Source organism: Peromyscus californicus, unplaced genomic scaffold, assembly GCF_007827085.1.
Source record: "Peromyscus californicus insignis strain IS unplaced genomic scaffold, ASM782708v3 Scaffold_6__1_contigs__length_162567912, whole genome shotgun sequence".
NCBI lineage: Eukaryota > Metazoa > Chordata > Mammalia > Rodentia > Cricetidae > Peromyscus > Peromyscus californicus.
In genome coordinates, this window is record NW_026294584.1 from 94,076,575 (window position 1) to 94,148,663 (window position 72,089).

The 72,089-nt window shown below is 38.0% G+C and overlaps 1 pseudogene; it reads right to left on the reverse strand.

Moving 5' to 3' along the window:
- Nucleotides 1-24,650: 24,650 nt before the first annotated feature.
- LOC128098282 (endonuclease III-like protein 1) lies at nt 24,651-25,554 on the reverse strand (annotated as a pseudogene).
- Between the last annotated feature and the right edge of the window lie 46,535 nt (nt 25,555-72,089).

The following is a 72,089-nucleotide window of genomic DNA, read 5'->3' on the forward strand; positions in this document are numbered from 1 at the left end:
TGTGTGGATATGTGCACATGTATATAGGTGCTCTTGGATACCAGAAGAGGCCATCAGATTCCTTGAAGTTGAAGTTATAAACAGCTGTGATCTGCTTGACATGGGTGCTGGGAATTGAACTCTGATCCTTTGCAATCAGCAAATGTTCTTACTCAATCTCTCCTGTAGTGGGTAGCCATTCCAGCTTTGATCTGGATGTTCTAACCCCCATTGAGGCTTCGGTAACTGTCATGCCTACAAGGCGGGGCCAAGGGAGGACCCTGAAGATCTGAGATCCAGATGCACCGGCCCTCTTGGTTCCTGGACACTGGATGTTGGAGGTAGATCAAGCAGAGATCTCCAGAGAACACCGCCAGACTGTGCCACACCTTTTCCAGACCCTGTAAACTATCCCTTCACTTGTAAATTACCCCACAAAATAAACCTCCCTTTTAACTATGTGGAGTGGCCTTAATAATTTCACCAATACTCTCCAGTTCCTGTCTTTCTATTTTTATTGACTTGCACCCCAGTTCCCTTCATTTTCCTTTCTCTCCACTACTAGTAAGAATCATATAGGAGAGAAAAGTTAACTTCTTTGTGCAGACAGACATGCACTCTCCCATGACCTCATCCAATACTACAAAAAACATATTGATATTAATCACAAATTGGATCTGATCTTTTGTTTTCTGTCTCTAATATAGGGCTCTGTCCTTCCAAGTCAATGCCTAATTCAAATATGTATTATGAGTTGTGTTTTTTTTCTTGTAGTCTGTACTTGGTTTTCTACTACAGAAAATCCTATATCTAGGATGTGCTACTCATTCCTATTTGCAAAAAAATAATGCTGCTAGTGATCATTATCTTAATACACCTGCTCCCCAAAATTATATCTAAATGTGCGTTTCTGTTTTTAATGTGTGTATTCACATATATACATGTGTCCATTTCCATTGCTATAATAAACACTCCGACAAAAAGTAACCCAAAGAGGCATGGGTTCAGTTGAGTTCTACTTTCAGGACACAATCTATCATTGAGCAAAATCAGGACAGGGACTCAAGTAGAAACTGGGGAGGAATATTGTTTTCTAGCTTTCTTTCTGGATTATGCTCAGCTAATTTCTTTATGTACTCCAGAAACACCACAGTGGGCTGGTCCCTCCTAAATCAAACAGCAATCAAGATAATGCCCCACAAACATATCCACAGGCCAATCTGATTAAGTCAATTTTTCAGTTGAGGTTCCCTATTCCCAAGAGAACTGTGTCAACTTGAACAACAAAGAAACAAATAAGCAAAAATAACTCACATGTGTATGCATACCAGTCATAACACAAAATAAAATGGTTTGTAGCCTTCAGCCACATAATCTTATACCAAATTTTTCTCTTGTTCCAGTTACTTTTAATTATGTTTTACGGGCTTGTCACTTCCAAGTCTAAATCTAGTGATCTCTTGTCAGGAATCAACAACCAAGGATTGAAATGTAATGAGTCATAACAGCTTGCCAATAAAGAATCAGAATGTTTGTAAGCAGAAGAAACAAACAAACAAACAAAAACAAATCAAGCAATCAGAAAGACCACAAATGTGTGGTAGTTAAGATAGAGAATGAGACATCTCAATTCCAATTATTGTATCTTTCTTTCAGTCAGGTAGAGACCGCAGGAGTCCTTATGAACATGGGTAGCAACCAATGGGTTTGTAAATTGAATGCACAGAACATGACCAGCATGTGCTACTCAGATTTTAAAGGGAATAAAAGCATTCCACTGATTGACATAGCTTTCCCTCAGGTGTGGAATGGGACTTCTGTTGTCTCACCTTTGTGATTTAAACATTTATAATAAAATTAAATCCTACTACTTATGCTTATCGGTGTTCTATCGTCAACTCCCATTTATCACGCAGCACAAAAGAGTGACTTCAGTGCTCTGTCTTTTCTCTGACTGCAAAGAAGCAGGACACAGAAGGTACTGTTGGAAAGAATAACAACACAGAGGAAAGATGACAGGAGGCCCGTGGCTTGGAACCTTTGGTGTTAAATGTTACAATAAATTACTCTGTAACTCACAGCATGTGTAGTTAATTTGTAATCTATTATTGTGAAAAAAACAAAGCTAAAATCTGATAATGAGATCCTGTATATCTTTGTCACTGGAACTATTGTTGACAAATTAAAAATAACAACAATAATACTAAATCCAGGAAAATGCCACAGGAGTGCTTATACAGACAAATTGTGATGTTTATATTTAAATTTTTCACTTAACCTGTTGGTCTCTTATTTTTCCTTGATGATACTAAAATTGAGATATGTTGGCAAGGCAGAGAGCTCGGTTCTTACAGACCCAGTGTTCACCAATTGCTCTCTGTTATGCATATTCTCTGTGGTGCTTTTAGAACATGTCCACGCTGGTCTGGGTAGATGACTTGGTTGGCAAAATAGTTGCCAAGCAAGCATGAGGACCTAAATTCAGATTTGTAGGCACACACAAGAAATTGGGCATGAAATATGTCTTTCCAGTACTGGAGATATAGAGGGATAGAAACGGCCATGCGTAGAGCTCATGTGCTAGTCTATCTGAACCAATGATCTTCACGTTCTCTGAGAGACCCTGACTTAAGAAATAAAATGGACAGTAATGGAGGAAAGCAGCAGACATTAACTTCTGACCTCTATACAAACACACATTCAAAAACATCTACAAAAATATGTACAAGTTCCACACTCAGAATACACAGAACATGATCCATCCATCCATGAATCCTTTTACACTTTTTCTGTCAAAGGCAGCTGTTGATATCATCTGCTCCTAGACAGTGCTCAAGATTTTATGGTTGTTTTGAGTGACAAAGAATGATATTGTTGATACGGTGCCATGAAACTTCTGAGTACCAATGACACAAAGGTATTACATATGGTTCCTGCTTGAACACTCGCTCCTGAAAGAGTCAACAGCCATGTAAGTATTTGGCTGCACTGCTGAGATGATACTCTGTGAGGAAGTTTATCCTGTACTTATCAGTGGAATACACAGGAAGGCCATATGTCCAGACTAAGATTCCATGAGGAGAGATTTGCTACAGCATCCCATAGCTCTGTTGTATACCCATCACTTTACTGCAACTGGGAGAAACCTGGATACTGTAACTGTCTATCTGAGATTTTTAAATATTTTATTTATTTTTTTTTTATTTTTTAAGAAAGGGTTTCATTATGTAACTCTGGTTGACTTGGACCTTACCATGTAGATCAGGCTAGCCTAAACCTCACAGAGATGTCTCTGCCTCAGACTCCCTGGGATTAAATGCATTCACCACATGTCTGTCTTTTGATTCACTCATAATACCAATATAGAAAAGAAAGCAGGAGACTGAAGAGATGCTCAGAAGTTCACATCTTTAAAAAATACCTAGTTTGTCAGCAATCACATACAGTCCTCTTACTCGATGCTTGTCTTGGCCTTCCAAGAAAGGAGCCTTGTAATTGGTTATACAATATAATGTGGTCAGAATGGTCAGCCCTGAAATCATGTACATCCAAGCAACACCTAATGGATTTATCAGGTTACATTTCTATATTTGTGTGTGTATGTGTACATGTGTGTGTAACTGTTAAAGAGGAGGAAGCCCAGAATTTAAGAGAGAGAAAGTTGAAGTTTGGTGGAGCATGGGAAGTATGGAAGGAAGGGCAGGTAATGAAGGGAAAGGGAAATGGCACAATTATATTTTAATTTAAAAATGAAAAAAAAAAAGAAGAAAGTGACATTTTATTTTTTAGTGTAAAGGATTGAATCTAAGACCTCCTGCTTGCTGTGTAAGCACTCTGCCCCTGAGCTGTATCCCAGGTCCTCTTTTAGATTTTGAAAATTTTCTGAGCCAGACTCTTACTAACTTGTCTAGACTGGCAATGAGTTCACTCTGTAGCCCAGACAGGCTCTGATTTCAATCCTTTTCTCCCTGAGTAGCTGGAACCTGGGCATGATTCACCAAATCTGACTGACAGTATTGTTTTTAAGATAATTATATGGGGACACTTTGCTATGCAGCAATAGATGACAAGCACACTAAGTAAAATGCACTCGGCTCTTATATTTGAGATCACACGAGGGTTTCAGATACAGCATAGGACATCATCTGACATAAAAAAAATTATAACTTTTTAAAAACTACACAGGAACATATTGCATGAATATTCCATCTTCCTTGTGCAACACACATAAAATTCCTTACAATGCTTTAGTTTTTTGAGTCAAATTTGATTTCTTTACATGAACAAAAAAATCTTTACCCAGCCATAAACTCCAGGACTAAAGGAGTATCTGGATATGGCTCTGCATTCTCCTTGCCCTGGGTAATCTCAGAAACAAAGCACATTTCTCTTACAGGAGTTTATCTCCCCATTGAAAGAAAGCCTGGACCATCATCTGCCAGCTCCCAGACATGCTATCTCCTCATGAACCTGACCACCTGAGTGCAGTTGTGTGCAATGATGCTGCATGTGACAAGGATCTGCGATTCACGTCTCACTCAGAGTTGTTCATCAGATGGTTCCACAGGCATAGATGCAGGGCCCCAGTACCCTCTCACTTCTCTTCCTGGTTCCAGAGATTGAACACAGAGCCCTGCTCATTCCAGGAAAATGTCCTACCACCAAGATGCATCTCATGTTCTACTTTTCCTACTTAAAGTGACAAATACATCATTCTTTGCTCCCATAATTGCCTCTGAAGACTCCCTTGGGAGGCCCATGGTCAACTTTATAGTAATTCATTAGAAATCAGTACAGTGAACTTCTGATTTACTTCACACTAAAAAAAATTAGTACCAAATTCTTTGTGCAATTTCACTTAGTAACATCTTGATATTTTGATATTTGTTTCATAATTATAATTTATTTTGCCATCATACTAAAATGTTTAAATAATTTAAAACATGTATTTAACTTTTATATCTTAACATACAACTATGTAACAGACAATTTTATATACTTTGGGACATATTTTGTTGAAAATTAAATTTAAAAAAATTAAAAATATAAATATATATAGATTTAATTTTTAGTTTAGACAAAATTACTATTTTAATAATAGTAATTATTAATGCTGATCATGGAGATATATGTTAGAACCCAACGATATTAAATATGTATTTATATGACATTTATTTACCTGTTTATGTACAAATTTGTATTCTGCTATGTTAGACATTATCTAAGTTGTGAATTGCCTCAAAATAAGAAATAATAATGAACATAAGACAACACAAAAGAGTACTATATTTCATTCCTCATTTGTTGAGTTCGTAGACCAAATTATTTGTATTTCAGTGCTGTACCCTGCAACAGTTTGACTGCTAAACAGCTATTAACAATGAGTAAAACAACCATCTGTCTGAAGATTTGATATATTGACTCATTAAGAAATAATACAGTTTATCATTTCCCAAAAGAATTATAAGATTTTAATAGCCAGTTATGATATGTTGATGATAGGACAATTTCTTGTATTTTCCGTGTTAGCCTTGGGGAAAATATACAGGTGTAAATGTGATTTAGTTTTCTCATTTTGACTGATCTATGTTTCTCTGTGGTTTCATGAAGAAAAGAAGAGGCTATAAAAAGAACGATTCTCATCTAAATAATACCTTTGGAAAATGAACATTAATAGAAAATATCTATTCTACACTTAAGAAAAGATGCTGTTTTTGGAATTCCACATTATGCACAAAACTTGCTCAAGAGGTTTAGAATTTGGGATAAAACTATATGAGTTTTTGATGTGCCCCTTTCTCAATGCTTCACATAGCCATCTCACAGATTCAAGGTGTTGAGAGTCACCATGGCCCTAAAGTGATTGGTGTCCAATTAGAGTAATAGAAGCTGGCTGAAGCAGGCTTCCTTCCTTAGCACTCTGTGTTTGGGTTACATCTTATGTGTAGTCCTTCTCACAATCATGCGTTCTTTGGGTGGATATGGTCCTAAGAGTTGACTCTTTGATTTACTATTTTTTTCAATGATGTCTGGGATGAATTCCCATCTGTTTCTATGAGTAATGCTTACAGCAGTCAAGTCTATACATAATGGATAGGACTAGCTGTGGCTGTTTCATTGAGCCAAAGAGTTAAAGACATGCTGTACTCTAGATTTTATTTTTCTTCCTGGAAGAAACATTCAACAATACTACATGTCAAATGGCTAAGCCGCTAACCAAGGCGGAGTCACTACTATCTCAGTGGGAAAAATTGTCAACAATTTAAGGTATCAAAAAATGGGCTATTCTTTCTCTCAGAGGCAGAACCACAGTTACTGAGGTCTGTAGCTCCTAAGCACAATTAACTATTATTTTTAAACACATTTATGTTGCTCTACTTATCCTTTTTTTTTTTTTTTTGGTTGGGTTTGGGTTTTTGAGAAGGATTTCTCTGTGTAGTTTTGGTCGCTGTCCTGGATCTCACTTTGTAGAACAGGCTGCCCTAGAACTCACAGAGATTTGTCTGGCTCTGCCTCCGGAGTGCTGGGATTAAAGGCGTGCACCACCGCCGCCCAGTTCCACTTACCCTTTCAGCATTACATTTCTCAGTTATACTAATTTCCTACCAGCAGATGAACTCTGCCGTTCCCATGTCAAGTGTTTCAGTAGTACCTGATTTTGCCCCTGCTAGGATTTGATCCACACCACCTTTCCAAGTCAGAGAAAGAACAGTTGTGTCTGTGCCTTTCATCCCAGGAACTCCCTGCATGGCTGATACTCATCTAAACCCATTGTGATGATTAGTTTTAACTGACACACACTACATTCACATGGGGAGAGAGGGTTTTTGTTTGTTTGTTTGTTTGTTTTGTTTGTTTGTTTGTTTTTTCGAGACAGGGTTTCTCTGTGTAGCTTTGCACCTTTCCTGGAACTCACTCTGTAGCCCAGGCTGGCCTTGAACTCACAGAGATCCACCTGCCTCTGCCTCCCGAGTGCTGAGATTAAAGGCGTATGCCACCACCACCCGACTGGGGAAAGAGTTTTAATGAGAGATTGTCTCCTATGGGCATGCCTATGGTAATTGTCTTAAGTTAATTGATATAGGCTACTGTGGGCAGCAGCATTCCTCAGGCTCAGTGAAATGTAAGAATGAGGAAACAAAGCTAATCACAATCAAACAAGTAAACAAGGGTACATGCATTCATTTCTCTCTGCTCTTGACCTTAGATTCAGGGTACTAGCTGATTGAGTTTCTTGCCTTCTTGATTTCCTGCTGTGATAAACTGTTACTCAGAATTATTGTCTATTGTCAGGATATTTATCACAGCAACAGAGACGAAACTAGATTATCCATTAATGCCCAAGCTTCCTCAGAATCACCTTACTTTAGCTTTATATATGGTTTTTGTTATAGAACATTTTCATATTTCTAAGCCTACTGGTTAGGATTACACATTCTTCATATCTGGAATCCCAAAGCCCAGTATGTGGGTACCAATTCATCAGTCAACTTGGTTCGTGTTTCTACTGAATAGACCATTGAACTTACTCTCCTGATGGCCGGGTGCTTTTCCATTTCTGTGATCTTTGTGACTATGAGTATTTTCCACACCTGGGATACTGAATACTTAATTTTGACTTGATTGTGGACAGAAACCTTTGCTGTAGTTGTTCCTCTTGACATCCTTTTCCATTTTTCCCTGTGGGTACTTTACACTTGCACTTCCTTCTTTATATCACTTTAACAGTCTAGCGCCATGTCCTGAAGACACATTTGTTTGCTGTGTTTTAAATCTGTCTAAGGGAATAACACATATGCAAATGAAGAATGATTAAACTGTATAAAAACTAGAAGTCATTCCAGGAAGTCAGCCTGCTGTGTTTGATGTTATTCCAGGAAGGCAAATAACAACTCCCATGGCAATTGTCTCAAAGTGATCAGAACTGGGTTAATAACTCACAGCCTACTGAACTTCGTTCCTATTTCCAGCCTTAGTCCACACGTTGTTTTCAGTAGCCACTCCTGTTCTAATAACACTCCTGTTATTAGAATCTTGCTTTGACTTCACCAAACTCCTCTATCCTTATGATCTCCTCCAGAAAAGCAAATATATAAGACAGATGGCATTTATTACAGAGTAAAGTGGGACTGTTATCCTGGATTAAGAAAAGACACCACCATACATGAATATATCATACATTGAAACTATTAGTGAGTCACATACACTACTTTTTTAATCTCCTATAAAGTTATTGAAGCTTACTAGCAGTAATTCTTAAAGCTTGAGATTTTTAGATTGTTGGTTTTAGCATTTCTACATATGTAAGTACATACACACATACATTTAAAATTTACCCTCAAATTTGCTTCTTCTGGGCATTTTCAATGTCATTTTGATTTATAAAGCTATTGTATAATAGTAAAAAATCTGTTTTCCCTCTTGAGAGCTGTAATTTAGAGAAGCTGACTGAAATTTTTCCTGAAAATATGCAAAGTGAGCCAAGATTATTTAAAAAAGTTTGTTACCAGCAGGGAGTGCAAGAATTTCTTTTCTGTGTTAATATACTAATTAAAAATAATTATTCTTTTCCTTGGTAGGCAAGATTGGAAACATTACTTTTAAGAAGATTGTTTTTACACTATAATAAATTTTGTTTCCTTATATAATATAAAGACCACATGGTTCAAATTAAAACAACATGAAGAAAAAGCAAGTGGTATGGGAGATTTAAATCCCTTGAATATGTCATGCATGTGTTGAGTCATTTGTAATGCCATGTAAGTAGTCACCCAGATGATCTTCCTTTTTTCTTTAATATTTAAAAAATATCCTAAATAGATCCTAAAATATAAAGATACTTTTGAGTTCTACAAATCTTCATGGATATTCTATTTCTATGATTTAATTAAAATAATATAAAGTACTTTTCTTTTTCATATTTAAATTTTTGATTATGTTTATTTATTGGGTTGACATGTATGCCATAGTACATGTGTGGAGGTCATAGGACAAGTTGCAGGAGTCAGTTTTCCCTTCCACTTTCTTAGTCTTAGAGATGAAATTCAGGCCATCCAGCTTGACAGTAATTACCCTTACCTGATGAACATTTGCAGACCCAAAGATACATTATTTTGATAGCATCTTTAGTCAGTATTTCCGGAGACATTTAAAATTTTAAAACTACTATTTTAATACAATAGTTTAGAATAAAATATTTATTTCATTTCCCAGCCAACATTTTGGCCACAGACTATAAACAGAATCCTGCCATATTGGTTTTCATCTTATTGCAGAAAAGAGTTGACATTCCTCCTTGGTAAAGTCTCTAGGCAGATCCCGTCCTTCCATTTCTGCTTTGCAATCACGTCTTCATGCTCTTCCTCCTCATCACCTTACATTAGTGTGGAGACTATGAGTTCAATTCCTGTTAGTCACTTGCATCGAGCACAAATGAGAACAGAGACATCTCCATTAGCTTCTTTAGAGAGAATGTGTTTGTGGACTCTTCTCTAGGTATCATACAGTAGTGTAGACTGTGTTACTGCCACAAAAATCTTGCAAAATACTGCTAGGAAAACTCAGCTTTAACTAAGAGAATCTAGTCTTAAAAGTGACCTAAATTGCAATTTTTCAGTCATCCACTGAAAATTTCCATTACTTTTCTAAACAGTATGACTACCTTCTAAAACAAAAGATTTAAATAGTACCAAAGTCCCAAAGACTTCAAATCAGGAATGTCTCTAGTCAAATTCAAGAGGTATATTAACAAGGGATACATGAATTGTAACTATCAGGCAATATTTAGACATTAGTTATCATAAAATTGGTCTATACTATTTATAAACAGTGGTAAAACAATATAAATATTTGGTGAAGATTGATGAAACCTAGGTATGATGGTTAATCTTGGTTGTCAACTTGACTACATCTGGAATAAACTAAAACTAAACAGCTGGGCACACCTGTTAAAGATTTTCTTGATTGAATCATTTTAGGTCAGAAGACCCATGTTAAGTCTGGGCCACACTTTCTGGTGGCAGCTTTCATAAAAGTCATGGAAGAAAGGATTTGTTTTTTACTAATTTATTCTCATGCTCGGGCTGGTAAGTTAATTTATCCTGCTACTGAAGTATTACTTCATTGACATTAAAATTTATGAGACTGAAGTAGACTGAAGATCAGCTGAAACATCTAGCCTTATGGACTGAACTGTGAAGAGTACTGACCTTTCCATCAGAAAACAACCATTGTTGGACTAATTGAACCACAGCCTATAAGCCACTCAAAAAAAAATCTCCTTTATATTCATTCTGTCATTTCTGTTCCTCTAGAGAACCCTAACACACTTGATAAAGGGTTAAGTTATAATTTTAGAATTAGAATAATATAATGACCAAAATAAAAATCTCAGGGCCCATAGAGGTAATTCAGTTGGTAAAGTGCCTGTCATGCAAGTGTGAAGACTTGAGCTTGAATGCTACAATACACACAAAAACCTGGGCATGAGTGCACTTACAATCCTAAGTGCTAAGGAGGTAGTTACAGGTGGATCCTGGTGGTTCTCTAGCTTCTAATATAACTGAATTAATGAGCTCCAAGTTCAGTGAGAAACCCTATCTCAAAAAACAAGGTAGGAAATAATTAAAAATGGCAGCCAGTGTTCACTTTTAGCCTCTATAGGCAAGTACACACATGAACATACATGAATAAATAAACTTACACACATACAAATCAACAAATACATTAATATATAACTATCTCATAGGCTTTGCTCAAACAAAAATGTAGATGACAAAGGATTTAATCAACAAACTTAAAGACAGACTAATATTGATTGCCTTATTTGAACAATAGCGAGTACGTTGCTTAGAAAGGTGAATGGATCTTGAAGAACTATGGAGATAGTAGAGTGAATAACTTCTATGTCACCTGAATTTTAGAGCAGGGGCTAGAGAGATGGCTCAGAAATTAAGAGTACTTTTTGCTCTTCCAAATGACCTGAGTTTACTTCACAGCTCCCATATCAGATGGCTCACAATTATGTATAACTTACTCTAGCTCCACAGAATTGGACACACTCTTCTGGCTTCCAGAACTATTGCATTCAAGTAACATATACATAGACACACACACACACACACACACACACACACACACACACACACACACAACCCCCCACACACACATAAATCAATAAAAAAAATAAATCTTTAAAAAGGAATTTTAGAAAGAACAGAAAAACATAGAAAGACTAAAAAATACTTCTAAAAAATGACTCAAACTTCCAAATGAGACCAAAATACCGTAAACTTACAGAGTCAGCCCAAAGAGACACACTCAGACAAATCCCTGCCCAACTGTTGAACATGAACAACTGTTGAAAATGAAGGGAGAGGCACCCTGAAAGCAGCCAGCAAGATGTGATTTCATACCTATCTCTACATTTGAACAAGCCAAGTGACAGCTGCTTTCTCGTTAGACGCTGTGTGGTCCAGAGGGAAGTGACATACAATTTTTCAAGTGCTAAAAGAAAAGAATAGTCAACACGGCATATCCTTTCAGCAAAATGTTCTTCAGAAGCCAAGGTGAAATGAAGCCCTGTGCACATACAGAAAGACAAAGGAATTCTTCACCAGCAAAATGTCTTCAGAAAACGGAGTAACATTCCTGGGCTGAAAAGGAGGTGATGACAGAGTGAAGCTGGATAATGAGGACTGAGTCAGGAGCAATAGATAGGTTTACTAAGACTTTTCCTTTTCAGTTTTCAAATCATTACTGATGTGAAGAACAGTAACAGTCACAGTTACTTCCTGTTTTTCGATAACATACCCTGAAAAAAGACAACTTAGGGGGAAGGGTTTACTTTGACTTGCAGTTCCAGAAGGGTACAGTCCATCATAATGACAGACAAGGCTGCAAGCAGGGAAGGCATGGGGCAGGAGCAGGAGCAGGAAGTTGGCTAGTCATATTGTATGCAAACACAGGAAGCAGAGAATGAACGGGAAATGGAAGTATCATAGTATATTCCCATAGCCTTTGAGCCTCTAGGGGTTTTTTTTTCCATTTTTTCTTATTAAGAAATTTTCTACTCACCCTACATACCACCCACAGATCCCACCTCCTGCCTCCTCCCACCCTCCAGCCCTCCCTCCCAAGCCACCCCCCCACATCCTCCAAATCAAGGTCTCCCATGGGGAGTTAGCAGAGTCCAGCACACCTAGTGTCACCTTGACACAAACAGAAAGGTATCTGAGAAGAGAGAATCATAAAAGTAAGAATATACTTCCAATAAAATAGACTGTACACAAGTCTATAGGACATTCTCTTGGTTAATGCTTGATATAGAAGGGTCTCACCACCCCTGGGCATATGGTCTTCAGATATATAAAATAGCATTCAGATTAAGCCCTGATGAGTAATCCAGTAAACAGTGTTCCTCCATGGACTCGGCTTTAGTTCTTGCTTCCAGGTTTCTGCCTTGAAGTCCTGCCCTACCCTTCCTCAGTGATGGACTACAATTGTCAGATGAAATAAACCCTTTCCTCCTCAAGTTGCTTTTGGTCATGGTGTTTTATCACAGAAATAGAAATCCTAACTGAGACAAACTTCATATTTGCCAATGTGTCCCAAATGTTGTTTATTGATCCTAAAGTTTATTTGTTTATTTACTTATTTATATTCATTCATTCATTCATTCATTCATTCATTCATTCATTCATGTCTTCCTGGGGATAGAACCCATGAGCTACAGCTCCACCTCATCTGAACTTGATGTTTATACAGCTCTTTTAGAAAACCACCATCAGCCTGAATGCTGCTCAATCCCTCCCCTCTCCTCCTTAATGTTTGTGTTATTTATTCAGGAATGTAAATGTAGACATTATCTGGTTGATTTAGAACTCTAAAGGAATTAAGTATTCTGATAGGGTTTAAAAATAAGCCCATTTACATTGTTGGTCTGAATCTTCTGTTATCATCTGATGACTCAGATAGTCTGAGATTTGAAAACACCAAAAGAAATAAAAGAACCTGTGTCCTTCAAGATAGATTTAAATCATTTTCTTCACTTTCTAGACTTATTCAAGTCTCCTATAGATTGTAAATAATAAATAATCTTACTATAAGGAAAAAAGGCACATTTTAATGACTTCGATCTTTAAACTAAACACCTTTAAGAATAAAATTATCTCTCTTTCTTTGAAATCATACAACGGATTAAATCCAACTCTTCTGAAATTAATTGAAAACAATTATTTCAGAGGCTGAACTGAAAACTGTGTCCTCACTACTTTTTCAAGAAAAAGAAAAATATATGTGGCCTACTAATATCAGGACCCAGAACAATAGCTTAGAAGTAAAGAACACTGGCTGTTCTTGCAGAGGATCTGGGTTTGATACTCAGAAGCCACATGCTGCCCACAACCTTGTGTTCCTCCAGTTCCAGGGAATCTGATATCCTCTCCTGATAGCCATGGGCATTTCATACACATGGTGCATATACATACACTTAGACATGCATAAATAAGTGTTAATAGGCACTGACATTTGTCCTAAAGAGTTTGGTTTGAATATATTTACTGAACAAGAAATATTAGTAAACACAATATAGTCCATGCTCTTTCATGAGGGAACTGAGGCTTTTGTTATGTGAGTGCATCTGGGTTTTCCTATTAGAACACTTTCAGAGGACATATTGGTGAATCAGACAGTAGTACCTTGACACACAACAGAATACGTCACTCAAAGATTTTGTGTTGAAATTAAAATTTCAGATGACAGTACCAACCAATAATAAATCAGAACTCTCTATGGGGAAAATTAAGTCTAATATCATCTACATATAAAGTAACCAAAGTTCAAACCCTTCAGACAGAAAATTGATTTGATTGGATTGGATTGGAAATTGGAAAAAAAAAATAATACTTTATGCCAGCAGTTGTGTTGAGCAATCAAAAGACATTGGATTGATTTGTGACAAAATTCTGTGACTATAATTACATCTTTGGTGGCATGCCCAAACAAGCCTTAAATTTGGCTTAATTTGATAGGTGTAAAGTCGCACAGGGGTGCCACTTACCAGCCACCGGTTGTCTGATTGACTTTTGCAAAATGGAATTCTCTATACATTATAACACCCAATTACAGAGAAGTTTCCTACTCAGCCCTCAATAAAAGGACAGAAATGGCTGATTCAAAATATCCCTAAAATTACTGAAGACTTCAATGTACTGAAATTCTCAGGTAGCTAAGCCTCCACATACTTGCTATTTTTATTGTTTTTCTTACAAAATGTAGGTCATTAAAAGAAAAGGAATGCATTTACTTCTTACTAAAAATGAAAACAACTGTGACCCAAACCAGCCCAAAACAAAAGAAGCTATTACATGAGCCTATTTAAATACAGGCAATAAAGAAAAACTCTCATATTTCATTTAAAGTGACAGCTTATTCAATTAAGTTGCTCACATAATGAATGTACATACCCATAATTGGTTTAAAAATTTCCCTAATTTTGAAGAAATGCATATCAGTTGTAATGAATACATTTGTGCTTGCTTCCTGCTTCCTCCAGTCATTTTCTTCCCACTTGAAGTATACAGTTGATTGGTGTAGTATTCATTGTGATGTTTTTCTAAATTTTCGTGTTTTATTTTAATTGTGATATATTTTTGTATTGATTTTTAACAACAGAAAAATACAGTTTTAGAATGACTCCATTTTAAGATGACTCCATTAGTTACTTATGAGATCAAAAATTATTTAATGAGTTCATCATGTCTCCACGAATTTCATTCTGTGAGCATGTTTGAATTTCACAAAGCATTCATAGCCCTGTCACCAATGTCCAGAGGATAAACCAGAAATATTACCAATAGTAATAAACCAAGAGAACCCTCCCCTCACATGACAATATCCTGCTTCCCAAATTAACTATGATTCAGAATTTTGCCAGAAAAGCAAAAACAAAAACAAAAACAAAAAAGCTAGGCAGCATTGTCACATGCCTTTAACCCCAGCACTCGGGAGGCAGAGCCAGGCAGATCTCTGTGAGTTCAAGGCCAGCCTGGTCTACAGAGTGAGTCCCAGGACAGGCACCAAAACTACACAGAGAAACCCTGTCTCAAAAAAATAAAAAACAACAACAACCAAACAAAAACAAAACAGAATTTTGCTGCTGCTAAATAATACTTTTCCTATTTCTGGTTTTTTTAATGAAATTAAATTTCAAGTTTCTGAGACTTACCTGATTTTTGTTTTCTATATTTTTATTCTTGCCAGTGTTTTATAGTTTTATATATACAACATATATATGTATATATATATAGTGTATTTTTCTGTATTAAAATTTATTATTTTTAAGTGTATGTGTGTCTTTGTATATGGCATGTGTGTGTAGATGTGAATGCCAGAAGTGGGTCTGGAGTTATAATTCAGGCCCATATCCTCTGGAGATGGAGTTACAGGTGGTTGTGAATGGATCTACTTGAGTTCTGGGAACCAAATTAAGTTCCTCTGGAAGAACAGCAAATGGTCTTAACTGCTAAGCCTCTTCTCCAGCCCCTCTATTTTCCATTATATTATCACTGGACATCTGCATTGCTTAGCGGGAGAACTGGTTGGATTAGGTCACGACCATTCTTTTCATTGTCACCAACAATGAATAGTTTGATTAGTTCCTTCCTGGATGTCATTTGACTTAAACAACCCTGCCTGATTCTTTTATTGAGATTTTAGCAACTCTATTGGGCAAGCAGTGCCATAGAATGGCAGCTTTCATATGTGTTTATCATTTTCTTACTGGGCATGGAGCAATGTTTATACCATATTTACTGGTCATGTGACAGTTTTATTGTGCAAAATGACCTTTCTAACTTTTAGCATGGTCTTTCGTTGGGTTGTCTTTCTGTTTTCTCATTGGCCTGATTGATAAATGACTATAAAGTGCTCGTGACTCCTTTGTCAGATAAATATGACTGAAAGTTAATGAGAAGAGTTGCCCCTTTTATGGAAATTTCTGCAAGACTTATTTATTTATTATAGTGTTAATAATGTGGAGAATGAATGTTACATGTCCACAGCCATATTTTCATGGGTTGGGCCGTTTTTTAGCCTCTTTAATGAGCTTTATTGTCCTTCCATGTATGTGACTTAACCTCACAGTATTTGAATATTCACTTTCCCTCTTCAAACTTATCTTCAATAGCAAGATAGTTTTGTTTCTTATGTTTACACCTATCATACAAGTGTATAATTATTATTGTCTGTGATATAAATTATGGACCTGTTATTTTTCCATACAGAAATGCCATTGACATGACATCACTCACTAGACAGATTTTTCACATCACTTCCTCCAGCTTAGGGCCACCTTTTTTTTTCTCTTTTTAAATGAATTTTAACAGACTTATTTTATCAACTTTTGTCAACCTATGCATATCTGCCTGAGAGACCTGGGATTTGAGGAACATAAAGAATGGGGCAGACTACAATCTAATGTTGGAAACAACTTTATTTTAGTTTCAGTGTACTTTTATACACAAATGTAACAAAGAAACAATAATCTGAGGAAGATTGTTTGAGTTGAGAAAAACATGATCAGAAAAACATGTAAATAAAAAAGAGCAAGTACATACTAATTATTAACAGTGCAGCCCTTTTCAAGAACTTTCTCAGAACAGACCAATTTAAACACAATTACTTGGGAAATACTATAGATTATATCTGGGAAATCGTGAAAGCAAGGCAGAAGGCCACGTCCAGATTCAGGGTACACTGAGGACAACACTCAGCATATCCTCTCACCAGACTAGGTTCTGTGGCTATGTTTGGACATCCAACAAGAATAAACATGTCTTATACATTGAGTGCAAGTATTTAATAGAGGAGGCACAAAATCACATCCAAGAACAGTCTAGGGAACAAAATGAACTTGAGGTAAAAGGCCCTCTGCCAGACACACAGCCAAACATTAGGTGGAGCTCAGGAAATCCTGGAGAAGGAAGCATTGTATGAACTAGAGGGATCAAGGACACCACAAGAAAATCTACACACCCACAGAATCAACCTACCTGGATCATAAGGGCTCACAGAGACTGAATCAACAATCAGGGAGCCAGGTCTGACCTAGGCCCTCTGCATGGACTTATGATTGTATATCTCGATCTTCTGAGACACCTAACAGTGGGAACAGGGGCTATCTCTCACTCTTTTGTCTGCTTTTAGGACCTTTTCCTCCTACTGGGTTTCTTAGTCCAACCTTATACCATGGGAGGTGTTTAGTCTTATTGCAACTAGATTTGCCATGTTTGATTGATATCAGTGCGAGGCCTGTTCTTTTATGAAGGGAAATGGAGGAAGAATGGTTCTGGGGGAAATGGGCAGGGGGTGCTGGGATGAGAGGAGGGAGGGGAACCTCGAGTCTGGATGTAATATACAAAGTAATAAGAAAACAAAGCAAGACAAAAGAAAGGAAACAAAAAGCAAAGGCTCTCCGTTTTTGTTTCCTGGATCCTCTCTCACAGTTCCCCAAGGCACTCTTCACCATGGGTCATTCTTTTGACCATGTTTTGACATTATTTCACGTTTTCAATCATGTATGTGTGTGTATACATGTGTGGGTTTTTGTATGTGAGTGCCTGTGGAGGTCAGAAGCATTGCATTTCCCTGGAGCTGCAGTTACAGACTGTTATGTACCCTGGCCCTGAGTGCTGGGGATTGAAGTCATGTCATCTGTAAGAGAAACAAAGCTGTTGTTCACTGCACCATCGTGCCGGTATTCCCTTACACCTTTCTGACACATTCATCAGCTGGGTCCAGTAAGCTGACAAAACATATTGAGTTTTAAAATTTAGTGTTATTCAACTTTTTCTAGAGTTCAGATTATTTTATTAAAAATTAGTTCTAGTTCTCTGGGAAAATATTCCATCTGTTCTCTTGGATATATTAATTCCTTTGTTGTGAAGCAGCCAAGTATATTACATACAACTGGGTGTTATTACTGGAGTCTACAATTGACTCATTAATAAATTATGCATCTGCCATTGCTCTAATGATGTGTTCAAGTAATGTATATTGTAGGGCATTTCCTGATGGCAGAGGTAGTTTATACTGGGGATTTGGGGTAATTATTTATAAACTTTGGAAATAAGGTGAAGTATGGAATGCAAAATAATTTAATAGATTGCCAAGTGCGTGAAGGTGGATGTGCACTCACCTTTTTCTTCTAATTTATAAAGTCCTGATTTGCTGAAGAGCACACAGAGCTGGTGAAAACTCTTCTAGTACTAATAAGAATAAATTGTTTTTTGGGCCTTATATCTTACTCTGGTGATTAAAGCATGTTAATTTCTGATGTTGTAGTTCTGGAAGTCATTTGGACCTGAAAGAATTAGTGAGAATAAATGTGATTTAGGCATCAAAATCAGAAAACCAGTAGTGCCCTTGAGTCCAGATGGCAGCCAAGCCATGGGCATGTTAAAGGTAAATGTGTATAACTTGTAAAATAAGGTCAACAACCACAACAATAAAATCAGGTTCTGGACATGTCTATTAGTGGGTGTTGATTAATTTGACTATTCTTCACTTGAAAATAGAAAATCCCTTTTTAAATATTTACATTTTGCAGTTATTTATTTATTGTGTGTAAGGGTGTGCACACGTATGTATAGCAGCCAGAGGAGGAAATGCATAAATCATATTTCAGCATATGAGCCCTGGGGACGACACTTAGGTGGGCAGTCTTGGAAGCAAGGGCCTTTACCAAGACAGCCATCTTGCAGCCAAGAAAATTGTTTGAATTTTGTAGTTAATATGTGTAGAATCATGTGGGGCTCATTCTAAGAGATGTAATATTGGATTTAGTTAGTGTAAAGGAACTGTCCTCAAACCCACCCTCTAAAGCTGATTGGAATGTAAACTCTATTGTGAGGAAGGAGATCATGAGCAGACTTCTCTTTACAAATTTCCCTTATGTATTTTTCTCCTTTCTGTGGCAAAATACTTGATAAAAGCAATGTAAGAAAGAAAAGCATGGAGGAGACTCGCTGGTCATGTGGCGTCCACAGCTGAGAAGAAGAAGGGGTGAATGCTGGTGACTCGTTCCCTATGTCCCTTCCCCTTTTGTTCAGCGTGGTTTCCCAACCCATGACATAATGCCATCTAGATCAGCTGTTAAACCTGTCTGGAAACACAGTCACATACATGCCCAGAGGTACATACATAAAGGTAGTGCCTTTAGTCTTTCGTTATGTTTCAGAGTCTCTCTCTGATCTTGTAAGACAGATGAAAAACAACAAAAGTTACTCTGAGGAGAACAGCAACTGGCTAGGGGTTTGGAAGGAAGAGCAAGGCCTTATTTTGTGCCAGTCTATACCAATAATATATACTTATCAAAGTGTGCTAGAATTAAATAACAGTTACACAAAACATTTACCCACCTTTTCTTAATATTCTGACAGATATGCTCAACTTCCTTCTAATATGTCTTATTTTTCCATGTTATTCTTGATAGTTACTTAATTACCACACAATTATAGATTTCAGTAGGAGTAGTTAATTGGGCTGGAAAGACATTTGAACTTCAAGATTCTTGTGATTATCAATACAAAAATTGGTTGACTTTTTATAAGAACCTATTTTTATTCATAGTACAAATTTTGGGAAAAGACGAATCTTTCATGGTCTATGTATACTCATCATTCAATTTTTGAAATTGTTAATTAACATCATGTATTATATTCCAATAAAATATATTTGAGAAAAGTATGTGTTTTCAGTCTTGTTTATCCCATCTCCCACACCCCCCTGATGCTCCCTTGTTGACCCTTCCCTCACTCTTGTCTGTTCCATTTCATTTTGTCCACCTCCCTCCTTTTTCTTCACCTAATATTACCATCTCAATCTCTTTTCTAGATTTTCAGACTTAACCCACAAGTATACCAATTTACATATATACATGTATATATACATTAAATGCTAGCCTCCACATATGAGAAATAACATTTTTATTTCTTTCTGAGTTTATGCCATTTAATACTTTACTTTCAGTTCTATGGCTGATTCCCATTTTATGCACCTGAATATTATAAAAATCAGAAGAGACTGATACTATGCACTTACTCATTCATGAAAAATGAGTTTATGTTCAATTGATGCAAAATTTTTATAATAAAATAAATAAAAAATAATAAATGCTTTTTATATACTTATATTTAACACTTTCTATGGGGTATTTGATATGAAAACTTAAGAGAAAATAAAATAATTTAAGTACAATCTATTATGTCTTTTAAAATAATTTCAGAATATTACCAGAGAAGTTCAAGATTTTATTGTGTTGTCTTATTATTACTTTCCTGTAAAGAGAATGGGAGAGATACAGATGAAAAGAAAGTTAGTGTGTCTATTAAACACCATCATCATTTTAAGGAAAAATATGTCTCCAAGATTTAAAGTGCCACTTGAGAAGCTATTTCATATTTCTACATAGAATTTTATATATCCATTTTCTGTATAATATTCATGATATTTATCATATTATGGCTATGTAATCATCTTTCCCCTCTGTCCAAATTGGGTAACCATCCTTATGCAATCTTGTGAAATAGGACACAATTTTAAAGGACTATTTTTCTCTACATTATGCAATGCCTACTTTGAATGCAGTCACAAAAGAAATTGATGCACATATGGACTCATCGATACACAATTTACAGTTGGCACATGCATATGTATTTTGTTTTTACCAGAAATGAAGAAATATATCACAAATTAGCTCCCAAATTTTTCTGCCATTTATTGACACACACACAGACTTGCCAACAGTCTCTAACTTGATTTTCTATTGACCAATGAAGGGCTGAAGAGAAAAAGAAAGTATAGTTGTATGGATGGTACTTTTTTTTCTCTCTCTCTTTTTTTGAACATAACCCTTTGGATATTTTAGAGTAGCAACATATAGACATAGGTACAGGTGATATGGTCTTGGTCATTCACATTCTGTAGAGTGTTGCTGCTTTCTTTCTGTTTCTGTTAGAATCAAGTTAGGGGTTCAATACAAACAAAGCCTGGCTGCCCTTTGTTTTCAATGTCCCTCATTACTCACTTATAGATGGAATGGGATTACCATATTTCTGTTTTATGATCTGCCGAATTCCTCCCTGCACATTGTGGTGTCAATGAAGTGTTGTATACATGGGCATTATAAATACTGTGTGGCAGCTGAGGTGTGCAGTAAGAAAGGCCAGGCAATTGTGTAGTGTGTAGATATTCTCACATAAGGATCCAACCAGCCCACTAGACTTGACTTACAAATTCTAAGTTCAGATTAAGATTGCAAAGGATTTTCTGATGGTCAGGATAGAGAGATGTCTCAGTGGTTACGAGTACGCAGAGCATGGATTTCGATTTCTGATATTGAGGGACTCACTGTCACCCTGATTGGAGATTCTGGGGTCTGATAGCCTCTTCTGGCCTCTGTAAGAACACATACACCCATATACGGGGTAAACAGAGATATGAACACACATACAAATAAATAATAATAAAATACATCTTTAAAATTATATTTCAAATAATTACATCATGCCAGGTTTCTCTTTAGAACTCTGGGATTTCTCTCCAGTAACTTTGAGGACAGGCCCCAACTTCTTCCCTTGGCTTTCAAAGTCATTTTGCTTCATGGCAACTTTCCCAAAGTCATTTTCACTTACCATTTCTGATTCACATTCTACACTGTGATTACTCATACTAATTTATATTTCTAGAAAGTGCCATTTGCCACCTCTTCCTCATTGCCACCTTCCTTTGTCCTACCGTTCTCTTTCTCTAAGTATGCACTAAATATCAGATATTTTTACAGAGTTTTCTTTATCCCTTCACTATTGAGACCTCTTTTTTGTTATCTCTATGTGATAAAGGGCTATTGATATCAGACTTATTTGTTTTAGACAGTTGCACACCATGTAGTGTAGGCAAGCCTAGTAATTCCTATTTACACCCAGCTGGCCTTCAATCATGACCTCCCATCTTTGAATGGACCGCCTGAATGCTGGGATGACAGACAAGCACTACCATACTTCAGCCAGACTGTATTAATTTTTAAAGTATTCATTCCTTTAATGCCCATGTGAGGTTCTTTGTCATAATATCATAATATCATGCTTCATGATGGACTCCACCCTTAGTCTGGGAACCTATAAAGTAATGATCTCTGAAGATGAAGTTTGACCTATTGTACTCACTATTGATTTTGAGTTACCCAACAGAGTGTCTGATACCTTTAAATTGCTCCATATTTTCTTATGAGACAGATTTTCATCAAGTGTGAAGATTAGCCTCACATTCAAGATCATTGTGCCCCAGCCCTAGATAACCAAGACAAAGAAATATACTACTGCACACAGTTCAATTGAATTTTATGAGTGAATAACTGAAATATATACTGAATTTTAAAATAAATAGCTGAAGGGGCTATTTCAGATGTATTTACAAAGATAAATCTGAAAAGTGCAATTTTAGTCATATATGTACCAATTATCTGTGATCATATAGATACATCATATTAAACATGGAGTGATGAGCCTTCTTTAGAACCACATTGTTACTTTTTTATTGCTTATAAAGGGGCTTGGTGTTTTACTTTACAGACTAAGGTGAGACTTTAGGAAAACAATTTATTATTCCCCATATTAAAAAACTATAATAAAACCGTATTTTCACATATGAGTATATTTGCATATTTGAACTCATAGAAATTTTGACAGCATGCATTAACCTCAAGGAAGACAAAAATCGGGTAAGGTGGGCATGACGAACTACTCTTAGATGAGGAGATATTGGTAATTGGTAGCTTCTGAGAAAGGGAAGGTGGTTTTCTTTAAGGATGTGGTCCTTGGGTCAACCACATACCAATGAAGGGCCACACAGCCAAGACTCTATAGCAAGCATTAATTGGACTAGATTTGTTTTAAGATACCATGAAATTGGGTGGCTATTGAATGAGGGTAGATCTGTGATGAGTTGAAGGGGATGAATATGATCAAAATATATTGTTCCAGTTTCTCAAAGAAAAGTAAAATATATTTTAAAAGTCACTGTTTCAAAAAAAAATTTCCAAAAACTGCATTGGCAATTTTACTTCTATGTGTTGAACATATTATCAAACAAAAAGAACAGAAAGTCTTTCAGTCATATGGTGGGAAAATTGGCAGTCAGTTCTTACAATAGCATAATAAAGCTTTTAGTTAAAATCTTTATATTTTTTTTAAATTTATTTATTTATTTTACATCCAGGCTACCCACAGTTTCCCCTCCTTCTCCTCCAAATCCCTACTCCCTGCTTCCCTTCTGTACCCCCACCCACTCCTCCTCAGTTTCTATTCAGAGAAGGGCAGGCCTCCCCTGGATATCAACAAAACATGGCATATCAAGTTGAAGTAAGACTTATAAGCATCTTGTCTTGTATTAAGGCCAGGAGAGGCATCCCAGTATGAGGGATAGGGTCCCAAAAGCCTGCAAAAGAGTCAGAAATAGCCCTTGCTTCTACTCTTAGGAATCCTACAAGAAGACCATGCTACACAACTGTCACATAGATGCAGAGGACCTCAGTCAGTCCCATGCAGGCTCTCTGGTTATCTGTTTGGTCTCTGTGAGCCTCTATGAGCCCAGATTAACTTATTCTGTGGGTTCTCTCGGTGCTCTTGCAGGGGGCCAGAATTTGGTTCACCGTCCACACACATTCTGGTTTCCTATTAGAGCACCAAGTTCTTTAAGCACCAAGCCACCTTTCCAGCTACCATTCTCACTTTTTGTTACTTGAGACACAGTTTGGCATATTATTCAGTTTCAATTAGTGTCAAGTAAACTTTTAGGATTCTTCAGGTTTGAACATTCACAATAAACCCAAATTTTATTAAAGAAAAATCTCGCTGTGTGAAATTGCTATTATTTAAGCAGCTTAAAGGAGTTTTTATATGTCTCCATATGAAATAATATCTAAAATCTGCATGTAGTTCAAAATGCATGTTACTTAATGGTGGTTAATTTCCACTTGCTTCAGGAGGTAGAACATTCACTGTGTTTGATTTTATTAAGACAAATTGTTGGTAAATGACCACTTACTATGGGATTTTTTTTTGTCAGTCATTAAGACTCTTAAATAAAGAGGAGTGTGCCTAAGTATAATCTCCATGAAACACTGAAGGGCTGTGTTGTGTTCCTGGTCCTCTTCTTCCTCTTTTTTATTGTCTCCTCAAGCCCTGTCTATCTTTGTTCATTCCAAAAAGAGGTGGTTTCTCCTACTGACTTATATATTTGTGGGGAGAGACGCACCTACATGCTGCAACATGATTATGGAGGGCAGAGGACAGTTTACAAAAGTTGGTTTGATCCTTCTCTCCTGATGGGTCTAGGGATTTAACTCAGGTCATCAGACTTGGGAAAAAGAGCCTTTACCCTTGAGCCATCTTACTGGACCTAAGATAAGAGTTTTAAAACTCCTACTCAATTTTATACATTTTATAAGGCTAATATGTTAATAAACCAAATGTATAAATACTTTTAGGTTTATTTTTTTGTTTCAAGTGTAAATAACCCCCCAGCTTTATTACACACCCTGCAAATCCCAAACTTTATTACCACTCCCCACAAAGGTACTTTGTAGACACTAGCCAGAGGAAGCCCTGTGACCCTTAGAGGTCCTGGGCAGCAGGATACAGGGCCTGGTTGAGACAGGCCTGGCATTGAGCATGGACAGGAAGGCAGATCACCAATAATCCATTGATCTCACTCCACAGCCTCCAGAGTAGCCACTCTTCGAAGGTTGTGCATGTCTCCTCTGGGGATTTCGTCACCTTTTTGGCCCATCTCAGTCAGTTGGTAATTCTGTGCACATGTGTGTCCACAGCTATGTCTGCTGTGGTCCGCAAGGACACAGACATAGCCAAGTGTGCCATCTTGTGCCCAACACCTGGCAAGGCTACCAGCTCTGCCATGGTAGCAGGGATGCCCCCTTCATAGTGCTGCTGCAGGATGGTGGTTGTCTGTTTGATGAACTTCACCTTGTGCCTCCAGAAGCCCACAGGGTAGATGGGTGTGCCCAGCATGTCATCATCTGACTGCAGGCTGTTTTCCACAGTCAAACCCCAGACCTGTAGGTGCTGCATGGCACCTGCTGTAACCTGGTCTTTGGTCTGGCTGGACAGCATCAGTGACAGGAGTACTTGGTACCTCTGTACCTTGGGGCAGGGGGGGGGGGAGGGAGCGGCACTAGCATCATAGCAGTGCTGGGCTCCTAGCTGGTCCATGGGTGCATCCTTCTTGCTTCTCATGACTCGGATGTTGGCCAGTTGCTGTTGCCAGTTCTGGGGCTCCCAAATTGGCACTTTGAGGGGCCCAGCATCCTCAGCTTTCTCACCATTAGATACCTCATAGGTCACATATACTTTCTGTGTCTTCCATGGATGTTTCACAGGCCTGTTGCTTTTTCTTCCTTCTGTGGTTTCTTCTCATGGCACGAACTCCTCCCCACACCCTTCTGTCTTGATCCTAGGCACAGTTCCGACTGCGAGTCATCATCCGAATCCCCATGTTCATGCCTCTATCTTTAGTTTTTAAGTCAAAGAAGGAAAATCCTAAAGTAACCAATTTTTCTCCATTACTCCTTTCTCAGCAAAATATAAAAATGCACATATAACATATTATATATATATATATATATATATATATATATCATTGTATGTAATATGTGTCAGTTCTGCAAACAAATGTTTTTTTTTTTTTTTAAAGTAGAGTACTTTTTGATTGCAAGGATAATTTAAAGAACAAGTTCAAGAGTCACCAAATGGTCTGTGGTTGTAAAGTTACTTCTGTAAATAAAGTTTTATCAGATCCTAGTCATACTCATTTGCATATGACAAGCAGTTGTGTTCATTGTTCATAAGCAGCAGTGAGGAATTTAGGCAAAGCCCCCACAGCTCCTGGTCCTCCAGTCTTTTCCATCTAGCCTTTTACACAGGAGGTTTGCTGTCCCACATGCTACTTTATATGTTATATCATTTTGAAGATGAGTGTTTCTCTTAGAAGATTGATTTTCAAGTCATTGCATCTTTGAACAGAAAATACAGTATAAGGCATCTATATGTGCATTTCTATGCACAGCTTCTGACAGTAACTGGATTTATGTGACAAGTGGATAACTTGATCTTTGATTCACAGTAGATGCTCCATTCAGTCTTATCTTCAGTAAGGACAGACATATTTCACCACTTCTGGAAGCATTTTCAGTGCAGAACTTTTGTTTATAATTCTTGAGAGCTGAGCTGAAGAAAATGGTACTGGATAGCCAAGTTTTATACCTGTTTCTCAAGAGTCCAGCATTCACGGAGAAAGTAGATACAGCCGGGGATACACACCCAGAAGAGATGCCCTCTAGGGAGCTTGTCATGGACATTTGGCTGAGGAACTTCCTCCACAGCTCAGGTTATCTAGGGCCTTCCTTCTTTCTCCGATCTTCTTTTCAGCTGAGTCTGCTGGTGGTCCATTTTGCATAAGGCATCTTAATGAAATAACTGTTAAGAATGTTTCCAAACCCGTGCCTGAACATCAGCTCTTAGATATTTAATTTCCCCAATATCTATTTAGGAAGGGGAGAGAGCACAGCCTTTCGCAAATGGAGGAGGCTTTGCATCTGTGTTGCTTGGCTTTGTTAGCCGAATTGATGGAGCTTCTTTTCTGATGTGAGCTAATGGTGTAATTATTGGAGCTCATTCTTTTGAAAGGTGAATTCTAGGATGTTGGAAATTGTTGACAATCTCATGGTAAACAAGGACATCTTGCCCCCCCCCTTTACTCAGCATGCTGTTGACAATACTGATTAATGGAAACTGAGAACAGATCACTGTAATGATGGGGGAAGGAGCCGAGAGCATCCCACTGCCCATCAGTATGCCTTTCCCCCTGTGTGCCTTCTTTGTCTTTCTATTTTAAACTTCAACCATATGGAAAAAAGAAATAGATGACTAGTTTAAATTTGGTTTAAATTATGGTTTTACAAACATATTGATGACTACTGCATTCAACTTAACTGGGAATTAAAGGGCTTGAACTACTGAAGTGTGCGATAAAAATAGGAAGGCTGCTTTGGAGGGAGAGAAGGTTATAATTTTTATTTCTGCTACCTTCTGACATTTTTACTGGCTTATGCCAACCGACTAGCTTTACAGAGTAAAACAAAACAAATAAAAGCAAATGGGGATAAAGAGAAAAAAGCTTAAGTGGACCTGTCAGAGATAGAATGACAAAGTATTATAAATATTTGACATGTTCTGTAAATATGAGGCAGTCAATCAAAAGCCATTTAAATGTTGAAAGGACCAAGAGTACAATAAAGCTGATCTGGGGTTAACAGTGATACTATTTTTTTAAGTATGTTTTATTATGGGTTTTTTTTTAAATCAGATATGGATTTTTTAACTTCTAATTTCACAACTAAGTATTAGCTTTTAAACATAAAATCAAAATACATGTTGGTAATGTAGACAGGAGTGGAATTAATAGGTAGTATTTAGATTTCTGCCCTCGCTGGTACAATTTACACTAGAAACATTCTGTCAAGTTACTACCTGTCCTGCATACTGTCACAAGTGAACATTCATCAAATTGTTTCTGAGCAATGATTACAAACAGTTAACTAACACCAATATGCAGTGTGTAAATAGAGGGTGGGATATATGTGATTGTATTTATTAAAATTTTAAAAGAAGCCTTAGCAAAATATGTCTTCTCAAAATTAGAAAGGCAAAGGGAGAAGGAAACAGTTAAGAAACAAGTGAAACTGTTGGAAGATAATATTACTAGCTTAATTGTATGTGTGTTCAAGCATGTTCAAATATGTGAATGTGTGTTTAAATGTGTGCATGTGTGTTTGTGAATATATTAATATGTGCATGAGTATGTGTATGTCCCTGTATGTGTGTGCAAGTATGTACACCTACGTGCATTTGGATGTGGGTATATGTTCATTTGTGTGTGTGTGTGTGTGTGTGTGTGTATGCTCCTGTATGTGTGTGCATGTTTGTGCAAGTGTGTACACCTATGTCCATTTGGATGTGGGTGTGTGTTCATTTGGGTGTATGTTTGTTTGTGTGTGTGTGTGTGTGTGTGTGTGTGTGTGTGTGTGTGTGTGTGTGTGTGATGGGTGCAGATATGGTAATGCCACAGAGTAGATGTACAGGTCAGAGGACACTCTTGGCAGTTGGCTCTCACTTACATTTTGTCTTGTTTCTGCTGCTTCACTATTTACTTCAGGATAGCTAGCCTGCAAGCTTCTGGACGATTCTCTTGTCTGCCTTATTTCTTACAGTAAAACACCCATTCATGCATAATCTATCTACAATATCAGCTTTTTACTTGGGGTCTAGAAATCCCAGCTCAGTTTTTCAAGGTTGGGGAAGAAGTATTTTTATCCAATATATTTCTCAGCTCTATAATCTTCCTTTCTGTTTGAGACAGTGCTCCATGTACCTCAGGCTACTGTCAATGTAGCTGCAAATGACCTTGAACTTCTGATCCTCCTGGCTTTCCCTTCTCAGTGATGGGAATAAAACTGTATGCCAATATGCCAGGTTTTAGATGGTTCTAAGAATCAAACACAAGGCTTCATGCATGCTAAACAAGCAATCTACCAGTTGATTTGATATTCTTGTTTATTTACTTGAGTGGCTGTGATATGGGCCACCAGACAATTAGACCATCATTATTAATATAATAGAGCCACAAGAAATTGATGGGATGATTCAGGAATGAGTGATTGACAAAAGGAAGCACAATCTATGAGATACACTCATGTATTTTATAAAAAACATAAATGTATTTACTTGCCATTAAGTCTCAATTTACATTCTTGCAGCCCATTTATTATCAAATGCAGCTATTTAGCTTTTCCTAAGCAAAAAAATGAAGATGAAAAATGCCTTGATAACACACTCAGTTTCAAATGACTTGCAGAACCACATGGTCTGAAAATCAGCATAGTTTAATCACTTGGCAAGATGTGAAATTAGGTTACAGACTTTATTACTGTGGTACTTATTTACCTAGCAACTCAACCTGTACTTCAGAAACTGGGGACTTACTGAATTAGAAAGTATCTAGGTGACCCTCGACCTTCACATACTTAGTACTCTTGACCACATTAATGAACAGTTGTGTGCATCTCAAAGCATTAATAAAAATGAAAATAATTGTAGTCTTGTCCCAATTCTCCCATAGACAATGATGTTTTTCTATATTTATTTTTTCTGGTTGGTGAAGAAAATCACTTAAGAGATAATACCCTGAATGTGCCTGTGAGGGAATATCCAGGTTAAGTTAGTTGAGGAGGGAAGACCCATCTGAATATGGGCAGTATATTCCATCTGCTGCAGTCTCCCACTGCATGAAGGGTATAAAACTTGACCACCAGCACTCAACTCTCTTTGCTTCCTGGCTGTGGATGAACTATATCCAGCTGTCTCAACTCAGTCAGGGTGACTTCGCTGTTTGAATGGACTGAGCCCTTGAATTGTGAGCCAAGATAAGCCTTTCTTCCTTAAGTTATTTGATAGAAAAGAGACAAGATCGGGTGACAGTTGATAAATGCCAGCAAAGTATAATAAAGAATATACATATGCAAATGTCACAACGATGTCTATCATATTCCATACAAACTAAATGCACATTAAAGTAGGATAGGCAGGATGGCCCCAAGAAGGTTCCAATGAGTCCAGTCTACAACACTCCAAGAAAAGAATTTCAAGTAAAATAAAAATGAAACCTACCAAAAACATCTTCATTCTAGTACAATTTAATAAACCTTTAATGAAGCTTAGTTATTCCAGTGTTAAAAACAAAATTGGTAAGCTCAGTAGTCTCTGGGGGGGAAAAAGTTCAGTAACTGAATTTATGAGAAAGCCATTTACAGGCATGTGTGACTTAGTGCAGGCTTGAAATCAATTGGGAAATTCTGAGGATGTGTACCCCGTGAAACATTTATACCCTTATTATAGTCAAACTAGGTAGTGGAAGTTAATGCTTCATAGATATTGTGAGTTGATTTTAAAGGAAAGTATTAAACAAAGTCTAAACATGCATTCAACTTTTATAGCTCCTTAAAAATTAATCTCTGTGTGTGGTCCTGGACTATGACCAAAGACCAGGTATTGATCTGGGGCACTAGAGCAGGGGAGGGGACCTGAGTTGATGTCTATGGCTCCTGTTATCACTAGGGGTCATACAGAGGCCTGTGGTGGGGCCAGGTTAGTGTCCAAGGGCTGTGCTGCTTTGGGAGGGCATGCTAATCTGGGTAATTTTCATGGCCTCAGGGGACTATGGTGACAACCTGGCCTGGGCTGCTACTGAGAACCTTGTCTGGGTCCATGGTGCTGCCTCAGCCAGGGTCTATGTTGAAGTCTCTGGCCCATGTTGCTACCAGGGCCATATGGATGCCTGCAGTCTAGGCCACAACCCTGTGGCCATGTTGGTGTCTGAGGGCTATGCTACTGCTGGTGCCAGGGCGATTTGGGTGGTCAGGGCTGTCAACTGGGGTCACGGTATCATTTGGACCAGGGCTGCAGCCAAGGACCATGTCTTGGTCCGTGGCCCTGCTGCTTTCAGAATCTGTGTTGATGTCTTTGACTCCTGAGTCCATTGAAGACCATGGAGATGCCAGGGTTTAAGCCACAATCTGTAGCCATGAGGGCATCCGAAGGCCATGATGCCACCATGGACATCTTGATTTGAGTGGCCTATGATGTCTCCCAGGGCCCTGTTGTTATCTGGGCCAGGGCAGCTGCAGAGGGCTAAGTCTGGGTCCATGGCCCTATAGCATCCAGGGTCTGAGTTGATGTCCAGGGCTCCTGTTGTCACCAAGGGCCATGCAATGGATGGGGGTCTGGTCAGCCACCTTAGACCATGTCAGTGTCTGAGGACTGTGCCACACCCAGGGCCATGCTGATCTGGGTGAGCAATGTTGCCACCTGGAGCCATGGAGACATCTAGACACCAGCTACTACCCTAGGGCCATGTCTGAGTATGTGGCCCTGTGGAGGCCAGAGTCTGGGGTGGTGTCCATGTCTCCAGTTGCCACCAAAGGCTCTTCAGATGCCCGGGGTCTGGACATTCACATGGGATCATGTTAATGCCTGGGGGTCCATGCTGCTGCTGGGGCCAACGCTGATCTAAGGGTTCCATGTCTAGGTCCATGACCTGCTGCAGCTATGGTCTGTGGTGATGTCCATTGTTGGTGTTTGTAGTGGATATCTGTTCTATGACCCTGAAGCACAGCCCTAGAGATGTAGCAGGTAACTGCTCTATCTGCCTATGACCTTGAAGTGGACACCCCTGGGTTGTGGCCTCTTGGCTGTCCTTAATACCTGAGATGCACTTATGCAGCTTCTCTTTTCTTTCTTGTGGGCTTAAATGTGGGACTGACTGAGACTACTGGAACCGCATGAGACTGTGCCCCGGTATTCCAGAACCTGCAACAATATTGTATAATATCAATTGCACTGTGGTCCAGAGCAGTTAGCAAACTACATTATCTAGGTCACATGTGCTCCTACCTGCTTTTGTAAACTACAAAATTTCACTGGAGCGCGTGCGCGCGCGCACACACACACACACACACACACACACACACACACACACACACACACAGAATTAAGAATTAATCTCTGGCTGGGCAGTGGTGGCGCACGCCTTTAATCCCAGCACTCGGGAGGCAGAGCCAGGCGGATCTCTGTGAGTTCGAGGCCAGCCTGGGCTAGCAAGTGAGTTCCAGGAAAGGTGCAAAGCTGCACAGAGAAACCCTGTCTCAAACCCCCCCCCCCAAAAAAGAATTAATCTCTGAATCATTAATTGCCTGTAGCTCTTCAATTAGGGGTGAAGTCTGTGAGACTTTTCCCATCCAAATTGGTCTGTTATCCAGTACCAAGTGATCAACCAAAGAAACACGTACATACAGGTCACACTTAATGGACCCAAAATATTTTATATATTATATATATATGCATATAATAATAACAACTAAAGAGAAAGAGACCATGAATTTGAGAGGGAGCAGAATGAACATTGCAGGGAGTAAATGATAAAATTATATTTTAAATTAAATTAAGATAATTAAAAATAATGTTCTTTCAATGTCACACATACTGATTGATAAACATTGATTTCCCTCTGACTACAATGTATACATTATTGCAGATTCATTCTGTTCCTGTGACAAACATCATAATTAAAAACAACTTGGAGAGGAAAGCGTTTATTTGGCTTGCACTGACATGTCACAGTCTGTCACCGAGGAAAGTCAGAACAGGAACTCAAGACAGGAACACAGAGGCAGGAATAGAAAGAGAGGCCATGATTAAATATTGCTTACTGACTTGGTCTACATGGCTTGCTGATCCTGCTTTCTTATAGAGCCCAGGACCACCTGGCCAGGGCTGGCATCACCAATACTGAGCTGGGCCCTCTTATGTCAATCATTATACAAGGCAATATCCAACAGCATTTCCAAGGGCAAATTTGATGGAGGCAACTTTTCAATTGAAGTTCCCTTTCCCAAGTGACTCTAGTTGATGTCAAATTGACAAAAACTAACCAGCACTGACCTGCAAACTTTCCATGAGATGGAAGTCTCAGCTACATCCAGATTTCCACCTGGTGAGTAGAAGCCTGTGCAGAAAACGTGGTTATTGATACCTACATTCTTGTCCCGTGGAAGCTGACAAATAGGTAGTGAAAATTGTTTAGATACCTTGGTTTGTAACAACTTTTATGTAGCATGGGAGAAAGAATACATTGAGATATTGGAATGTAACCATAAATTTTGCATTATATGCATTTGCACAATTACTGATATACTGATATATAAATAATACCCAATTTCACTGATTTTAATTGAAGAAGGAAATACAAAGAGAAAGATCACCCAATAAAGAGCCCATTTCAATTGTGTTTCTTAAACCAATTATCAAAATATGCTTAACAAAATGTGTAGTCTTATGCCATATTTTCAGAAAGAGAAATTGCTTTGTTATGTACAACCAACATCACTAGAGAGATCTTAGTACTTCCCAAGGGTCAAACATATTCCAAGAACTGATTAGCAATTATTATGAAGAACATTTACAAATATTTAGCTATTTACTTATGGGTTTGTCGTTTATACAATTCCAAGAACTGATTAGCAACTATTATAATGGGCTTTTACAAATATTTAGCTATTTTCTTAAGGATTTGCTATGTAATTTTGAGAGGAAAAACAGATGTAGGAGTGGCATTTGGGTTATGTCTTTGATCTCCTATGGAGGACGAAAATGTTGATGTGTCTATTCTTACAGTTAAATCTTAAAAGCTTTACTGAAAACCAGCAGGCAGTAAGATAGATGGTAGTTGTGTTTGAAAAATGTTGAACTAAGCTCCACTTTTCAGGTTGTGTAGACAGGTGTGGATGTAAAATATCCCAGAGCTGCACTAAATTGTCTGATATCATTTAAACAGTCTTTTTCTTTGAGGGAAAAAGAAGCCAAATAGTCAATCAACATCATGATTTCACCAATTTATTTAATTTCTTATTCGTATCATCTTTTTATTTAAATGTCCAAGAAATAAAAATCATTATAGAAATATTTTTGAAATATCTTCACTTAAACATGTTGAAAATTAGGATCTATAGGAGAGATATTTTCATGTTATAATACTTTAGAATGTGAGGAGGGATTGTAGCAAATGGCAATAGGTTTTGAAGAGGAATAAGTCACAATTGTATTGGAATAATCCAAATAATGTTTGATTTATTTGATTCTTGATTACTGAAAAATAAATATTATAGAGGTATATGCAAATAGGACTTCTAAAATATCCTATGATTATGGAATCAGAATGTATGTGGAGATTGTATCTCTAGGGCTAGGCAGGCTAGGACAAATCTCAATACTGTGAATGATTTTATGAAATAATATGCAAAGGTATTTGTGGGTATTCTGCATGTCTTGAATCTTCCTTGATAAATTCTTGTTCTGTGTAGTGGTTTGAAAAAAAAATGGTTCCCACAAGGAATGGCACTGTTAGGAGATGTGGCCTTGTGGAATAGATCTGACCTTGTTGGAGAAAGTGTGTCACTGTGGAGGTGGAATTTGATGTCTTATATATATATGGCTCAAGACTGGCCAGTGGGACACAAATTCCTTCTGCTGCCTGTAGATCAAGATATATACTCTCAGCTCGTTCTCCAACACCATGTCTGTCTACATGCCACCATGTCCTGCCCAATGATGATAATAGACTAAACTTCTTAAACTGTAAGCCAGTCCCAAATAGGTGTTTTTATTTAGAAGAGTTGCCATGGTCATGGTGTCTCTTCACAGCAATAGAAACCCTAACGAAGACAGTCTGTGTCTACTTGGTCTCTGACAACTTTTAAAACTTGTTAAACAAAACAAAACAAAGGGCTGGAGTTATTCCTCTGGGATTAATAGCACTGGATACTCCTCTAGTGGGTCCTGGAGTGATTCTCAGTACCAACATGGCCGCTCACAATTTCACAATTGTCTCTATCTCTGGTTCCATGGTATCTCACGCTCAATTTTGACCTTGGAGGGTACTGTATGCATGTAGTATACAGATACACATGCAAGTAAAACATGCATAAAAAACATGTAAGTAAAACACAAAATAATTGATTTAAAAACAGCAAAAAAATTGTAAGAAGGTGTAGTCAATCCCCAGAAAGCCTCTGATTCCTTGGGTATCATGATCTCTGACCTCTTCAATATAATGCTTCATCACTACAAGTTCTTATTTCTGTGAAATCAAAACAAAAACAAAGAAATTATTGATGCCACAGGTCACTGACAAGAACTACTAAAAGACTTAAATTTTTCTGGCTTATTTGAGCAACAATTATATTTTAAAAGTAAGGCAGCTATAGAGATGACTCATAGGCTAACATACTATACTGCTCTTCATGGAGACTGAATTCAGTTTTCAGGACAATGTAGGGCAGATCATTGTTTTCTGTGACTCTAGCTTCAGGGCAGCCAACACCCTGTCTGGCCTCTGAGGACACCTGTAGTAGTGTGTGCATACACATCAACACACAGTCATGGTCCTAATTTAAACCTAAAAAAATCTAGAAAAATTGGAATAAAATTGGACATAAATATTTAGGAATACATAATTTAGTTAGATCATTAAGGGAAATTAACAAGAAGTAAAAAATGTTTCATGCCATAATTTTTGTTTTAAAGCTATGGTCTCACCATCTTTCATTAACTTCTCATGTAGCTTCAGCCTCCTGACAGCTGGGGTTGCAATGTGTGGGGATCCATAGTCCCACTCACCCGTTTGGGTGTGTATGTAATACATGTGTATTAATGTTTATTTTTGTGTCCATGTTCAAATATGTATATGCATATGCACATATGTGCATGTGTGTGTGTGTGTGTGTGTGCACATGCGCGCACATATGGGTGTAGGCCAGATATCAACATAAAATGTCTTCTATAGCCATTTGTCTTATTTTGAGATAGAATCTTTTACTGAACCCTGAGTGGTTCAGTGGCCAGTGGGCTCTGGAGTGTACTTTTCTTTCCATCTCCTCTTCCCCTTTTTAGACTAGTTACAGGTGTGTACAGCCATGCCAGCTATTAACATGGGTGTGTTAGAGATTTGAGCTCAGGTCACTTGCACAGCAAGCACTGTATTGACTGAGTCATCACCCCAGTAATGGTTTTCTTAAAGCATATGTGTCTCCACTGTGGATCACTTTGTTACGTTTAGGACTGTCTCACAACTCTGAGAACACAGAAATACATAGCAGCACCTGGCTTACCTATCCTGCTACTATCTACCCTGGAGAGAAGGGCAGTCTCTGAGGTCTTGGTGAAGCCTGAAAATGAGTCAGTACCCAAGCTGTCTGTCAAGAGTTCCCAATATCAAGGTCATACTACTTTTGTTCCACCATCTGGACATGCTTAGATGCATCACCTAGCTGTGCCTGACCCTGTACAAAAATCTCAGCTGTGTCTGACCCAGTACACTTCCGGCTGTATCTGACCCTGTACATAATCTAATGTCTCCCATCTCTTCTCACACTTTATGGAACAAAAATACTGTGACATTCCTCATGCCTTTTGCATCAGCTCAAGACCTTTTCTCTCTCTGGCCAGTAATATTCTCCATCGATGTCAGCCAGGACTATCTCTTTTTGTTATAAAGGTCAAAATAATGGATTTCTGAAAGTCCCTTTTCTCTGGACTGCTTTTTTACTAAAGAGGTCATGAAAGTCAACTTGAAGACTCGGGACTGATCAATGACTCTTTGCTTCTAGAAAATCTGTGAGAACTGCAGAATATATAGATTTTCTGAGAAGATTAAATGTTATAAAGTGAGCCAAGGCCTTCCCACAGTGCTCACCGCAGGACAATCATTCACTTTGTGGGGCTGTATGATCCTTGTGGTAATTCCTCCATCATCAGGGGAGAGATTCCCACACATTTCTTAAAAGTCAATTTCTCTCTGCAAAGAATGCTTTTGAGTGTTAAGCTGGCTAGAGGCTTCCTCTGAAAAGCCTGCTTCAATCTTCCTGTCAAATCATCTTTTTGTCTCCTCTGCCTAATCCTCTCAGGGTTCTATTGAATCTACTTGCTTATCCGTCTGCATCTTCTACCTTCACACCTCCTCACGATACCACCTCTGCATCTTCATCTTCTTCTGTGGGCAACAGTGCTCCCAAACCTATGTTATCCCTCTTTGCAATCACCCTGCCAATGCAAATAATAAGTTAATTGCCTCTGTCTCCCTTGCAGCGATTTTTAGGTTCTTTATGAGAGACAATAGTTCTCCTACTAAAAACATCTAGTTCTGTTCTTTGTGTGCTATTGTGTTTGTAAATGTACATTTTGTTACCTTTTAAGCTCAAATAATTTTCATTTTTCATAAAATACTCTATAGCCCCCCAAACTGCTTTTCATTTTCATTTGGTTTCTGTTTACTGTATACAACTTATTCTGGATCGTAGCCTATTTTTTTGTATGTGTGTGTGTGTGTGTGTGTGTGTGTGTGTGTGTGTGTGTGTGTGTATCTGTGTGTAGATCTGTGTATGTTTCTCTCTCTCTCTCTGTGTGTGTGTGTGTGTGTGTTACTTCTGCATTTTAAATTAATTTTTTTGATATGACAAGTAAAAAGGGAGAGGGAATCCTCTGCATGTTGGAATTCAGGACTTCAACCTCCTTTGAAGGGTAAGGTTTACCAGTCTACTTTAGAACTACTTTGTGAGGTGTCAGCATATTGTCAAAGTAGCCATTACAAATGTTTAAGCTGGGCATGACCCCAGTCTTTTTACATGTTCCTTGAAGAACATTTCCACCAAAGATTCAGCAAACTCACAAACAGGAATATCAATAAAGTGTCATGATACTTTGTTGTATTCTAATAAAATTTGCCTGAAGATCAGAGGACAGAGCCAGCCACTAGATTAAACATAGAGGTCAGGCAGTGGTGGCACACTTGAGAGGCAGAGATCCATCTGGATGTCTGTGAGTTCAAGGCCTCACTGGGCTACATGAGATTGATCTAGTCTAGGAGAGAAACAGAGCCAAGCAGTGGTGGCATACAACTTTAACCCCAATATTTGGGAAGAATGCACACCATTATTCCCAGCACTAGGAAGGTTGAGATAGAAAGTGAAATAGCTAAGCAGAGAAAGGCATATAAGTTGTGAAGAGACAGGAACTAGGCCTTTTCTGCTGAGGACTCAGAGGCATTCAATCTGAGGATTTGTGGAGACAGGATTGACTGAGGAGATGGCAAAGAGAGAAGTTGCTGTGGCTTGTTCCTTTATCTCTCTGATCTTTCAGCATTTACCCCAATATCTGTCTCCAGGTTTTTATTACAAGACCATTTAGGATCCATGCAACAGTAAAGAACCTTCACAACTTGACTCTCAATGCCAAAAACAAGACTGCTTCCCCTCTCCTAGGTCTTCCTTGAGATTGGAGCAGATCCAAAGCACCTTGAGGGAGATCAGAGGTGGTTTTCCTGCCAAGTGCAAAGAGGTCCGACCATTGTTATTAGTGTAGAGAAAACAGAAAGAAGAATTGTGTCCAGCTTACAGCTGAACCAAGAGGTATTGGTCTTATGTGAGAGAAGAATAAAGGAAGAAACAATGTCCTTGGGGTTTGTGGGCTGTTTCTGTGTATATGAAGGATTAATCTCTCTGAGACTGCTACAATAGGGAATGATTGTGACAAAGTCAATTCAAACCCAAACCTCACATTGTTTCTTTCCTTCTGGTAATGTTTTTAAGCGGGTGAGGAAGCCTTTCTTGGGGGGGTTGTTGCTCAGTAGTAATTCTGAATAATGATAAGGATTATTATATTTTATTATATATATTATATATTATTATAATGTGGTGTATTTTTCTTCCTGGATTTTATTTTGGTACTGGGATGGCTTTCAAATTTGTCACTGGGAATATGCAAAGAATCTGTGCTATGTGAATGCATATAAATAATTGCATTATACCTTTATGCTTTAATTTGACATGAGGAAGCAGCAATGAGTCTCAAACATTCACCATGCTTTAAAAGCCTGATGTCTAAGATGAAGCACAGCAACTTGAAAGGATGTAAATATAGCTTTTGGTAGCTGGGTTAGCATTTAATAATTAGGGTAGGTCATTATATTTTCTTGTGCTTAGGAATTTGCAATGAAAGGAAATCTGTGCTGTTTTATTTTTATTAGGTCATTGCCACAGGTTACCCCCAAATCTTTTACATTTCAGACAATGTCAGATTTCTTCTTTTTAAATCCAGTGTTTTCTATAGACAATGATCATTTCCTAAAGAGATCTAGACAGCACAAATGAATTATTCATAGCAAATTAGTCTGCTCACCACTGTTTTGGTATGTCTACAACTGAGTTATCATCACAAGAGAGCTGCCCATTAGAGAGGAGGTTTTTCCTCATTCAACAAGTAAACATGAGCCATGATGAATGGTTTTACTAGATAGCACAGACATTAATTTGCTTCTAACACAGAAACAGCAATTCTCCTGAGTGTTTCCATCAGTATTTACCTAGGGTGTGTGAAGACACAGGAGGAGAAAAAAACACACAGTGCCCTGGAGCAGCAGGAAATTATGTGTAATTTACCTAAAATTTTTTGCTCAAGATTGATAGGAAACCAAACTATATTATTGATTTAAACAAAAACAGATGTCATAATTTTATGGTAAATATTTAATGTACTAAGTTACATTTTATATGTTATATCCATATATACATGTTGTGTTCTTTCCCTTTGAATGTGTTGGGCCTTAACTTTCTGTGAATGAGAGGGTTATATTTTTTATCTTCCCTATTAATTTAATTGTTAAGTGTCCTTAATAGAAAATAAATGAATTTAAAGAAATTAATTACCTAAGAATTCAGAAATCTGATTATAGATTTTTCTTATGACTAATTAAAAAAGAAGACTGAATATTCACTAGATTTAGAGTTTGAGCAGTTAGCAAGTAAAAATTAAAAGCTTTTATCTACTTGTCTCTGGTGCTCACCTAACACTAATTTAAGTATAATATTTCTTCAAATACTTTACATACTTATATAGTAGATTTCACAGGATTCTTTTCAACCCTGTCTACTAACTGGAGGAAATTACAGTTCAATTCTGGGAGAACATTTTGTGCATGGTTAGCTATACTTATCAGGTGGTCAAAACTACAACTTTCAGCACAGGGGCTAGATATATGGCTTAGTGATTACATTCTTGTATTGCTCTTAAGGAGGACCAGAGTTTGATTCTTGGAACCTAAGTTCAGTTTCTAGCATCCAAGTGGGGTGGCATCTATCTTCCTGTAACTCCAACTCCAGGAAATCAAAGGCCTTCTCCAACTCCCATTGGCACCGAACTCATCTGCACAAACCCACACCTACACATATAATATAAAATAATAATTATAAACTATTGTTTAAATCTATGCAAGGCTTATGGGGAAAGGCAGCATCAAAAACCATTTCTGTTGCCCTTTTGATGAATTTCTGTGGAAAACTTGCAGTAGGATTCCAAACAGTGAGGAACAGCCCACTCTTCCCACCTATCCTTTCTACAGAAAATCAGATTATCAGTGTGCTAGACTTTAAGATGTAATTATCCCCATTGTTCTTTGGTACACATCAACCTAAGCATGACGACTGCTTGGGTTGGAGATCAGAAATGAAGCAGATTCCTGTTTATAATTTTCTGTAATATGGCAAAATCAGAACATCATTTGACTGGAAAAGGTAAATGTTGATATTTGTGACAATGGAGGTTCTATGACTTGAAAATATACATGTCATATCAGATTGTAGCAAATTTTGAAAGTCTTTATTACAAAGTAAATGACATCAGCTAGTATATTAGTTAGGGTTCTATTGCTGTGATGGACAACACGACCAAAAGCAATGTGGGAGGAATACCTAATCCAGGAATGACAGGGCAAGAACTCAAGGCAGGAACTGAAGCAGAGGCCATGGAGGAATGTTGTGTACTGGTTTGTTCCTTATGACTTTCTCAGCCTGCTTTCATCTACAACTGCCTGGCCAGGCATGGCACCAATCACAGAGACGTATGCCCTCCCACATCAACGATTAGTCGAGAAAATGCCACCTCAGATTTACTCAGAGGCTAATCTGATGGAAGCATTCTCTCAATTGAGATTCCTCTTCCAAGATAACTCTATCTTGTGTCAAGTTGACAAAGAAACTCACCAAGACAGTCAGTGTAGTTGATGATGTATCCACTTTCAGGAAGTAAGGAATCACAGGAAGCCAATGGATTTCTTTTAATACCCTTCTTTGCTATGCAAGAAAATATGAGCTAAGTGACTATCTTGGTGGGAGAGGTAAGGAACGGAGGATGAATGTAGGAAGGTGTAGTATGACCAAAAGCATATCTGTGGATTTTTTTGTTGTTGTTGTTTTGTGCACCCCTCCCCCCCCACACACCGCTCCTGGGTCCTGGTACAGAGCTTCAGACATTTTGGGGTTACTGAGTGAGAAAACTTTCTCTGTTATGCTCATGTGAATATGGGGACCTTTACCATTAGGTCAGGATAGAGCAAAAGAAACAGTCACTAGAAAGCTCAAGCGTGAGAGTTAATGGTTGATCCCTTGCAGGTGCCAGACATGTTAGGAACCGAGAGGGAAGGAAACTGAGCTCAAGTGTGTGGTCAGTGATCCACCCTCTTATGGCTGCATCATAGCTCTATTAGAAACGGGCAGACAAGCTCCGCAGTGCTGCCTGGTTGGTAATCTCATTTACTTATTGGGAAATGCTTGTGTCTGGGGAGTGTGATCTCTCCATTGTCACAGGAAGAGGGCTCAGACACTCTGTATATGTGAACCTCTATGATCTCACCCTTCATAATAAAATAGAACCTTAAATATCATATTTCTTATAAGTTCTGCAAGCTAGAATTTTCCAATATGCCAGGGATGATTTCTACTAAACAGAAAGAAAACAGTAACTGTGTGGTTAGCAACAGGCCTATGTTTAATACTTACAGTTAGTGTTACAGTAGTTGATGTGGAAACAGGACATAAGGAAAGGAATCTTGCTATTCTGATAACTTTTTTTTTTTTTTTTGGGTTTTCGAGACAGGGTTTCTCTGTGTAGCTTTGTGCTTTCCTGGATCTCGCTCTGTAGACCAGGCTGGCCTCGAACTCACAGAGATCTGCCTGCCTCTGCCTCCCGAGTGCTGGGATTAAAGGCGTGCTCCACCACCGCCCGGCAACTTTTTGATAAAGGGTAGATGTAGCTGAAGTTTTTCTGGTCCTGCCCAGCTCTTGTGGCCCTGCAGCTGCTTGGACCCAAGTATACACACAGAGGCTTATAATAACTAAAACTGCTCGGCCATTAGCTCAGGCTTATTACTGACTTGCTCTTGTACTTAAATTAACCCATAATTTTTATTTGTGTTTGGCCACGTGACTTGGTACCTTTTCTCAGTTCTGTCTTTACATCTTTCTTCCTCTGTGTCTGGCTGACAACTCCTGACTCAGCCTTCCTGTTCCCAGAATTCTCCTCTCTGCTTATCCTGCTTATACTATACTTCCTGTCTGACTACTGGCCAATCAGCATTTTATTTATCAAACAATCAGAGTAACACATTCAGAGCATACAGAAAGACATCCCCAGCACTTATCCTTTTCTTTTTTTCAAAAAAGAAGGTTTTATCTTTAACATAGTAAAATTACATATAACAAAACAATTATCTAGAAAGAAGATGGCTGAGTGAGTAGACTCCAGCCCGCTGTCCAGGAAGAAGCATGTAATGGCACACAGGTAAAGCCACAGAACATGCGGCAACATATAGATTAACAGATATGGGCTGAGTTTAAATGTAAGAGCTATTCAGTGGTAGGCCTGAGCTAATGGCTGAGCAGTTTTAATTAATGTAAGCCTCTGTGTGTTTACTTGGGTCTGAGCAGCTGCAGACTGGGCAAGATACGGGAAAACTTTCAGTTACAGGTAGATAGAGTTATGACCCTTGAACATAGTATCTTTCTCTCTTGTCTTCTGCCAGATCAAGTTCCTACTGTAGTTAAGAGGGAACTTTTGGGGCAACTTTGCTGTTGGGGTGGGTTTGAAGATGATCATTTTCAGTGAAATCAAGCCTGGGAATTAAGAAAGACTTACACGGTCAATAGCAGGACATCACTAATTGACTTGGAGCAAGGTGGCAGTTCATTTCTTGTTCTATCAAGAATGGGAAAAGCAGAGACAGAGCCACAGTGACCCGTGAAGATACTCCTGTAATAACCTGGATGAGAGTGATTAGGCTAGAAAGGTCATAGATAGTAAAGTTTCTAAAGTGAAAATAAAATGTCAAGGTACTATGAGGTTTTTAAATAAAATTGTTCATATAATTTAAAGCAATCAAAAACCTCTCTCTCTCTCTCTCTCTCTCTCTCTCTCTCTCTCTCTCTCACACACACACACACACACACACACACACATGTATACACACATATGCATACACTCATGCAGGCATGTATACCTGTTTTTGAAAAAATATAGCCCCATCACTTGGCTCAAATTATGAAAAAAATTCACGTGTGTGTATCACACTGTCCTAAACTGTTATGTATTAGAATATAATGAACATGAGGTACAAGTATAGCTCTAGCTGTTGAGAGTATAGGACCAGGTGTTCAATCCCAGCATCGTCTGGGAGTTGCTTCTTAATTCATTTTGAATGAACTCCACAGTGGTTGTCTATAGACACTGTTGTGTTTATTATACTCAAGTATTCATGATTTCTAACTTCTCTGCAGCCATACCAATTAGTTTCCTCTCTTTTTCTCCCTCCTTCTCTCTTTTTTTCTCTGCCCCCATCTCCTTCCCTCAATAAACATTAAGAGACCCAGTGTAACATCACAATTTAGTTAGACTTTCATTTCCCCAAGATCATTAGCATCAAATATCCTTTCCCTTTCCTATTACATTTCTGTCTTTTTGAGAGGGATTCTCAGTCAAGTCTTTCAGCTACTATTCACTTTTTTACCTCATTGTAAGTAGAGATGAGCTATTTACATTCATAACATATTTTGAAAATCCTTCCTGCACATGTGGTTTGAAAATGTTTTCTCCTCATCCATTGATTTTTACTCTTAGTTATGTTTCTTTTGCTAAACATATTTTTTAATTTTCTCTAGTCTTCCATGCTTATCTTTGTTTTTGTAGTTTTTGGTGTCTTATCTAAGAAATCAGTGCTTTTGTCTATGTTATGAATCTCTTATTTTTTCTAATCAAATTTTATAGTTTTAGATTTACATTTAAATGATACAATTTGAGTTGATCTTTCAATGTGGTGTAATGCAAACATGATTTCAGTAATTTGCTTATAGATATTAGGTTTTTAGTACCATTTACTGAAAAGAATTATTTCTCCTTTGTGTAGATTTCACACCCATATATAAGTGTGCATGTGTGTGTGTGTGTGTATGTGTGTTTAGTTAAGCTCTTCTTTTATTATTTTGATATATATGTCTGCTTTGTTGTTTACTGTATTGCTTTGGTTATTGTGACAACATAAGTTTGTGCTTAGCTTTGATCTGGAAATGCTAAAACTTCAATGAACTTTATCCTTCCTGCTAAAAAAATAAAGTTTCAGCATGTTATCTTCTGAATCAATTTTAAGGTTCCATCTGAATTTCAGAATTGTTTTTATTTCTTTGAAAAAAAAAGTCATTGAGTTGATCTGTACAATAACATGCTGAACATGGAGGACTTTATATTGAGAGGGATAAATGAGTCTCTGTGGCATATACTGCCTAAGCCAGTGTGGTTCTCAACCTATGAGTCATGACAACTCTAGGAGTGGAACAACCTTTTCACAGGGGTTATCTAAGACCATCAAACAAAACCCAGATATTTACATTATGATTCATCATAACAGTGGAAAAATTACAGTTATGAAGTAGCAACAAAAGTAGCAACAAGATGAACTATATTAAAGGGTCTCAGCATCAGTAAAGTTGAGATCTACTTAGACCCTAAGCCAATGAAATGAAGCATCTGAAATAAATAAACTCTGGCATAGAAGCAGAGTAGAATGATGGGGCTGTCAGTTTGTCTTTCTCTCCAAAGTTTCAGTTGTGTGAAGTGAATTAAGTTCTGCATCTATGTTGAACAACAGATTTCCTCCTATACTCCATAGTTTAGTAAAGAGCACCCCTTTCACTCAACTAGTTGGAGAAAGTGACCTGAAGTTAATCAAGATGACCTTCATAGATGACCATTAATGCATGAATGGATAATTAAAATGTGGTACATTTACATGTTGGGATATTGCTCAGCTGTTCAAAAACATAAAATCATGAAACTCACAGGTAAATGGTTGGAGTGAGAAATAACTATGGCTTATATGTGCTAATATGTGGATGCTAGCTGTTAAGTCTTTGATAAACAGACTATGGTTTATTTAACCACAGAGGTTAGGTATAGAGTAAGGGACTAGGGAAGAGGGAAGGATCTCCTTAGGAAGGGGAAATAGCATAGATAGAAGGATGGGGAGACTAGAATGGAAAGATCAAGTTGAGAGTAGGTGAGAGTGCAAGGGAGGCAATATGGGGCGGGTCAGCTAAAGATAAGGGTAATTTGAGGGGTAATATGGAAACCTAATACAGCAAAAACTTTTAAAATATATACATACATGAAAGAAATTTAAATAGGAATCACCAAGTAAGAGAGGAAACAAGGACCCAACTAGACACCTCTTCTCCCCACATGAAACATCCAGTGCCAGATAGATGTTCTGAGTTACATCTAATTGAGATGTTGGCCAAAGGAACCCTATGGAGACCTCCAAACAACCTAGGCCATTGCCAAAGCTGCTGGTTTTTCTCTGAAAGCTTACGATAAGGTCCTATTGCTGAAGACATTAGCTAGATAACTCAATTAATGTGAAGAAGTTGAGCTAGTGCCTGGTTCTTTTTTGTTATTATTTTTTTTCTGTTTGTTTTGTCCTAGTCTGGTTTGTTTTAATTATATCCTATTTTATTTTATTATATTTTAGTTCCATATTTGTATTCTAATGAGAGAAAGAAAGGATTTGGTGTGTGGGGAAGTGGGATGGATCTGGGAGGAGTTGTGGGAGGAGAAATCACATTTAGGGTATATTATATGAAAAAATATTTTTAGATGTATAAAATAAAAAATAAAAAATGACTTTTGTTCCTCCTTCTTCCTCCAGACCCACACCTGACCATCTGCAATGTGCTCTTTTCATTGCCTCTCTTTATATTTTGAAAAATTGTGCTCCTCCCATTCAGTGCTCCCTTTATTAGAAGATGCCTATAATCTTTATCAATAGAAAAAAATCTTAATACAAAGTTCCTGAATATACTTTGCCATTAACTGATGTTTTTAAAACACTGAATCCAAACTCGATGTATTAGCACCATACATCATTCTCACCACAGCACACCACATGTATGGAATGTATATACATCAACAAACATACAAGTATGTGTTCATATATATGTGGACATGTGTATATACACACATACACATAAAGAGATAGTTTACATATTATTCTTTCTATAGATGTATTTCATATTTTTTCTTTACAAAATTCTTCCACATACCTTACTTCTAGAGAGCAGAAGTACTGTGAACCACTTCTCTGAGTAATAAAATAGGTGTTCTCAAACCACTGTTGAGTAAAAAGAAAAATCAAATATAAATGGCAGCTACAACATATCTAGAGAATGATGGTAGTGAAAACACTTCATATGAAAACTAACAATCTAAGAGGAAAATAATGCTGATAAAAATGAAGGCTTCAAATTCACAGAAAGGAAAACACAGTCAAACTCAAAATGACTTATTTCCCAGACTTTAGAAGCAAGTTCAGACACTAGAGGTAAAAGCTCTGAGCTGGGCAGTGGTGGCGCACACTTCTAATCCCAGCACTCGGGAGGCAGAGCCAGGCAGATCTCTGTGAGTTCAAGGCCAGCCTGGTCTATAGAGCGAGATCCAGGACAGACACCAAAACTACACAGAGAACCCCTGTTTCAAAAAACAAAAAACAAAACAAAAAAACAAACAAACACAAAAAAGCTCTGTGACAGGTTTTCCTACAAGTCATCTAAATTTAGCCTTTCCTGTTATTCCGTTATTATTTTGTGGTAATTGCCTATGGCTTGTCTTGGAGGCATTCCACTCAGTGGGTTCCTCTTTTGCTGCCTTCTTATTTCTCTTTTCTGTACAAATGTTACAAAAGTAAGCTGTGTGTGATTTTGAAAACACTTCGAGTAGGATCTTTGAAACGTTTTTTTTTTTTTTTCTAAAGCCTAGCCTTTGCCAATGTGATGACTAGAATTAGCTAATAGATACCTGTTTACTTGTGTGTGCTTATCCATGTGTGCTCACATGTGTGTAGCTCACACAGAAACAAAAGGTAGGAAAGGGAAGATTTGAGCTTATTTGAGGAGTTAGTAATTCATCATGATATAGAGACAAAGTAAAGTGTTCTAAAACCAGTCTTAGGAAACTCATATTTACTTGAAATAATTTAGCTCTACAGGACAACATAATTGTCTGAATTCAGTAGCTGTGACAGCCACACTGTTGACTAATGCACATTCCATCTTTTCTTTCTCTTCCCAGAATATTACCTTTCAGATACCTCTGTGGAAATATTAAAATATAGTTTGAGCATATGGATATGGAAAGATACCTTTCCTCTTCAACAAGTAAAATATAAACTGTAAGCTGTTTTCTAATGGCTAGATTTCAGCATATTCATTTGAAAATTAATTTTAATTGTTATTATATTCCTTTGTGAGTTATTTAATCAAATGAAGAAATATTTAAGGTTAATTGTATTCATCATATTTCCAAAATTTCGAGTGTTCCCATTTAAGTAGATTTTTTCCTTTGCATACTTCATTTGAATTAAGTCAAATTACTACATTTATGTTAAGTGCACTGACTTATGTTTGGATATATTAAATGTCCCCAATTCCTATCTTCTATTTTATTGAAAAATGGATTCTTGTTGGTTTGCCTTTTCCAACTTAGATGTGATGATTTTGATACCTTACTGCATTTTATTTTGTCACGTTTTCCTTTTATTTCTTAGAATCCTGCTCATTAGAAACAAAAGGAAAAGATCCCTAAGAAAAAGCACAAGAATGAGAGACCTACTCATTCACATACACACATGAGTCTCATGGCAATACTAAACTGAAAGTTATAATATATACTCAGAGGACCTAGTACAAGCCCATGTAGCCACTGTGCCTGCTGCTTCAGTCAAATTTCTCTTTAAGCATTTTAGAAATATTACTTTTATTTGGGTATCTTTTAGGATTCAGAAGTTTCTCTCATCTGAAACACCAAATACAAAAATAATTTTATAAATTGATTTATTAAAATTGTTGGGGAAAATGTATAATATTTGTGTTTTCTGAACTACTAGGAACTAAATGCATATTTGTATGTGCTAGCAACCACTAAGCTACATGCTCATCCCTACAGAAGCGTTTTTAATCAGGTGCATAATAAAGCATACTATGTTTTAATCTACAATTTAAATAGAATGGAATTGTTTATCTTCTTTATACATACTACTTTTATATACTCCCAAACTGCTCAGAATCCAGCGCCAATGTTAAGACTTTTCTGTACTTGACATGTAATGTTAAATTCTATGTCTTAGCGGAAGCTCACTTTTTCTACTGATAGCAAAGGTGGAAGGTTCTCTTTTAGTTTGCTCTGTTACTCAGAGATTCTCAGTCTATTTGTATTTCCAGCCAATGTTTCAGGGGCTTTGTCTGGGACTTAAATTATGGATTTTGCCACAACATCCAGGCAAGATTTGTCCTGATGGAATTTGGTGATCTCATTTCCTACTGGGGATCATTCTAGCTGTGTAGACAGCAGTACATCTGAACTGACAGATGCATTTTGTGTGAATGATGCCATTGTGAACACTCTCAGTCATTTGGAAGCTTTTGTTTTCCAAAATCATGCACTTCCTGTTCTTCCAGTTTAAATATTGATATTCTCAATCTTTGTTTTGCTCATTTTTTACTGTTCCTTAAATAATTTCTTAGGTAGGATTCATTTGGGTAAGTTGTGTACATTCTCTGAATATTCAAATCTTGGGGTCCAGCACACAGTTTATCAATTAAGAGACAATGTACACAGATGTATATGAAATGATTTGTCATGGAGGTTAGCCCATCATAACAGCAACTTCCATCCTATACTGAACATGTACATAAAAATGTTGAGGGGTTGTAGTGTTTGGATCCGCATTGTTCGAACTTTTAACAGATAAAAGGGAGTCTTTTGTCTTATACTAATGCACCATCTTGTCAACAAATTAAAGATTCTCTTGGTCATGGTGGGAATTCTGAGTTTTCCTGGATGGAAGACATACACACTGTGTGTCTATGACAAAAAATAATCTTTTTCTTGTTGATCCACTTTTAATAATCTGATATTTCTGACCTCAAAAATAATGTTTTGTTCACTCACACACTAGATAAACATAACTAGTTTCAAAAATATGCTGCTAGACACATAGGACAGTGCAGAATAAGTAGAGATGTTGGTCATTACACACCTTTTTCAAATTCTTCTTTGTATCTAACCACATTCTTAGCACAAAATCATTAGCAGTTTTTTTCTTTAAGAATCTAATTAATAATACTTCTTAGACAAGGCTATGAATATGAATGTCCTCAAACTAACATGGCCACAGCTTTCATGGATCTTCCCATTTCTGGGGTACTTAATTGGAATGATCGTATGACTGTTCATACACCTTGTGTTGATGAAATTCTAAACAGTCTTGGTAAAGAGAAACAGAGCCAAATACAGAGGTAACAGCCAAAGAGATCAAAGACCCACTACTACCTTATCTTACCACCTTGCCACCATCTCTTCCCCAGAGAGAGCTTCTTCCTGTCTGATTTGTGTTTATATTGCCTTTCTGTTCTGCTTTCTCATTGGCTCTAAGCCCAGCCACATGATTTCCTCATCACTGCCTGTCTATACAGACCTCCAGGTCTCTATGGTTGATACTGGGATTAAAAGCTAGTGTCACCACGCTTGGCTGTGTCCTTGACCACACAGAGACTCTGTCTGCCATGTGATCAGATTAAAGGCCTGTGCTACCATTGCTGGACTTCTGCTTATGGCTCGCTAGGTGACCTCGCTATGTGACCTCGAATCTCCAGGCAAACTTTATTTATTAACATACAAATAAAATCACATTTCAGCACAATTAAAATATCACCACAACCTTGTAAAAAAAAAGTGGGGGATCTTCTGGGCTACATATGATTTTAGGCTAAATCCCAATAAACAATGATCCCAGCCTACTCCTGTCATTGGAAATGCCAAGCCTCGTCTCCAGCCAATAGATAACACAGGGGGAAAGTCTCATGGCTCCTCTTATGCAGGGCCTTCAGCTACCATACAAGTAGTCATGGAAGGTAATTTGTCATTGCCCTTCTGCTTCCCCCAAATATTTTCAGGCCCACTACTATCAAGGAAAGATTGCAGCAGGAGAAAAGGAATCAGCAGGGAGAAAGTTTCATAGATTAACATTTGAAACATCAGTGGAGAGAGTGGCATCCCTTACTCTACCTGAGCTTAAGCCAACCGAGTGAGTATAATTGGAAGCCCACACTATGAATTTGGGAGAAATGGCTACTATGCTAATGAACAATTAAAAGTCACTAACACTCTCATCAGCACACTTGTAACTTGGAGCCAGGCCACTGGAAAACCACCAAGCTCCATGATTTCTCAAATTTGATCATTTCATTCTTCACTTTAACAGAAATAGAGAATTCAGCTCTTAGTTACTTCATATTCAAGTCGGAAAATAAATTTAAAGGTCACTTAAAATCATTTGCAATATGAATGTATATAACAGTTGTAAATGTTGTTCATCATTGTCCCAACTGGTATTTGAAGTTTCTCCAGTTTTGATTATCTATTACAATTGCTGCATGTTTTCCTTTCTCTTATACCTTCTAAAACAATTAGTCACAATAATGCTCACCAAAAAACCACCCTACCTGCTTGATAACCTACACAGTTTATCTTGTTCCCTGACTCAGAAATTAAGAAATAAAGTGTTGGAAGTTCAGTTTGAATCAAAAACAACAAATTGGGGCTGAAGGTATGGTTCAGTAGCTAAGCACTTGGTACACTTTTAGAAGACCTAAGTTCAGTCTCAAGCATGCAGGTAGGAAGGCTCGCAATCATCTGGAACTTCAGCTCCAAGGGCTCTAACACTCCCTTTTGGCCTCCATGGGCACTGCATACATGTGTAAAAACACATACACAGATATATACATATATACATGATTAGTAAATTAATTCTTTTAAATAACACACAACAAATTGTTTTGAATATGTATTCATGGGAAGACTTTTATTAGTTTGGTCAATTAGGCACTGGGGGCAAAAGCAATAAAAGTAGAGATTTCTGAGAAAACTGAGCTTAGCTGTTGGAAATACCCCCTAAAAACTGCATTTGGGGTGCTTTCAGGAAGAAAAAATTATTTTAGCTCTATGTTTAACGTGGCGTAGCCCATCGTGGCAGGGAGGTACATATGAAGGAGTGTTGGGTAGTTGCTCTTGTTGCTTCTGCCATCAGGAAACAAACAAAAAATGGTTCTACACTCTTGGAAGCCTTGCAGCCTAGTCTTGGATCAACACAGGGCAAAGAACCTGTGGAAACAGACTCTCACTCACTTGACAAAGACCAGTAGTCCACTGGACAGCACAGGAATTTGCAAAATCCATATAGCTTGCAGGCTCTTTTCTCTCTCATTATATTGGTGATTGTTTGGGTGGTTTTTAGTTTTACTTTGTCAGTTGCACAGGCAATAGCTGTAATTTTCCTTGGAAATTCTATTCTTTCTCAGATATTTTCCCCTAAGTTTCAGCAGAGGGGCTAATGCTTCTCAAATCTCTTTGCTGAAATTACTAACTACAACTCCTAATCCTAAGAACTTTTCTGACTCAATAGAGACAGGTGCATAAGTGAAAACAACACTTGGGACATTAGCAATGTCTCAGTTCTGGAAAGGAGAGTAAGGCATGCATACACAAAATAGGAAATGTATCTCAGGAATACACATAAGTGACAACTGTTGAGAGTAAGTTCCCTGGGCACCAAGCATAGAATCATTGGTAGGATCTGGTATGTTCCAAGAGGAAAAAATAAAGTGCAAAATGTGGGATTAATTTGATCCATCTTTACCATACATAGGAGTTTATTTTTGTGGAAGAACTATGGGATAGTGAGATGGGAAAAGAGTGTTTTGTCAAAGTCTGCCTTTTACAGAGAGATTGAGACATGGGACCCTCTTGTAAAAATAAGGAACTGTATAAAAGCATATCTTGCAGACATGAAAGAATTGTTTGGGTTTGAATATTGTTGTCCTTAAAGTATTGTGCCCATGTCTAATACTTTTTAACTTTGTAACCTCAAGGCAAGTAGCTGCCAGCTGACATAAGTGCTGGGAGAGCAGGATGTGTCTGGCTCGATATATAGTTAAGCCTGCAAAAAATGCTAAACTCTTATGTCGAGAATAAGGTTATGCAGCAGGTGGGAAGAGGTATTTGAGGAAGCATAAAGGGGAACAAGGGGGTTTTCATAATGATCACAATGTATTCCTTAAATTATGATGCATTTCTTAAAGTCAAAAATAGAAACCAATAATAAAACTGTTCATGTAACCCTGGTAAGAAAAATTCTACCAAAGTATAAATAAAGGTGGCCTGAGCTACTTGGGACCACTTGAGTTCAATCTGCTTGGTGGTCAGAGGTACTCCTTGTGCCAACGCCCCTTCCCCATCTCAGCACCTGAACCCAAGCCAAGGTTAGACCCTGGCACTACACTTTACATACATATGTTTTATATTAAAATGTGACTATTTTTCAAAAGATTTTAATAATTTTGTTTCATGCCTATAGGTGTTTTGACTCCATGTATATCTGTACACCATTGCTTGAAATTCCATGATGGCTACAACAGAAAACCCAGTCTCCTTGAACTAGAGTTACAGAGTTGTGAATAACCAGGTGGATGCTGGGAACTGACCCCTATTCTCTGTAAGAGCAGTCAGTGCTCTTAACTACTGAGCCATTGCTCCATCCCCCAGGTGTGATTATATTAAAGCCAGATTCATTTTGAGTAATTTTTTGCTGGATGAAATCTCTGGTACTCTATCTATTTTATGTCTACTCTACCAATTTTGAATGACATTTTAAAATATCAATAAGATGCAGGCTCCAGGCAATTTTTATTTTAATCTATAGTTCAATTCAGAAAAAAACATTTTAAATACACTAAGCTGCTATTTTTGAACTATTATTTTCTTAAACGACCAATAAAAAGATTTATAAAATAATGTGTAAGAAAGATTATCTGCAGCATTCATAAAGAGGAAAGGGTTAAGTTAGTACATAGATGTAATATATTACATGTGTGTATTTAACATATTGATATATCTCCTTAAATAACAGTGGTCATAACCATAATTCCAAGAGTTTCTTTTATAAAAAAACAAACATTCAAAATATAGCCTTTCTTAATGGACCCATGAGGATTTTACATGCATACTAAAAACGTGCCCACACACACACTCCAAGTTTATATTCATAACAAACACAAGAAAGTTTTTTTACATTTATTGTTTTTATTTAAAGTGTGTGTGTGTATGTGTGTGTGTGTCTGTCTATCTGTGTGTCTGTATGTCTGTGTGGTGTGTACGTGAATACTCAAGCAATAGGTTATAGAATTCATGTGGTCAGGGGACATCTTTCAGGAATTGGTTCGCTCCTTCCACCCTGTGGTTACCTGGAATCCAACTCAATTGTGGTTAGGCTTAGCAGCAAGTTTCTTAAGCCACTGAGCCATCTCTCTTCCCTAACACACAAGGTTCTTTAGGAGAGAGATATAAATAGGACTGGACTGAGAAAAGAGCAAGCCAAACTGAGATTAAAGGGCTGAGAGGAAAACATTCTGTTTGACCTTCACAAGGTACTCTGGAAAATGGTCAAACCACTTGATCCTGGACACTTAAATTATTTTATTAATTATTTGAGAATTATATAATATATTTTGATCACAATAACCCCCTACACAATCTTCCCTGAACCTGTGTGCCTCACCTTCCCTTCCAACCCACAAAATTTCACATTTTCTTCTTTATTTTGTCTCAGTATATCCAATTTCTGTTTCCCAACTACCCTTGGGGTGGAGCCTGCCCTGGTGGAATGGTCAGCATGCCAAGGGTCACATCATTAAAGAAATTGACTCCTTTTCTCCCAGCAGCTATCAGTTGTCAACAGCTTCTCAGCTAGGGGTGGGATTGTTTTGCTCCGTGCCCAATGTTAAGATTTTGTCCAATATGAACTTATATAAGTCTTGTTCTTATTTTCTCAATACCTGTGAATACACATGGGCAACTGACCTGTTTGTGTCCGTAAAATAATGTTTTCTTGAAGTTATCCACCACCCCTATCTTAACAATCTTTCTGGTCTATCTTTCAAGAAGTTCTCTGAGCCTTGGAGAGGAATATTGCATATATGTCCCAATTGTGGCTGAGCACTCAACAGTCTCTTATTCTTTGTTTGTTGACCAGTTGAACATCTCTGCATTAGCTGTTTTTGACTGCAAGGGGGTTGATCTCTAATTAGGATTGGGATGCTCTGATCTATGAGAGTAGCAATAAGTCATGAGAGTTTAATACTATGATAGAGAGATTTTTCTTCTTTGAGGCAACTGGTATGTTTCTCATGCTCCACTGAATGGACCCCTACCCATATACATTTGAACAAAACTTAATGGATTTATGGGTTACCATACAATAAAAGGACATGTGATGAGAGACATGGTAAAAGTTAGAGAGAATTAATGAAGCATAGATATGATTGTATTTCATTGAATACATGTACGGAATTCTCAAAAATAAAGAAAAAATTAAAAATGGAAAATTTCAAAGTTATATTTTCACTGTATTTCTTTCTGGAAGTCAACACACAGAATTTGTGATTCTACCCACTTCCCTTAGTACTCAATTTAGCTCTGTAATAGTGTATTTCCTCTTCAAATCATATACTACCTGACTTATGTTTTAAGTGTTTTAGTTTCTATAAAGCATGTCATTTCAATGGATCAACTCCCAGAAAAAAATGATACATTTAAACTAGTAAAAGCGACTTTATGAGATGTTATAGTTTTCACAGGTTGCCTCTCAATGATTGGGTTGTACTAACTGTACCTAGACCATTCCTTTTTTCACACTTTACATGTAAATGTAGCATCAACTTCTACTTTATGATGTAATCACAGGAAGTCAGATCATTATGAAAAATTAATTCTTTTACATATTAGTTTGATAACATTTGGAAAATCAATACTTTAATAAAATTGTCCTGACCATGGTGTTCTTCTGGCATCACTGCAAATTCTACTGACTTGTAGTTTTCTGAATCTGAAACATCTCCCTTCAACTGTCTTTACAGTTTGGTCTGTAAAATTCACACATCTCTGATAGGAGATGTAGGCAGCCATTAACACAGTGCCTTTTCTCAGCTATATCAATGAGAGAAGAAAATAGCCTTTGAAGAGTATTCCATGCTGAGATTATGCCTGTTCATGATGGAGGTCTCAGGTGTTGCAGCAATAGATTTGGACTCTTTTGCTTTCTATGTGGCTGACCAAAAACAACTTTGGGGCAAGAAATGGATTTATATAGCTTTATTACCCTAGCACAGTCCATCACTGAGGGAAGTCAGAGTAGGGACTTAGGCAGGTACCCAGAGACAGGAACTGAAGAAGAGACCCTGGAGGAATGCTGCTTACTGGTTTCTTTCCATGACTTCTTAGCTTGCTTTCTTAAGCTACCAGGACCACCTGCCCAGAGGAGGCACTGCTCACATCATCTCTTAATCAAGAAAAATACCCCAGACAAGTCTAATGAAGGAAATTACTCATTTTCTTTCTTCCCAAGTAACTCCAGGTACACAAGTAGTGCACAAACACACAAAGGAAAACACTCATGATAAAAACAACCACTAATTTAAAAATGAACAAGGTAGATACATGAGAGAATTTGAAGGAAGAAAGGGAAGGGGAGACATGAAATTTTATTTTAATCACAAAGATAAATTATTTTAAAAAGTATTAAAACATTAAATGCATTTGGACAAATGGACAATGTTTGAGTGTAAGTTACAACTTTCTTCTCCACAATATGGATGGTTGTTATAATGTATACTTTCATAGTTGACTTCAGCAGATTAAATAGACCTCTTGAAAGTCGGAAACATACAAGATGTCACAAAGTGTTTAACAAATGTTTTCATAGCTGTAACATCTGAGTCAATGGTGGCAGAGGATGATATTCCCTATGGGTAGAAAGTATGTGATAAGAATTGAAGAATGAATGTTTCTTTTTTTCTGTGATGTTTGTGATGTGGTCTTGAAGTGGGAAATACAGAGTGATAAGTGCTAAGCAGTAGACTGATTATTGGCTGTAGGGCATTGCATGATAAAATTCTTGGTGAATGCTATATTATTAAAGTAGCATTCATTCGATCAGTTGAGATAGGCTTCTGCAAGCAGAGTAAGCAGAAATAACCATAAGCCAGAAAAACTTAAACCAATTTTCTCCAGCTGTAGGGATCTGGGGAAGGCAGGTGGAGGCAAGTTAAGTCTCCATGCACAATCAGCAACAGGGGAGGTGCCAGGAAAAGCTGTGAGTCTCTGTGATAAAAAGTGTTCTGAGTAGTGTACATAATTGCATGTTATCAACTCTAAACTGTCACTTACCGTGAAGTGAACTGTTTATAAATTAGCAATACTGAAAAGCTACTGCTAATGAAATGTTTAGTGAATATATTATTTTCACGGAGTTTTCTTTTAAATTTAATGAAAGGCCTTTCAATGGACCTTGATTTACACATTCCTTTGATTGTTTCCAAGTTGCAAATATAGGCAAAGTAAATTGAAGATACCGCTAAAATGATTTTATGTTCATGACCTGATCTACCGAGTCACTTTTCCACTACAAGTCATTTGTGAAAATAGCACCGTTTATCTTATTAGGAAAGTAGATGAGAAGAGCATTTGGTTGAAAAAATAAAGTGTGTTACTCTTACAGTTCTTCTAAGACAGGGTATTCACTGTTTGGGGATGTATTGTCTTTGGCACTCACCCATGTCTCAAGGAAAATAAGAGATGGGTTAATGATGACTGTGGCTGACATCCTGGATACACTCAAATATCTTCAGTTCCACTTGCCCTGGATTCCTCACCCTGTATTTATTCTGTGTTTATCTTTGTTCCTTTAAGCACTAAGTTCATACTCAGCCAGGGAGGATGGCTCAACAGACAAAGGGGCTTGGACCTAGAGACCTGAATTCAGTCTTCAGAATCCATGTAAAGGAAAAGGAAAGTATCAACTCTACGAAGGTGTCCTCTGACCTCCATTTGCACACACATATTTGCACACACACACACACACACACACACACACACACACACACACACACACACATGCTCAAGTACACACGTACACACAGGCACACAAAGGAATACACGCACAATTTTTTTAAAAGCTCTTAGTCGTTATTGACTTCACACCCAATCCTAGTATCTGTTGTTTCACTGGAGCGTTTGGAATTATGTAAGGAACTTCTCTCATTGTACTCTTGGATGACTGTTCTGATGATTTTCTCATTGTCATGGGGAGTAGTGTCGACACAGACGATGTCATAGGACAGGAAAAACTGATGGCAAACACGTATAAACACAAAATGATTGTGAATTCTTCTGCACTCAAATTCTACATACACACTGAAAATTAAGTACTTTTTCTATCACAAAGTATCCAAATTTCCTGATATTATCCACCAACTTGTTTAGAGTGCCCTTTTAATTTTTATAGGAAGAATTGAAATATGCCTCTGACATAATATAATGTGATAATTGTGTTTCCCAGATTTATTTTCTGTTGTCTGTGTATGAGTGTTGGCCTGCATACATATGTTTGTACCACATGTGTGTAGTTCCTGTGGAGGCTGAGGAGAGGGCATAAGATACCCTGGAGATGCAGTTACAGAAGGTTTGGAGTCACCATGTGGATGCTGGGAACTGAAGCTGGGTCGTTTGCAAAAACAGTAAATGCTCCTAACCTTAGAACCATCTCTTCAGCACCAATAATTGTATTTAATGTTTAAGTACAAGAATTTTTACAGATTATTTAATTTTCAAATCCAGATAATTGACAGAGAAAATTAAGTATACTAAATTTTTTAAGTACATAAACAATATAGCTGCCTAAATTATAAATACATTTAAATTTTTATTTGCTTACTTAAAGCATTACATTTTGGAATAAATAAAATACTTATTTAAAAGAAATTTTAGTAATGAAGCTCATAGGAAAATACAGAGCATAAAACTGGTCTAAGTAAAGATGAGTCCAATAATATTATGGGATTTTGATACTTTTTTTATAATTAAAGCACTTTTTACTCAAAATATCCCACATTTTGGGGAATTTATTTTATTTTTATTTATTTTAAGGTGTAGGTCTCTGTATGCATATATACGTATATGCATGCAGATGTTCAAAGAGACCAGAAGATGGCATCTTAGACTCTGAAGTTAGAGTTACAGGTGTGAGCAGCAGGGAGTGTAGGAACTAAATTCAGTTCTTCTAAAAGAGTATCAAGAGTTCTTAATGACTAAGCCATTTCTCCAGCACCCAAATTTCATGCACGTTTTATAATAGTAATTTTTTCAACATGTGTGAGAACCTCAAAGAGTAAAGAGAAGAGATTTTAAACTCAAAGCATTATTTTAAGTCACCCACAGAAAGACTAAGCCCTCTTTCAGACAATTGATATTTGAAGAACGCATAACCTAACACATCTATCTGACATGTTCAGTTTGTAATGGATGATAGTTGGCTGTGTTAGTAATCATCTTCCCCAGGTTAATAGTGATACCGTGGGAAAGTTTTCTCTTGTTGGATGACTAGTAATTAAAGCTTAGGATTCCATGGAGAAAATTAAGTGCCCTCACATCAAGCTTCCCACTTTAAAATCTTAACAAAAATCACTATCAAAGACACTAATGGGTTACTATCTGCTCCTTTCAAACTACTTAGGAGACTTTAATAGCTTCTTACCCTTAGAGGATATCCTTTTATCCCCCTGACAGGGAAATATGCAATCAATTATTTGTTGGAAACCTCTCTCTCTCTCTCTCTCTCTCTCTCTCTCTCTCTCTCTCTCTCTCTCTCTCTTTCTCTCTCTCTCTCCCACCTCTCTATCTGAATTTCCCATTTGCTATATCCTCACATTGACTGAAAGGACAATCTTCTTTAAACCCAAAGAGGTTCTCAAAATTGATTCATTTTGCCGTTCCTTGCCTTTATTATTGCTTCTATTCCCATGAGTTCAAGAATTCATTATATATATTTCCATTTTAAGTGCTTTAAGAATTCCGGAGAAAGGTGGTACTCTGGGACAAGACACAGCTCTTTTAGATATCTAAATTTCACCCTGAAATAACTCAATTGATATTTAAAAAATATTCTCCACTGGAAATTAGAAAAGGGCCCACTACCAATACCTGTGATTTAAAGGAATCTTTTCTACAAGAAAAAAAATCTATGGAAAATGAAGTAAACTAACTGTATTTCTTTGGGTACTGAAGGGAAGTCTATGGATATAGTAAGTGGATATGTCTTGTCCTCTGCCAGAGCCTCACTAACTATTTGTGATCTGTGGCAGTATGAATCAGAGCAGAGGACAGTATTGTGTCCTGTTCTCAGTAGAGGATGGACAGATCTTACCTCACTGTCCACTGACATTGATAACGGAGCATCCCTGAGATATGTTCCCAGCCTTTTGTTTTCTCCATCACAAAGTTCTGTTTGTTGTCCTTCCTCTATATCATGTCATGACTAGCTAGGAAACAGCTTTTTTTTCTGTTTACCCAAAGCTTATACCCTCTGCACTTTATATCTGCTTGCTTTGGTCACAGAGCACAGTACACCTGTCCTTTACAGTATTATTGCGAGTTATTTTTCCTGGTTTGGCTGAATGCAAACTGTGGCCACAGACACACAGTGCTAGTTCTGTTCACTACTTAAGGGTCTGTCAAAGTACCAGTTATACATAGATTGTAAATAAATGCATGCAGGTAAGAAAGGGTGTATAGTTACTAATATTTGGGGTTACTGTTATATTTATGAATACAAATGTATCTGGGAAAGCAACTTGAATTTGAGCATTAAAAATGGTCTCCCAGAGGCAGGTGGAGCTTTGTGAGTTCGAGGCGAGCCTGGTCTACAGAGCGAGATCCAGGAAAGGTGCAAAGCTACACAGAGAAACCTTGTCTGGAAAAACCAAAAAAAAAAAAAAAAAAAAAAAAATGGTCTCCCTTCAGTTTCTCAGAAAATTGGGAACTGACCTACATCAAGACCCATCTATATCACTCATGGGTATATACCCAAAGGACATGCTGCCCTACCATAAGGAAACTTGCTCAACTTTTTTCATAGCAGCTTTATTCATAATAGGCACAAACTGGAGATAATCTAGATGCCCATCAACCAAAGAATGGATAAAGATTACAAGTTACATCTACACAATGGAGTATTACCCAGTTGTTAAAAACAATGGCATGATGGAATTCACTGGCAAATGAATGGAACTAGAAAAGATCATCCTGAGTGAGCTAACCCAGATAGATGCAGAAAGACAAAATATGGTATGTACTCACTTATAGGTGGATTTTAACTGTACAGTAAACTGGAACCATGCTACAATCCACACACCCAAAGAAGTTACATAACAAGGAAGGCTCAAGTGGGGTCACCTGAATCCCACAGTGAAGGGGAAGTAGAATAGAAATCACAGGTGGACAGGGGATTTGGATGGGGGTTGAGGATGGGAACAAGAGGGATCAGGTGGGGAGAGGATGGAAGGAGAAAGTACTGTGAAAGACAACTGGGATGATTAGAAACTTAGTGCAATGGAAATTCCCAGGAATCTCTGAGGGTGACCCCTAGCTAAGACTCCTAGCAGTGGGAGATACAGAGCCTGCTACCTCCAGTAACCAGACAAGATTTCCAGTGGAGGGATTGGGACCCTAATCCAGCCACATAACCTTTGACCTACAATTTGCTCCACCTAAAAAATATGCTGTTGTAAATGTGGATCAGAAATTATGGGAGTGGCCAACCATTGACTAGTCTATTTTGAGACCCATACCATGAAAGGGAGCCCTGCTTGGAGGGCCAGGACCCAGAGACTTGATAGCCCAGTTGTCATCAGAGAGACTTCACACAGCAATTGATGGAAACAAACTTCAGGTGAACCTCAGGAAATCCTGTGGAAGACAGGGAAGAAGGATTGTGGGAGTCAGAAGGGCAAGAACACCACAAGAAAACCCACAAATCAACTAACCTGGGCTCTCAGAGGCCTCACAGAGACTGAACTGCTAACCAGAGAGCTTGCAAGGGACTGACCTAGGTCAACTGGTTATGTGTTCCAGTTGTGTAGCTTAGTCTTCTAGTGGGACTCCTAACAGTGGGAACAGCTGTGGTCTCTGACTCTGTTACCTGTTTTTGAGACTCTTTTCCTAATACTGGTTTGCCTTGTCAGGCCTTAATAGGAGAAGAGGTGTTTAGTCTTACTGCAACTTGACATGCCATGGCTGACTTAATTACGTGGGAGGCCTGAAGACAAAGGAGGAGAAATAGATTGAGGGGGGTGGGGCTTGGGTGGAGGGACCGTGAGAAGAGGTGAGAGGGAGGGGAAACTGTGATCGGGCTGAGGAAAAATTAAATAAATTAATAACAGCAACAAAAAAAGGTCACCCTTAAATTTGTCAAGATTTCTCTGCCACCAACATAATCTTCATTAAGTATATCTCCCAGCTTATCCAATCCCATGAGCCTCCATTTCTTCTCTTTTAACTTTCTTTTTATTTATTCTTTGTGTCTTTCCCATCATGCATCTCAATTCTATTCATTTCCCGTCCCTTCTTATCTGTCCTCTGCCTTTGCATCCCCACCCTCAAATAAAATTTAAGAGAAAAGAGAAAAAAAAAAAAGGAAAAATCTCATCATGGAAGTGTAATGTGACACAGCGATTCACACAGTAACCCTTTTGTCCATACATCTTTATGGGCAAGTATTCATTGAAAAGAGTAATTTGTCTGGTAAAGGCCTCTGGTTTCTGCTAGACTATTGATGCTGGGCCCCCACTGGAACTCCTCTTGGTTATCTTGTTGTTACCCTAGTGTTGTGGAAATTCTGCAGCTTTGGATCAGCAGGACTGGTCCTTCACATGCTCCAGCAAATCACAGATGGGGTGGATATTGGGGTGGGCTAATCCATAACCCTGGTTCTGGGTCTGGGCAATTGCAGAGTTGGTTAGCTTGCTAGATCTCCTGTGTCCTCACCACCAGGATGAGCTCTCCATCATTGTCCTTATGAGTTCACTACTTGCAGTGAGGAGTAGGGGGCAGGGCCAATTCTCCTGCTTTAATGTCCTCAGGATAGGATCTCCCACACCTACATGTTTAGGATCAGCTCTACTGTGTTGCCCAGGCATGGTGTAGTAGACACTCTCCCAGGGCTGGAGCAGATGAGGGACCGAACTAGCTCTCCCACTCTTATGATTTCAGGACCAGCTCTTCCATCTGTCCCAGGCATTGATGAGTGGGGAGGAATGACATCTCTCCCTTACCCCTGCTGCCACATGACAGATGAGTAATGGGGACAGTTCTCCCATGCTCACTAATTCGGGGTTGTCTCACCCACACCTGCTCCAACAGGATTGGCTCTATTGTGCTACCCAGGTGGGGTGCAAGGCCTACTCTCCCAGTGTTTGCAGCTGGGCATGGTGCAGATCTCTTGCCCTTGTGATCCCATGCTGCCACATGAGAGATGAGTAATTTGGACAGCTGTCCCTTGCTCACAACCAACCCCAATGGCAGAGGTGTAGGTGAGCTAGCCCCAATATTGTGAGCAAGGGGGAGCTGTCCCCATTACTCACATGTCTTGTGGCGGTGTGGGTGGGTGAGCGATTCCCTCCCCCTCTCCCACTCATCAATGCCTGAGGCAGATAGGAGAGCTGGTCCTGAGGTCAGAAGGCCATGAGAGGTAATCCTGCCTCCCACTAGCTACAACACTCAGGAGAGCAGGCCCTGCACCTCACATGGGCAGGATAATGACAATCCCATTGGTGGAGGTGTGGGTGAGCACCTCCATTTCTACTTCTATCTTGGGCTCCTCTTCTATTTCTACTATTTTTTTTTTTTTTTTTTTTTTTTGCTATGCTAAGCTGATTTTCTACTGTGTGATAAAAGACTGACCAAAACCAACTTGGTTCGGAGGAGGGTTTATTTCTCCTTACAGGTTGCAGTCCATTACTGAGAGAAGCAAAGACTGCAGCTCAAGGCAGGTGCCTGGAGACAGGAACTGAAGAAGAAACTAAGAGGGAACCTTTCTTAATGTTTTGCTTCCTCCTGCTTGCTAAAATATCTTTCTTGGACAACCCAGGCCTACCTGACCTGAGATGCAACATGCATAGCAGTCTGGTTCCTCCAAATCAATCACCCAAAATGAAAATGTCCTACAGAAATACCCACAGGCCAAAATGATGGAAACATCTCCTCAGAGGAAAGTCCCTCTTTCCAGGTGTGTCTAGGTTTATTTATGACAAGTTGACAACTGAAGCTGTGACAGTCCCTAATCTTGCTGTTTATTTGTTTGCTAGGACAGTGTCACATTATGTATTCCTTGGTGGCCTAGAACTTACTAAGTAACTGAGCTGGTCTCCAGCTTGTTGCAGTCCTATAATTATAGGCAAGAACTATCAGGCTGACTTCTATTCACTCTTTGCATGTGTGAAGAACATAAGTTATTAGTTATAAGTTATTTCATTTTTCTTTGGATTTTATGACATGCCTCTTAGGTGAATGACATTTCTAATTTCTTAAACTCATGGATATGGTAAAGCTATTTCCTAAAAGAAGTTTCATAGTCCGATATAGATGAAAGGAATATATGTAAAACCTGAATAATATTTGTTACATAGAAACTTCCATGTGCTTTCTTACATGTACATTTATGTACCACATTAAATGTATACTTAGTAAGAAATATAAGAGAAATGACTGTTTTGTGAGAGGTGAAAATTTTATTACCACAGATATATGTTGATTCTTAATTTTATTCAGTGTGAAGCTTCTGTAATAATAAATAAGTTGGGGGTCAGCAAAATGGCTTAAGGGGTGAAGGTGCTTGCCACCAAACCTAAGACCTGAGTTCAATCCCCAGAATACACTGAATGGAAGGAAAAAAAATTATGGCCTGCTGGCTTTGTCCTCTGACCATCACAGGTGTGCTACATGAGAGTGAATGCACACACACACACACACACACACACACACACACACACACACACACACAAACATATATATATATATAAAACTATAAAAAAATTTTACATTTCCCTCTAAAGCAAGCTTTTCATCACTAATTTTTAATATTTAATCATTCTTTTCATGTTTTCATAAACCAACCTGAGTCTATTTTATTTGACTCAGATCTCTAAATGTAGTCTCAAATTCCATCAGTTTGAAAGATGAATAACTTGGCTTATCTTGAAAATTAACTCACACTATTAAATTAGGATGCTTAAAGCACAGCAGGACTTACATTATTTCTCTGTTCTCCCATACAGATTCAATATACTATCTTGGCCACTGTACACAAGATTAAAATAAACAAGACTCTGCTGTCCATGAGAATATATAATTAGTGACCTCACAGGTCAAATCAAACACATCAAGTTTCAAACACAAAGAAGACAACATTATCTTTCCATATTTAGGTAGCTTAGCTTGTACCACACTGAAAAAGCCCTTCAATTTAAGAAATCCCTCTTTATTAAAAGTTGAACTTCATTCATACTCTAGGCTCAGTTAGCTAGTCCTGAATCTAAACTAGTGGGGTTGCTTTATGTAGCAGTGCACAGCTGTAATTCTACTTGAGAGCTGGAGTTCAGCTTGATCTATACAGAAAGTTCCAAGATAGTGTGGACTACAGAGTAAAATCCTAAACGTAAAAAAAAAAAATCCAAACAGCTCAAGAATAATAAAATAATCATAGAGAGGCCTGTGCCTGGATACCATATTGAGGAATGAACTAAACTTTGGTTCTTAGGCTACTTGCTAATTTATACCAGCTCATGGTCCACAGTTTTGGCAAAGTCTCTTCAGACTCCGACAGGAATGAGGGAGGATTAGAGGACAGGTGGGATAGGATATATTTGGTTTTCTGCTTGAAAGATAGATTTCAATTAATAAAAATACTATGGAATGGAAGAACAATTTTTCTAGGGCTGAGGAGGACTCACTGGGTAAAGTGCTTGCTGGCCAAATGTGAGCACCTGAGACTAGATATCCAGCACCTATGTGAAGAGTCAGATGAGATGGTACAAGCTTGTGCTGGTGGGAGAGTATGAAGACGTGAGTATCCCAAGGGAACTCTGGCCAACCAAGAGAACTGAAACTCGAACATTCGGCTCATTGAGAATCCATGTCTCTAAACATAAGGTAGAGGATAATCAACTTACACACACACACACACACACACACAATCAGTTTTAATAAAAATTGACTTTTTCTATAATAGGCAGTGTATATACATTTTCTAGTCAAATGAAGTAAAAAATCCTATGGTTTAGGAAAGCAAGAAAAGTTGAGGGAGAAGACATAAGAATGAAAAAAAAAATCATAGTCCTGTATTATATGGTGTTGGCAGTGCTAACTCTAGGCCTCAGAAAATCTACATTTGAGCATTAAGAAGACAAAAGAGCCAGGTATGGGGCCACATAATTTTAATCCCAGAACTCAGGAGACAGAGGCAGGCAGGTCTCTGGGAGTTTGGGGCCACCCTGTTCTACATAGTGAGTTCCAAACTAATCAGGGCTACATGAGGAAACCTTGTCTTAAAACGATGGAATTTTAGGGATGTTCAGGCTCATTTTATAAAAGTAATCAGAAAAGTTGAGAATTGCCCCTCTTACTTAGGTCACATTAGAGGGTCAGTCCCTGAGCTGTACCCACACTAAACATGGCATTGGATGACAAATGTTTATGTTTGATAAGCATCAAACTCCAACTTGAGGAGCATCTAGTTTTGGCTGCGTGAGGGAGAAACATGTTTCATAAAGGAAAACAGAAGGTGATAAGTATTGACAGTGTTCTATTTCTTCATAAGCATTTAGCTAGATTGTTAGAAATACTTAACTGTAGACGAATTTTTAAACAGTCTTATTAAATAAGAAACACAGAGCCAAATACAGGGGTGAAAGCCATAGAGATCAGAGTGATATCCACCAACTAACCTTAGCTCACCACGCCGCACTGTAGCTTCCCAAGAGTACCGAACCAGCTTCATCCTGTCTAACCTGTGCCTTTATTGCCTTGCTGTTCTGCCTTCTCATTGGCTCTAAGCCCAGCCACCTCACTTCCTCACTGCTGCCTGTCTGTAAAGACCTCCAGGTCTCTATAGTTGGTACTGGGATTAAAGGCATGTGTCACCACATTTGGCTCTGTTCCCTAGTGTGTCCTTGAACGCACAGAGACTCTGCCTGCCTTGTGATCGGATAAAGGGTGTGTGCTACCACCACCAGACTTTATGGCTAGCTATGACCTCTGATCTCCAGGCAAACTTTATTTATTAACACACAAGTAAAGTATCACCACATTTCATCACAAATAAAGTATCACCACATTTCGCATATCTGAATGCATTTTGATAAGCTTTATTTTAAGAAAGAATCCAATAGTCAGAAACAAGCTAGTATTTTGTCTTCAGATATTTCAATAATTTTAAAAGGTATGTTATTTAAAAGATGAATGCAGAAAGAAGGTCATCTTTGTACTGTATGAGCCAGTCAAGGATTTTTTCCCATCTTTCCATTTATTTTGCACTGATATGTGTAGCTATATGCTGTGAGACTATAAGGAATGTTTGCACAAGTGTAGTCTCCAAAATTTAGAATGTGGATGACAAATTTGTGTTGCCTACTAAGGGCTTAAACTTCCTCCATTTGGGACCTCCTTTCTTGTTTTCTATCTGTTGGTCTTTTAATTTGCTTTTTTTCTCATTTTCATAATGAAAATAAAAAGATTACAACAGAAGCTTCTATAAGAACCCTTTGTCCTTATGGATCTTGTGTCTCTTCTCAAGCTTGACCCGGAGTTTCAGAACTACATCTTAAAAGACACTGTTAGACCCCAAAATCTAGGATCTCAAGTTGGCGCCCCAAGAACCCAGACTCCAGTCCAGTTGATGCAACAGCATGAGGTTTTTATTGAAGTGACTGTACAGACTGACTACTCTTGTCCTGAGAGCAAGAGTCGCATCTTGCTGCAGCCACATGGGGGCTTTTAAAGGAAAAACCCACAAAAGCCATAAGATTACAATTCCCATACATTTTCGCTTCACAGAATCATGGTCTGATCACAGAGTGGGTACAGTCACGTCTGCATGTACATTCTTCCTGAAACCTCAAGGGGGGTATCAGGGCGGGAGTGGAGTTTACACAAAGGTCACAGTGGTCCTTCCTGGAACACTTGCAACTATCCCAGTCACAGTTGAGCACATCTCTTAACAGAAATCTTTTTATATTGTTACATTGTTACAGGGGTGGTTGAGTAATGATTGAGTCAGCTTGCCCTTGGAACTAGTTTTCTTTTTAGTTCCTTATTCTCCTGGGGCTTTGGGGGTGTAAGCCTGAAGGGTTAGGGTCTTTCAACACTATGCTGAGGGCATATTTGTCTACACAGGTCCTTGTAAGTACAATGATTGCGATCATAACTTTCACAATTTAATCTTTAACCTTTTTGATGGTCTTTGTTTGTTTGCTTGTTTTTATCTTGGTCATGATGGTTGCTACACTGCAGGCATAGAGATCTATACTAGCCATTGGAGCATGGCTGCAGAGGCAGTCTGAGGTGTCATCATCCATGTTTACCTGATGGCTTTTTGTCCCAAAGGGCATCCAGTCAAGATACACATCCCTTTCCCGAGTTTCAGGATCCTGCCCATTTTGACAGCAAGCATCAGGCACATAGTAGAAAGAAAAGAAGGAGGTACCCTTCTGCTAACCTGTGATCTCACAGATCCTGTAATCATTACATGACACTGCTATACGCACAAATAGAATAGTCATATAAACAGTCTTTTTCTGATTAAAATGATAAGGAAATCAGTTTCAAAACAATTCTTTAGAATACGTATAATTTTTCATTTACTAAATATAAATGTGCATACTAATAACATAGATGTTATTATAAATTTATTTATTGAGATTTTATTTTTTTAAATTATGTATTGGTGTATGGTTATTCCTGTTAGTGCAGGTGTATGCAGAGGCCAGAGGAGGGTGATGGATCCTCTGGAGCTTGAGTTATACCAGATTGTGAGCCACCCATTGTGTGTGCTGAGAACTAAACTCAGGTCTTCTGACACTGCTGATATTATAACATTATCTCCAACCACAGATGTGTTTGTTATACAGAAAGAATTATTATTGGGCTGAATATTTGATACTTGATTGTATAAAGTATATTTAGTTTTTCATTTGATTTTTTAAAAATTTTATAACCTATCAATGCTGTGAATTGCTTCACTTCTTTATTTCTTTATTTTCTTTTTTTGAGACAGGGTTTCTCTGTGTAGTTTTGGAGCCTGTCCTGGATCTCACTCTGTAGACTAGGCTGGCTTCGAACTCACAGAGATCCGCCTGACTTTGCCTCCCAAGTGCTGGGATTAAAGGCGTGTGCCACCACCGCCCAACTGGATTACTTCACTTCTTTACACACATCTGTAATATAAAAACACAGATGTATATTAGAGCAATTTTAGAATTTGTTGGGAATTCTTTTCAAGATAAATTTACTTAACCATTTTTATGAAACTCCAGTCTGAAGATCAAGTGGTAATTTTCCTATCAGTCCAACACAATGTAGTCCAAAGATATAGCAATGACACATGGGGAATGATGGCAGGAAAATATTAAAAATCTGTGCTTTTTGTGACTCATCTGCTTTGTTTCTACAAGTACAGAAACCACAACAACATACTGTACAAATAATACAGTTCACACCACATAGTACTCCTGAATCTGATCCAAAGGGTTTCAAGAAGCATTGTATGTTGGAGTGTGGTGTGGGGCTCCCACAGGGCAATGTATTCTACTGTGTATAAAGCACAAAGAAGTCTGCAACAAAGTCGCTCAGTGCAACTTGAGAACTGCAGGAAAGACCTGATTCAGTAACTGCCCGATCTTAATGTGTGGTACAAGAAAACCTGTGCTGTTGCCAAGTGCTTTCACAACACCCTTATACCATTACACGAGTCAGGGCCCAGTGAAGTTATGCCTTTCTCATCATAGTGCAATGTGAATTTCATGTTTGAGGGGTACAGCTAGAGTAAACACCCTACTACTATGCTCCCATTAGAAAAGGACAATACAAAGAATTGTGTGAAGCCTATTAGGTTGTTGTTGTTGGTAATAGTTATGGTATTGGTTTCATTTGTTTGTTTGTTTTTATTTTTATTTTTGTTTTTTTCAAGACAGGGCTTCTCTGTGTAGCTTTGCGCCTTTCCTGGAACTCACTCTGTAGCCCGGGCTGGCCTTGAACTCACAGTAATCCTCCTGCTTCTGCCTCCCAAGTGCTAGTATTAAAGGCGTGTACCACCACCTCCCAGCTGGTATTGGTTTTATATTTAAACTAGTATATTTTTGTCATTACATTTGTGTACAAATTTAATAAAAACTAAAAAGAAACATGATACATAATATTTATATAAACTTAAATACACATATACACACGTCTATGAATCTGCAAAAGATATCAAATAAATACTCTTATTTGATATGTTCATATATGAGAAAAATACTCAAACTCAATACTTTACACTACAAATGTAACTTTGAATTCTAAATTTGTGACATGTGGAACAAAATTGTTAGTGTTTGAAAACAAACAAACACAAAGATAAACTATGTCTGATTTTGCCTTGTGGCATCCTTCAGGATCAAGACATTTTATTGCTATTTCTCCCCATTGTCTGCAGCTTTGTTCTCAAATTACTTTTCTCATTAAAAGCAAATTAAGTCATAATTCCTTCCAGGCAGACACACATCACACACAAACACGTGTGGTGCATCTTACAATTAGAACCCTTCCCACGTTCTGTCAAGAATATGAGAGCTGAAAGCATCACACACTTGGGTGATATTTGAAATCATAATTCAAAATATAAATCAATGTACCCGGTGGGTATTAAAAATTCATTTCAAATATCAGCCCAAACTGTCAGGTAATTAAGCTACCATTTTATTGCACGGTTTGATGATAGAGACCTCAGCTTTCTTTATTGTTCTGACAGCAATAAAACGACTTGACAATATGTTTATGGAAAGTAATTGCCAGCAGAAGAAAAATGCCCATTAAAATAAGAAAATCTGTCAATGTCACCAATATTCTTGAAAACATTATAAAGCACACTAATGGATTTGTTATAAATGTATTGGGTGGCTTTGTAAGTATTTTCACAAATATTAATAGATTTGGGGAATTCATGGTCTGGGTGTAAGTAGCAATGTTCCTGTCATCTTGGTAGGAATATTAGTAAGCATATATAACTAAATATAATTTATTAATTACTTCCTGTTTAAAGACATGATTGAAAAATTGAAATCAAATTTGACCTCAATAATTTTGAGGGTCTCCAAGTTGTCATTATTTTTAACATTTAATTTTCTTTTCACTTGAGAAAATTTATGGTACTGGTGGACAGAAAAGGTGTGATTCAGTGTTGTATTTGAGCATTGTTTTTATGCCTGATTGATATGTGGGAGACAGTTACGCATTCTCAGTCCATTAACATGTGTTTTTAGATTTCAAGTAGTTAAAACTGCCAATTCTCTTCAGCTTTCAAATAAATATAAAGGCATGCAGATATTTGTATAATGATGGCACTTTGGATGCAAAGCATATCAGAATTAAAATGTATCTGGATTTGACATCAAACTTGTAGACCACAGGTCTTTTCTCTGTCTCATGGTTTCTTTCCAATATCAGACAATTCCATTCTCAGAACGAGTCTTAAAATATAAATGTGGTTGCCAATAGCTATTTCTTATTGCTAGTGAAAGTGCAAATGTGCATAGGCACTATGGAAATCAATATGGTAGCTTCTCAGAAAATTGGGAATTGATCTACCTTAAGACCCATCTATACCACTCAAGCATATAGCCAAAGGATACTCCCTCCCACCACAAGAACACTTGCTTAACTATGTTCATAGTGGCTTAAGAGCCAGAAACTGGAAACGACCTAGGTGTTTCTCAACCAAAGCATGGGTTAAGAAAATGTACATTTATACAATATTACTCAGCAGTTAAAAAAAATGACATGAAATTTAAAGGCAAATGTATGGACCTAGAAAGAATCATTCTCTATGAGGTAACCCTGACCCAGAAAGACAAACCAAACATGGTATGTACTCACTTATAAGTGGATATTAGCTGTTAAGTAAAAGATAATTATGCTAAAAATCCTCAGACTCAGAAAGGCAAGTTGCCACGAGGGCTCTAGGATTTCCCAGGGAAGGAAAAATAGAATAGATTTTTGCAGGTAGATGGGATGAGAACAAGAGGTAGAAGGCAAGGGGGGTGGTATGAGAGAAAGAGTACTTGGAAAGATGACTGGAATTGGGAGTTATCTTGGGGGAGGGGAGAGCAATGTGGAAACCTGGTGCAGTAGAAACTTTCTGAAACTTGATCATCTGAGGATGATCCTAGTGAGAACTTCTAGTAATAGGGGATATGGAAACAAATGATAATGTTGTTCTAATAATAATAATGTTCTGCTATACTCATAGATCAGTGCCTAGTTCAGTTGTCAACAGAGGGATGCCTCTAGCAGCTGAGGAGGGCAGATGCAGAGATCCACAGACAAACATTAGGCAGTGAGAAAAGGCAGGTTTGAGGTCTCCATCTGATATCTCCCCTCAGAGTTCAGGGAACTTGGAGGAAAGGGGTAGGAGAAATTGTGGGAGCCAGAGTGGCCAAGGACACCAGGAGAACATGTCCAATGTCTCATGGGAGCTCACAGAGATTGAAAATGACAATCCCAGAGCCTGCATGGGTCTGTTCTAGGTCTGCTGGATGCATGTAATAGTTGTTGACTTTGAGTTTTGTGGGGAACTGCTAAGAGTGGAACTGGGGCTGTCTCTGATTGTTTTGCCTGCTCTTGGGACCCTTTTCCTCCTACTGGGTTGCCTCACCCAGTCTTGATGTGAGGGTTTTTGTTTGGTCTTTGTTGTTTGTTTAGCGGCGCTGCTCCTCATGGCTGGTCTTATTATAATCTAGTTAAGCCATGTTCAGGTGATGTCCCTGGGAAGTCTGCTCTTTTCTAGGGTAAGATGGGAGGTATGGATCT